At 38.1% G+C, this 54,326-nt stretch overlaps 1 protein-coding gene, 1 long non-coding RNA gene, 2 other non-coding genes and 2 pseudogenes across 21 annotated transcripts; 3 read left to right on the top strand and 3 right to left on the bottom strand.

Moving 5' to 3' along the window:
- Window positions 1-11,587: 11,587 nt before the first annotated feature.
- LOC148789788 (cell division control protein 2 homolog pseudogene) lies at window positions 11,588-12,422 on the bottom strand (annotated as a pseudogene).
- Window positions 12,423-17,807: 5,385 nt separating this feature from the next.
- TRNAD-GUC (transfer RNA aspartic acid (anticodon GUC)) lies at window positions 17,808-17,879 on the top strand. The gene has a single exon. It is a non-coding gene; the product is annotated as a tRNA-Asp (tRNA).
- A 4,982-nt stretch (window positions 17,880-22,861) lies between these two features.
- Window positions 22,862-22,933, top strand: TRNAD-GUC (transfer RNA aspartic acid (anticodon GUC)). Its single transcript has one exon. It is a non-coding gene; the product is annotated as a tRNA-Asp (tRNA).
- Window positions 22,934-27,158: 4,225 nt separating this feature from the next.
- Window positions 27,159-44,691, bottom strand: LOC104605391 (uncharacterized). 17 transcript variants are annotated; one of them, XM_088893493.1, is made up of 9 exons: window positions 43,446-44,403; window positions 43,231-43,327; window positions 42,906-42,992; window positions 42,600-42,800; window positions 42,406-42,478; window positions 41,923-42,017; window positions 34,097-34,226; window positions 29,335-29,472; window positions 27,159-27,344 (listed from the first exon to the last, which is right to left on the bottom strand). In XM_088893493.1, exons 4-7 carry the CDS (start codon window positions 42,681-42,683, stop codon window positions 34,191-34,193), a joined length of 288 nt encoding a protein of 95 aa, XP_088749619.1. In that variant the 5' UTR covers window positions 42,684-42,800; window positions 42,906-42,992; window positions 43,231-43,327; window positions 43,446-44,403; the 3' UTR covers window positions 27,159-27,344; window positions 29,335-29,472; window positions 34,097-34,190. The 17 variants fall into 17 exon arrangements, 12 of the variants coding, with proteins under 12 accessions (XP_088749619.1, XP_088749617.1, XP_088749609.1 ...); XM_088893491.1 differs by lacking the exon at window positions 34,097-34,226 and adding an exon at window positions 34,046-34,096 and having other exon boundaries at window positions 43,446-44,387; XM_088893483.1 differs by lacking the exon at window positions 34,097-34,226 and adding an exon at window positions 28,721-28,832 and having other exon boundaries at window positions 29,335-34,096; window positions 43,446-43,888.
- On the bottom strand, window positions 34,233-41,916 carry LOC109115276 (cell division control protein 2 homolog pseudogene; annotated as a pseudogene). Its single transcript, XR_016079595.1, has one exon. The product of XR_016079595.1 is annotated as a cell division control protein 2 homolog pseudogene (transcript).
- LOC148789787 (uncharacterized) lies at window positions 44,389-48,157 on the top strand. Its single transcript, XR_016079601.1, has 3 exons — window positions 44,389-44,529; window positions 44,828-44,865; window positions 44,972-48,157. It is a non-coding gene; the product is annotated as an uncharacterized LOC148789787 (long non-coding RNA).
- Window positions 48,158-54,326: the final 6,169 nt, after the last annotated feature.

Here is a 54,326-nt window from a genome sequence, read left to right as displayed (position 1 = left end):
AGGCCCTTAATCACATCAATGTCGAGGATAGTTTTCTCATATCCATTATAGATGAGTTATTAGATGAAGTAAAGGCAACTATAGTGTTCTCCAAGGGCGTTATGCCTAAAGCAACTTTTAGAACTCATGAAGGGCATTATGAGCATTATGAGTTCTTTGTCATGCCATGTGGCACGATTAGTGACCTGTCATCCCTTCTAAGCCCTTATGAACAAGGTGTCTAGGCCCTACTTAAGAAAGTTCATATTGATTTTCTTTGATGACATTTTGGTCTATAGTTCCAATTGGGAGACTCACTTACAACACCTCAAGTAGGCCTTGGGTCTCTTACAAGCCCATTAGTAGTGTATGCCAATGCCTCTAAGTGTACTTTTGGAAAAAATTAAGGCCAATACCTTGGCCACATTGTTATGGTTGGAAAAGTTATGGCCAATCTAGAGAAATTTTCTCAAGTTAACAGGGTACAACTAGAGGTTTATCAAAAGGTTATGGGGGTAATGGTTAAACATCTAGGACTACTCAGCTTAGTTAGCCTTTGATCAATTGAAAAGGGCTGTAACTTCACTTGCGCTTGCCTTATCCGATATTAATGACTTCGTGACTAAATGTGATGCTTGGGTGGTTGGATGTATTGGGAAATCCTTACCTTATCTTCATCTATGTATCTTTAGTTAGTTGTAGTTTCTTAGGGTCTTTGCCTAATTGTAATTTACTGCTACAACTGAATCTCCTAAATTGTATATATACGAGTGTATCTTGCATAATAAAACACACGGAATTCTTCACAAAGATTTCTTTCATGGTATCAGAGCCATGAGAGGGCGCCGGCAGAGTCCAAACTTTGCACTCTAATTTCCAGTTTGACATTTCGTGTTCCGCAGTCCTCACTACGGCGCTTCCAGAAACAGAATCTAGGTTGAGAGTTAAGACTTTCATCGAAAATAGAAAGAAGAGAAGATTCTTCGTCTTCCTCAGTCCTCACTACAGTGCTTCCAGAAACCAGAATCCAGACTTGAGACTTCCATCGAAAATAGAAAGAAGAAAAGACCCTTCGGCTTCCTCATTCCTCACTATGGCACTGTAGCTCATCCCCTCCATTCGAACCCAACCCAGAAGAGCGGCGGCGAAGCTACTGTTCCTCTTCTCTCCCTGTTCGAGCGGAACCAGCGGCAAGGAAGCTACTGTTCCTCTTTTCTCCCTGTTCGAACGGAACCAGCGACGCTGAAACTGTTCATTCTCTTCTCTCCCTGTTCAGTGGAACCAGCAGTAGCGAACCAGAGCTGTTCGGTTCTCTTCTCTCCCTGTTCGAGCGGAACCTGCTTCAGCAGACCAGACTCCAGAGAGGCAGAGATCGAGAATCCTACCCAAGGCTGCAACCGGCGGTTCCGAGTTCCGACTTTCGTAGTTCAGGCAAGAACTCTGCACTCAAGCAGAGTTCTTCCAGCGGAACTGTTCATTCTCTTCTCTCCCTGTTCGAACGGAACCAGCGGCGGCGAAACTGTTCATTCTCTTCTCTCCCTGTTCAGCGGAACCAGCAGCGGCGAACCAGAGCTATTCGGTTCTCTTCTCTCCCTGTTCGAGCGGAACCAGCTTCAGCAGACCAGACTCCAGAGAGGCAGAGATCGAGAATCCTACCCAAGGCTGCAACCAGCGGTTCCGAGTTCCGACTTTCGTAGTTCAGGCAAGAACTCTGCACTCAAGCAGAGTTCTTCCAGCGGAACTGTTCATTCTCTTATCTCCCTGTTCAGCGGAACCAGCAGCGGGGAACCAGAGCTGTTCGGTTCTCTTCTCTCCCTGTTCGAGCGGAACCAGCTTCAGCAGACCAGACTCCAGAGAGGCAGAGATCAAGAATCCTACCCAAGGCTGCAACCGGCGGTTCCGAGTTCCGACTTTCGCAGTTCAGGCAAGAACTCTGCACTCAAGCAGAGTTCTTCGGTTCTTCTTCTTCTACAGTCTTCTTCCAACAACGGCGAATTCCAACAGCGGCGAAGTTTTCTTCTACAGTCTTCTTCCAACAACGGCGATACCGAATTCCCTTTCGGAATAGTGCATAACACTATCAGGAGCCGAAGCTCCAAGTTCATTCCTGCCAGTCGACGATTCAGACGACAATCAAAGACTGCTGTGTTTCTTACTATTTCTCACTGATCGGTACCATGGCTGCCAATAACCACCGGAACGGTGAGAGCTCAAGTAAGTCGGAATGGTGGGGAGACAGACCCCGCGGTATGTCGTCCGGGAAGGGAGCAGGTCGTGGGCGAAGTGTTTCGAGCATGAGTGTCGGCGGACGTGGACGAGGGAACAATGTAAGAGCAAACGCTGCCCAGGTTGCGACGAGTGAGACTGGAGGACAGAAGGATGGAACCACGAATGATCATGATCGTAGCGGATACCTTGGGCTGAGTGGAGAACAATGGACAACACTTCTTAATATTTTGAACTCTCACAAATCTGGTGGAATGGAAAGACTTTCTGGTAAGACAAATTCTACTAATTGGATAATTGATTCCGGGGCATCGCACCCTGGAGAAATTGATTTATTGATGAATGTACGGAATATTACACCGTGTCCGGTGGGACTTCCCAATGGGAAGCAAACCACTGTAGTGAAGGAAGGGACTTTACATTTGGGTGGAAATATTTATTTACATCATGTGCTTTTTGTACCAAGAATGAATTGCACCCTAATTTCTGTAGCAAAATTATTGCAAAAGATAAATTGTACTGTCACTTTTACTGACAAGCTGTGTGTGATACAGGACCAAACCTCGAGGATTCTGATTGGAGCGGGTGAGCAATGTGATGGGGTCTATCATTTTGGAGGAGCAGCACCGGTTCGGGCGAATAGAACAAGAGGTATGGATGAATGGGAGTTATGGCATCGCAAATTAGGGCATCCGTCTAAATAGATATTATCTTTTCTTCCTAAAGTAGATAAATTAAATAGTAGAATTGAAGGAGATAAGCCATGTGATGTTTGTTACAGAGCAAAACAAACACAAAAATTTTTCCTGAAAGTAAACATAAAGCTGATAATTGTTTCTCTCTAATTCATTGTGATACATGGGGCGCCTATAAAGTACCTGCCTCTTGTGGTGTAGTTTACTTTCTAACCATTGTTGATGATTATTCTCGTGCTGTGTGGGTTTACTTGTTACTGGAAAAAAAGTGAAATAGCACATATTATTGAGAAATTTTGTGCTATGGCAGAACGTCAATTTAGCAAGCAAGTCAGGACTGTTCGAAGTGATAATGGAACAAAATTTAAAATCTTGAAATCATACTTTGAGACTCATGGTATTCTGCATCAAACTTCGTGTGTTGGGACACCGCAACAAAACGATCGGGTTGAGAAAAAACACAGGCATATCTTGAATGTTGCGAGAGCATTGAGATTTCAAGCAGGCTTGCCCATTGGTTTTTGGGGGGAGTGTGTCTTAACCGCCAAATACTTGATAAATAGGACACCTTCTTCTATACTTGGCGTGAAGACTCCGTATGAGGTACTGTTCGGGATGCCACCTCAATACGAGCAAATGAGAGTATTTGGCTGTCTCTGCTATGCTCATTGGAGTCCTCGAGACAAGGATAAGTTCGGAGAAAGGAGTAGAAAGTGTGTTTTTGTAGGTTATCCCTATGGAAAGAAAGGTTGGCACATATATGATGTTGAAAGAGGTGAATATTTTGTCTCCCGTGATGTAGTCTTCCATGAGAATGTATTTCCATATGCCGCTAATCTAAAAGCAACTCTGGAAGACAATCTTGGCCCAGCCATTGCACTAGTTGATACCGTGGTTGATGATGATGTTTTTCATAGCCACAGAGGAAATAAAGATAGGGGGAGTGATACAGACGATATTTGTGGTAGGGGGAGCTTTGAAAATAATGATGATGGTAGAGAGAAGGAGCAAGGAGATGGAGAGAGTTTGCATGAAGTAGAAATCAATGGTGGTGAAGACACTAGAAGAGCAACTTGGTAGGGGACATCGACATCGCACGCCGTCTATTCTGTTAAAGCCCTACGTAACCTACACTGCTCGGTGTTTGAAAGACTCCATTCACACTCAAGCCCGCTCTGAATCAAAGTCATCAGGTATGACTCCCTATCCCATAGCAAATTATGTGACATGTATTAACTTCTCTGCTAGACATCAAGCTTTCTTAGCTACAGTCACTGCAGGAGCCGAGCTCACCAACTTTTCTGAGGCAATGAAAAGAGAGAAATGGAGAGAAGCTATGAGAAAGAAAATCTAGATCAGTATCGGCGACTAGTAGGGCGGTTGATATACTTAACCATCACATGACCTGAACTGTGTTATTGTGTTCATATCCTAGCTCAGTTCATGCAGAGTCCACGGCAAGAACATTAGGAGGCAGCTCTACGAGTAGTGCGATATATGAAGGGATATCCTAGACAAGGTATATTATTACGTTCCGATAGCAATCTGCGTCTGTATGCTTCTTGCGACTTTGATTGGGAAAGTTGCCCATTGACACAACGTTCGTTGACCGGCTATTTTGTTCTACTAGGGCAGTCACCGGTTTCTTGGAAAATGAAAAAACAACATACTGTGTCACGCTCCTCGGCAGAAGCAGAATATCGTTCAATGGCTGCGACAAGCTGTGAGTTGAAGTGGATGAAGAAACTCTTTTTGTCCTTGGGAGTGGTGCATGATGAACCTGCGCGATTGTATTGCGATAATCAGGCGGCTCTGGATATAGCCGCAAATCCAGTGTTTCACGAGAGAAGAAGGCATATTGAAATTAACTGCCATTTTGTTCGCGATGAGCTACGGCATGGAAATATTGTTACTTGTCATGTTCGAACCACAGAGCAGTTGGTTGACATCTTGACGAAGGCTCTTGGAAAAGAAAAATTCGCATGTTTTTTCCTCGACAAATTGAGCATTCAAAATCTTCATGCACCAATTTAAGGGGGAGTATTGGGAAATCCTTATCTTATCTTCATCCATGTATCCTTAGCTAGTTCTAGTTCCCTAGGGTCTTTGGCTAGTTGTAGTTTCCTGCTACAACTGAATCTCCTAAATTGTATATATACGAGTGTATCTTGCATAATAAAACACACAGAATTCTCCAAGAATATTTCTTTCAGGGTGGGTGGGATATGTATTGATGTAGGAGGGGAAGCCACTATCTTAATTCAATAAGTCCTTATCAAAATAGATTGGGCCCACTTATGAGGTGTTAATAGCTTTAATCTCACCCGTACAAAAATGACGGGGATATCTATTGGGCTATAGGTTCTCTATATGAGCCAACCACATAAATACTAGAACAAGAGGTGCACACCCAAAACCAAAACAAAAATGGATTTGCATTTTATTAGGCTTCAACTATGTAATAGAATACAATCAAGTAATGGATGTTTTATTGATAGTCCGAGAGTTAGCCCACAGAGGAGTGTTTTGGCCCACTTATTCCTTATTGGATTAGATCAAGACCAAAGCCCATGCGAACCAATTCTTTGCCGCATTAGAGAGAAGTTTGAATTGGATCCAACTTCGACCTCGATTATGAAGTGAGAGGATCAACTCTATTTCTGGAATACTTAGACTCTTTAACAACACACCAAAAGGGGGCCTTTCAGATATGATTCAAACTTATTGTTTGACTCTTATCTCACTATTATTGGTTAACAATAAAGAAGGTTGTAGTAGAATATGTCTACCAATGTCTGGAATACTAGAGACAGAAATATGAAGTTTAGTCGTTCATAGATTTTGTTACTAGGGGTCAGTTTGGAAGGAGTACAAATACAAACATGTAGAATGCAAAATTGTACTTTGTATTATTTTGTATGTATTTGCACTGTATATATTTGTATTCATATTCTTTCCAAACTGAGCCAGGCTTCTCATCTTCTCAGATAAATCAATAATAATGTTTGTTGTAGATCATCTAACAAAGTATGGGCATTTCTCAGCCCTTCCTCATCCCTATAGCACAACGTGGTGGCTGAAGTTTTTGTTAAAGTCATTGCAAAGTTTTATGGAACTTCCAAGAGGATCACATCAAATTAAGATCCCATGTTTCTCCACTAGTTATCACTTGCAAACTAACGACCAAAAACAGATCATCAATGGGAATGACACCCTTTAATGCTTTATACAAGCGGGATCCCACGGCCATCCTGCAATATAAGCGAGGTTCAATGGTTGTAGCTTCAATTGATGACTACCTCGCCACTCATGATATGACCTTGAAATCCCTGAAAGACCACCTTCTATGACCCTAGCAACTCATGAAGTATACAAGTTGGGAACCTAGTCTACCTGAAGCTTCAACCATATAGGCAAGCTACCATCGCCCAACGGGTGTGGCACAGTCTCTCTCCTCTTTTTTATGGTCCCTTCCCCATTTCAGAGAAAGTAGGGGTCATGGCTTATTGCCTCCAACTTCCTAAAGCTAGGCTCACAACTTCATCCGGTGTCTCATATGTCACAACTCAAGAATCACCTAAGCCCAATAGTGTTGGCAACCCCCACCTTACTTCCCATCACTGAAGGAGACTTACAACTCAACCCATAGTAGATGTTGGACTACCAATGAATCAAAGATGGTAGAAAAAAATAGTGAAAGAAGCTCCAGTAAAATGGAATGGGCTTCCTTCAAAAGATGCCACATGGGAACTCTGCTCTACCCTTTACACCACTTTCCCCAATTTGACATTGAGGACAAGGTTCAACCTAAATAGAAAGGATGTGAGAGGACAGTTGTCCAACCCAATGAAGGCCTTAAGCCACATGCTCTAGAGTCCACACCTGCACACCAGCTACAAATCAGCCCATCATTCCTGGAATTTATTCTACAAGGCCCCATGGCTACATAACTTGTTAGGATCCATTAGAGAGAATATTCGAACATGTATCTATTGATTTGCACCATTTTTCCCAGGCTTCTATATAATGACCTATCCTAAATAATAGAGGGCATCCATTTCATCAATTAAGTCTGCCCCATTTTTTTTTAAGTTCTAGAGCCAGAAATATGTAGTTCCAATATTCTAAATATCACAAGATTTTGAAAACATACATTTCTGATGTTTTTAACCACCACTTTTTTTTGTTTTTTTTGGCATTAATTTAGTAATTTCTCACATGAAAACCAATAAATTTTGAAATCTAGTATTTTGGAACACACCACACCACAGTAGACTACTAGCAAGGCTGTAGTAACTGGTGAGTTGTAGAACCCATGGCTTTGGACATACCACGGTGGGGCCAATGGTTTGAAACTCACCACACCTATTTGAGACCACAATAGAAAACACTCCCTTTTTGGAAAAGTTCTGTATTATCAAAAGGCAAAATAAGACTTAAGTCACATGATTGTTAATGTTCCTAATATATATATATATATATATATATATATATTAAAGGAAGGTCTTCAGGCCATAGTCCTCCACTATTTAGACACGTGGTAACCTCAACTCTATAGAAAAAGCATCTCAGAAGTTGGTTGTTCACATTTTCAAAATGAAAACCCTATTTTCATATATACAAATTGCTTTTAACTACATTTAAGATTTTGAATTCAGACATATGGCATTCTAAGACATATATCATACATTCAATAATAGTTCTTTAAAAATACATGAGAAGTGGGAAGTTCCTATTCTCATCCATTCCTAAAAAAATGCAGGAAATGTAGAAATAGTTATCCACAACCACTTCTGCCTAGAACCACTTCAAATATAAATATAAAATAATTATTAGACAAATAGTGAAACTCAAACAAAATCTCTTAAAAAAAGTTCAAATAAAATAATATTACTATAAAAACAAAAAAAAAAGAGTAAAAACCAAAATAATACATGTGACTGCCCCATAATAGGGTCACATACTAGATAAAATACAGTAAAATCTCTTAAATCAAATAAAAATCTATCAAAACAACAAATGAAAAACCTAACGTAAATTTTTATATAAATGATTTAAAAAAAATGAAAATTTAAAATATTTGCCCCGTACTAAGTACACGAGTCATGACTAATAGAGGGCATGTTTATGCCCAATTGGGTCATCCAAGTTTATTTGAAAAACTCAGGGTATGTTAAGTCTTTTACCCAACTATGGATATATATTTTCTAATGAGTGTGATTGCTCTGCTTCAACACCAACAATTCAATACTATTTGTGCATCAGCCCTATGGGCGTAGATATTGTTGTTCGGAAAACCTATTGGATGAGCTTTTATTGCTTTTGCATGGGTGATACTTCTCCAACTCTTTTCTACTCGATGGGCTATGTATTAGAACTTGTTATAGCCTCCACTTTAGTATTTCCATTATTCCATATTTTCCCTTGCCACTTGACCTTTTTTATCTGTCTCCCTCCTAGGCAATACAATATATTCTCCAATTAAACAAAACCTCAAGTCTTGAATGCTATTGTCTGTTGGACAAACTCCAATACAGAGTTGGGTAAAGGGCCAACACGGTCTGTGGCATTAAACACATTGCCATTCTAGTGGATTCATTAGTTCATGGATGACCGCAATTGACCATAGTTGGTAAGATCATGCGATGAAGCTCCTTATTTGACCCAATTAGGAGACTCTTTTCACACACGTATTGACATCAGATGAATTGTTTTACCTTTTCTGTGGACACCATTGGGCTTTCTTTTCAAAGTTTTATAAGATGATGTATTTCCTCTTTCGTTTTGTTTTTGGCTCTTGGAAAGCCGAACATACCAAATTTCACCTTCTTACTCTTTTGACTTAGTTTTTAATTGTGCATTTACACGTCCTGGCCCCATCCGCGTGTTTGGCTTGTGTCCGTGACAGAGGAGATTTGGATAGGTCACGTTGGTGGAAGGGGTTGAGAAGCAGTAAATAATAGGTCCAAGAAGAAGAGGAAACAAAAAACAGGAAGCCAAACAAGACGTAATGGAAGCATGCAAGCCAACAAAGTAAACATCGATATCCTGAACAGACTCCTATATAGTAGTATCTTGCCCACCTTCTCCTTGATAAAGTTGTTCCTCCAAGCAAACAATTTTGGTGTATCTAGGCCTCCAACCAATCTCTATTCCAAGAGCATAAAAACTAATACTGTTTAACTAGCACCTAACAAAAAAAAAAAAAAAAATACACATCTTGGTCATTCTTGACCAACACCATGGATGTATAATTTAATTAATATTACTTTTTGCATTGTTCCCCCATTTTCATCATTTATAATATGGAAATCAAATCAATGTTCTCTTGAGATTAGATATGTTCTATACCGTATTACTTGATGCAAGCCCTGTTGATGTTCACTTGGTAACTTTTGGCTCGAGATGGAATTCCAGTGTACACAGTAGAAGCCAAAATTGAAACTAACAACTAAAAAGATGATAATGAACTAATTATTATAAAGCTAAAATGGGGTTCCATTACACAGAGGCTACAAAATGTTGAAGTTATTTGCAGATGCTTCCAGTGGTAATAAAGCCCATATTGAAGCCAGTAAGGATGATGGCAATGGGAAAATTGATGCTATCCATGCTGTTAATAAGCATGGATTGTGATGAAGCAACTGCCAAAGCTGTTGAATCCTTAGTAGCCATAGAGAAAACAGCCTACACAACTTCAAACAAACCTTCTACTGTATATAGCACTCATATAATCTGTAAGAAACACTTTAGAGGTTCTGCAAGTCAAGATTCTTGCTGTCGTGCACAGGAGGAAGTTTATATGCCAGACCAGAATACACCCTCAGATACCCACCAGTGGCTAGAGAAGACCCCAAGAGATCAGAATCAATAGAAAAAATTTCAGTCGATGGAGTATATGAACAAATTTGAAGATTTGAAATTTCAGTGTATTCAAATCTGGACCAAGGGCTAAAATAATGAACCAAATGGTTGTTCATTGTTTTTATGATGTGGATGAAGCCTTCAAAATAGCCTTGAAAATAGAAAAGAGCATGCAACGGCCTCCTATTGAGAAATTTCCTTTGTCTAAAACCATGAGGCCAAAACGTCCATATGACGCTACTAATCAGATAAATGGCTTTAGACTTGATGATCCATATGATCCTAAAGGCAAGGCACCTATTATAGATGGTCAACCCAAGGGAGATAAGAGGCCATTTTGTTTTTGATGCCAAGGACATGGTTATATGGCTTGTTAGTGTCCAACAAGAAAGGCTTTGAATGTGGGTATTAAGAAATATGAAGAAAGGCCTGAACCACAAGCCCATGATCCACAAGATTATGGATATGACTCACCTAAGGAAGATGATTTTGGAAACCTTTTCTTAGATTGTTATCAGTTAAAATTTTTCATTAATATAAGCAATAGTGTACAAAAATATAATGAAAGGCGTAAGATTATCCCAAAAAAATACAGATTCATAAATGAGCCCAGTACAAATGTTCCCTATCAATCCCTTATCTATCTAGAGAATCTATTAGCCCAATTGCTTCCCTTGGAACCCATTGATACATCACTGTTATTCCCCTCAGAAACCTTGAAATTTTTCATAATCCCTTTCTCGTACACCCATGTTGCTTTCTTTACATCCTTTAGCCAACTAATCGGCTAGCCTTTCCATGTTTAGCTTTCTTGCTATTTGAGCCTCACACAGGACAGCAAGCAGTTCAGCTCTAATAAAATCCCCTAAACCAATAGGACCTGAATAAATGGCTGATATATTCCCTTCTCTCTAAAAACTCTCCCAATGCCAGAAGCACGTGGGTTACAGTTGCTAATGAACAAAGAAAGCTTCTCTATAGAATTTGGCGTATTGCCCAGTTGGGTGTGTGATTTCCTAGGGTTTTCATCTTATTCCAATCCCTTCCCTTCTCTTCTTTCTTTATTAGCTCTTTGTTTTTGTGTTACACATCTGGACCTAAGTTCAGTTGCAAGAATAGTGCTGAATCACAAAGATCTTGCATCAAGATGCTTTTAGGCTGCAATTGGTATAACCTATACCTCCAGTACCAATCAGCCAGCTACAAAAGAATAGAGGCTAGATCAGCTAGATCAGCTATACCTTCAGGTCAGATTGAGGGCATTTCTTGAAATCAAAAACCAAAAAAGGAAAGATTATGTCCATTAAACATGAAGGAACAATTAAGAGGCTAGATCAGCTACATGCCTGCTCTAACACCATCTAAACCTGCATAGGATTTGAAGAGAAGTGAGGAGGGAAAAGAGAAAAGTTCGGAGCCGAAAAATCTATGGCTGGGAGTGCCTATATTATTATTTAGGGTAAAAGCCACGCCTCCCCTATCAAATGCTTTAACTATTTTGTCTATAGAGGAGTTAAAATGACAAATATACCCTGGACAAAAAGTGAACCCAATGTGAACACAACACAACCTGGTTTGAGTTTTCTAAACTCTTTTCTTTTTTTTAAGCATGAAAATCCATATGTAAACATATCATATGTGAAATACCATTTACATAGTATTTCTTTGAGAAATAAAATTCCCAACAGAGACCACAATTCCTATTGATCCCCCAAAAAAAAAAAAAACAGAGACCACAATACCATGATTGCAAACTTGAGCTATGGTTCAATGTGTCTTGAACCAAAAACAAGAAAAGAAAACATTGAAAAAAGCACTAATTTTTACACAATCAAACCCCATGAATTGCTAATTATATCAACATACTCATTAAGATCCTTGAAATATTCATGCTCAAGTGGATTCTGTGCAATAATTCTTTTTCTTAGATCCAAGTAGAGCGTTTTAGAAGAAGACCAACTCCGTCTGGTTCAAGGTTTGGAACCACAGTTGCAAGATCCTTGGGAGGCCACTTGTTAATGGCAAACTTGAAATCAGGTAATGAGATCACCCCAGGCCATGCTTCTTCATTTGGAGTGCCCAAGTATTTGAAAATATTGAATAATACATAAATCTCAGAGTACCCAGGGAATAAAGGTCTCTAGTTCACCATCTCAGCAAATATGCAACCTACAAATCACAATCATCATGAGTAGGGCAATGACAGGAACCGAGTAGGACCTCTGGCGCCCTAATACCACAGTCTACAAGCTTCAAAGCAAGGGTACAATGATCTGTAAGCAGATTCTAAGGTTTCAAATGTCGGTGAAGAACTCCATGGGAATGGCAATAAGAAACTCCCCAGAATTTAATACAGAAACAGTTAAATTAAATGTGGGTCCTTTGCAAGCTCTGCGCAAGAATCCATGTTCTTCTTTAAGTTGAGGTCCAGATACTCAACAACTAGATACAAGCACTTTTCATTGTGCATTACATCCTGCAACCTGCTATGTTTACTTGCTTCATTTCTTTCGAAAGGAATATTTCTCTTATTGCAGTGCTTGGAACTCCTTCTGTTCCAGTTGGATTGTTTTAGAGGTACAGTTTCATTTGTCAAACTGTCATGAACCTACCATAAGTCCCTTCTCCAATCTTCTCAGCTTTCTCATACTCATCCATACTAACTCATAGACCTAGGATAAGAAATCCTCAGAGCAAGAAAGAATCTTAACTACATATGAAGCATCTAATGCTCCACACCAAAATGTTTGAGTTTTGAAGACCCACTCACACACAATTGAACTTGCAGTAAATGGATGCACATTAACCTTTCAAAGGGCATTTCCTGAAACATCTAGCTCTTCAAACTAACACTCTGGATTTGGGGCAGACATGCCCTAACCTTCCAAAGACCAGTAAAAGGACCAAGCCCGTATTCAAAACCATCTTCTTCAAAGATTTCTTAAAGGTAGGAAAATTTTTTTGGTTTGACTCTACTTCTCATCAATGGAGGTTCATCTTAGCGTTCACATTTGCTGTCAGTGGCACCATCATTGGAGAACTGTGGGGGTTTGTAGCAGAAAGTTCTGGTAACAAGGCCCATGCATATTGTTTCAACACAAGTCTGACATAAAGGGGTAAATTAAATTTTTTTTTGAAAATTTTCAACCATACATGATGTCACATTCTTACGGATCTTGACGGATTATTAACAGAAAGGAGGCCTTTGTCTAATGATGCCACACAAGGGAGGTCCTAGTCCTTTTTGGAAAAGGGAGGGGAGGTTTTAGTATTTATAGGAAATGTCAAGAGAGGTCTAAGTGTTTTACCCTATTATTTATACTAAGGTAAACAAACAGTTTCATAAAAAGTAAAAATGGCAAAAGTACCCCTGTGTCTATAAGTACACATTACAACAAAGGACAAGTTATAGCTTGAAGAGTAATCAATGCTGAATTCATCTCTGTCAATACTTATGTATATTGTCCATTTAAAATCACCATACCCTCTTGACTGCCACTATAAGCACTGAATTATTAAAATAGTAATCAGAACCATTACTGTTCTATACTATAATACTGAAAGAAGCCACAACAGGGCATAATAGGACAACATTCTGCCAGGATTTACTATAAGAAATAAAATAGATTGCCTTCAACTTCCTCCAAAGGTATTAAACAATAAAACTAGATGCTAAAAGTTAGATGAACAAAAGTGATATGCTACAAGGCCGACGACCACTGTAAACATATATGACATTATTAAGATTCTTAAAGCATGGCTGTTTTCTTTCATTCTACACGGACAAAATTCTTCCAATTCAGATTGATAGAAGCAAATGGATTGGCAGCAAAAGTACAGATTAGGAGTCTAGCAAACCTGAAAATATGACAACCTATTCACTCAAAATCCATTATGAGAATTTTAAGACATCAAAGATAGCACCAAAGGGCAGCCAGTTTTGTCAAATGTCAATTATCAATCATGTAGGAACCAACTGAGGATTCTATATTCTCCAAGCAAGGAAAAGGAAAAGAAAGTGTAAAGCAGCATGTTGCTATGCCTGTTCATAACTACAATTCATCCAAGTTTTCTGATAACCCATCCAATGTAGATGGAAATGAATAGAAACCTGGGGTCTTTATTACCTAAATTATAAGCTTCATATTAGTTATGACAATCCAATTAAGAACTAGGGACAAATAAGCAGAAACAAGCACCAACTACATGAGGTGATCTAAATTCCATACTACCAAGGGCATATCCTCTGTTATACTGTCAATTCTCAGATGTTTTCTCAATAGCTAAAGCCATGCAGGGATTTACTTTTTAGCCTTCCCTTAGGCTTCCTAGAACATTCAACTTGTATCAAATCATCCCTTACTCGTACACTGGATGTCCTATGCAGATTCCCAAGCCTTCTTTGTTTATTTTCCCTCAATTTTTCATCTATTAGGTATACTGCTAAATTTTGAAAAATGCACATGTTTCTAATTCTATCTTTTCTGGTCTTGTCATGCATCCTTCTGAACATGCTCACCTCTCTTACACTCTGGTCTCATGGACAGATACCTCTTTGATTGCCCAAGACTGCTGCAACAGAAAATTTCTGTCTATACAGTCATCTTGTAAGTTAAAGAAAAAGAGAAATTACCAACAAAGTGCATCGTTTCACATTTATATCAAAATATTATTTGAATCTCAAAAAATTTATAAAAATATAATATTAATAAGAGAATAATTATTTTTAATACATAAAATTTATAAATTTTCCCATGATATATATTAATTTACAGTACATAAAATCATATTTATTATTTAGAAAATAAAGAAATTGTTTACAAAATATTCAAGAATATAATCTTAAATTAAATCTATCAAATCCACTAATCTACATTTATACCAAAAAAATATTTTTAAATAGAAAATTATAGGAATAAAAATATAATAATGGAATAATCATTTTAAAAGTAAAAGAAAAAATATGAATTTACATGAAGCATTGGGGGAACTTCAAAGTCTTGTTTCTCCCAACACCCCAATGTTTATGGAAATGAAATGCTTGGTGTTTTTACTATAAATGCCAACACCTAATCCAATGTCTATATTTTTTTCAATGGAAGTGGTTATGTGATGTAATGTGACAAGACAATTTCTCAAAAATTTGTATTGACCAACACAAAACTATGGTTTTGAAAATTGGATCGGACTAGACAGTCAGACTAGTTGATTTGGGAACCGGTTTCGTTTCACCCTAAAACTTCTTTTTGGCCAAAAACCGTTGATCTAATCAGTGACCCACTGATTCGGGCGGTCGAACCGTCGACTTGTTGACTCAAACAATAATTTTTGACCTTTTTTGTTTTATTTAATTTTTTATTTTTTATTTTTAAGTCAGAATAGCCCATCTATTTGCACCAAACAATCGAACTGTTTGACCTAAGAATCGGTGACTAGTAAGGGTGCAAACAGATCAAATTTGAATCAGATCAAGCAATCTGAATTCAAATCCAATTAGAAAATTTGATAGTTCAATTCGATATCTGATAGATATTAAAAATTAATATTCAAATTCGAATCCGATTAAATATTTGAATATTTAATTCAATTCGAATTCAATTAATTAATTATTTCAGATAATTAATAAATATAAAATAAATATTTCATTTATATAAAGTATATAAATATATATATTATTTAATTATTATATATATAAATTATATAAGACATTTAAATATTTTATATATAAGAATTAAATAATGAGTCGAATTCGGATATTAATCAAATCGAATCAGATCATATCTGAATTTTCGAATTCGAAATCGGATTTTCGAATGTCATTGACACACTTACTGACCAGAATGATTCCGTATCGCACAGTAAAAGCGGCTAGGTTTCTTACCCAACGCGATAACCCATCCCCTAAACTCATAAATCTCTCCTACCAGGAAACCTTACAAAAGCGAGACCGCATCTCCGCCCCACAACACATTTCCGCGTGTATTTGAAACATCTCCTGATGATGATGATGGTATTAGGACATGAGCGGAGATGTGACTCTACAAAATAAGCCAGTTGATGTGACACGTGCAGAACTGGACTCAATCGCTGCTGGAAGATGGAAATATTTCTGAGAAGATACTTTGATGATGTCGCGTATAATGCCATTATACCTGTTCCTCCGTTCCGCCTATCTCATTTGGTCTGGATTGTTGGATGCAGTATCTCCGTAAAAGTGAAAAGTTCTCGGTGAAGTCTTCAGTTGTTGATCAAAGATTTTGCAAGAAGTCCTCAAGGTTAAGACTGTACCCGTGCATCAAGTTCTTTGTTTGGAGGCCCGGCCCCTACAGAACAGAACAGCGCATAAGAACTCGTAATTGGCTCTTTACTATGGAACCTGACAGCAATTATCCGGTCAGGTGTGGTGTTGTTTGAAACATATAACCATGGATCATCAAAATTTTGCCATTTATCGGCCATACATATCGCACTGGTGATTCACCGATACATCTCCTCTGGCAATTCAATGTTGCCAGTGCTGTTTGGTATGGGTCTTGTCTTTCATGGAGACCAGATCACAGTTCTCACCAACTAGTTGTTGATTGGATCAATGGAGGTGGGTTTGATTGATGATGCTGCAAGCTCGGATCTCCTCTTTAGTTAGCAATGCCTTAGAATTTCTTTTCTTGGAGTTGTAAATATTTTTCTTATATTTTGAATAGTTTTATAATAAACAAAGTTCATTTTTTGCCACTTGTGATCAACTAAAAACAAGATACAACAGTATAACACTCTTTACTGGGCCTTGTTTAGTCTAATCTCAGCCCAGCTTTAGATTGGGTCCCGTCTAAGCTCGATATGGGCTTCATTCTCAGCTCATGGGTCTGGAGTAGGTCTAATTTCTATTAAACATGCTGGCTCAGAATTCAGTCTAGACATTTCCATTTTAGTAAAAATATTGCATCTTTTTCTCTTTTTAGCTTTTGGGGAGGGCAAAGGAGGGCGAGGAGTTGTTTAGTCTTTAAAGGAGGAACCTGCAAGCAATAGTGATCGTATAATTGGTCCAAGAACCAAATCTGTGATCTCTATGCCCGGCGTAATCCACTGGACCAAGACATGGGCCAGTAAGCCCAGAATTGGACAAGAAAGATTCTAACATTTATATACTAACTCGGCCCCTCTCTCTCTTTCTCTCTGTCTGGGCACCCTGATTGCATGACTTGAGTATCAGAGACTTTATGACATTTTAGTCAGAAAAAAATTTACATGCACACATAAATGTTACTTTTTACTTCTTTCAATTCTCTCTCATTAGATTATCATTAGATTATGTGTATTTAAAACACTAATTTTCTATTATCTCTTATTGAATCCTATATTTAAATTTATTTCATTAATAAATTCTATCAATTATATCTATATTCAAAACTTTTAATAATATAAAATCCATGTTGCTTTTTAACTAAACAAAAGATTAATCCATTCTTCCTTCATGGTGGCAAATAAACAACTCAACCTTCTAGGTCAAATTGGTCAAATCATGATCCCACAGTTAAATAATAAACTTTTTTAAAATAAAAATAAATACAAAAATATCTAAAAATTACGGAAAGAAAATGTAGAAGAAAGTAATTAAGGTGCGCACAGATTGATAATTAGTCCCCACCTTGTAGTCTGATACATGCCTCTATCGAATCAACTTGGGCACTCAAGTTAGCGACCTTAATATTATGGAACCCTTAACTCCATGCATGCATGAGAACTCCTCTCCCTCTATAAATAGAGGTTCTTCTAATGGAAAAGGAGACATTTTGTCATCCCATCATCCCTTATTCGCTCCTTGATCACCCATCATTGTTTCCCAGATTTCCCTAAACAAATCCTAATCTCCCATTCTCATATCTTCCTCAACTTCAAAGCCAAGACTACCATCAACACTGCCTTACGCATGTTAAAGAAAAATAAGTATGATAAAAGAGGAATTGTTTTTATTCAAACGTTTTAACCTAAAATGGAAAATTGTATCGATACACCATAAGTCAATATTAAACAAATTGCCATTGGGTCGTTGTAGTATAGTGGTGAGTATTCCCGCCTGTCACGCGGGTGACCCGGGTTCGATCCCCGGCAACGGCGTTGCTGGAGGTTTTTTCATTAACGGAGAAAACACCACGTAAACTCCCCACCCACCCCCACTCTGCGCAGGTGATGTGGTATTTCGAATTAGAATTAGCCCACCTAGGGCTCCTTGTTTAGCTGGTTTTATCAAATAATGAGAGGTAAATCATTAGACTATAAGAGTGAACTTCTTCCTCTTTTGTGCTGTCTGGCGGTTCGAACATTTTGTTTAATTTTTAAATAAATATTAGATTCTCTTAGTTTAGTCTTAACTCTTAATGACTTCTTTTTTACCTTCTTCCAATTCACAGTCTTAATAGGATGTTCATGCTCTGTTATGTTGTATTACAATCATTTGTAATACGAGTTCTAAGTGGCTATAGGTATACAAAGACTGGGGTTATTCATCTTTAATTCCCTATTATTAGTAGGGGTGGCCACGAGTCAAGCTTCTCACAAGCTATTTGAACTCGGTTTAAATTGAGATTCGAGTCGAGCTCAAACCTAATACATAAGCTTGTTTTGTAATCGAGTCGAGATCAAGCCCAATGAAGCTCGCGAGCCTAGTATAATAAATAAATAATTTTTTATTATGCATACAATAATACATATATACATACATATACATATAAATATATAAATATATAAAATAAATAATTTTTGTTATATATATAATAATATTTTTAATTTTTTATAATAGTAAATAATTTATATAATTCTTATATTTTTGTATTAAAATAAAAATAATTTTTATATGTATATTTTTTATTTATATATATAATAATGAATAATTTTATAATTCTTGTTTTGTTGTATGTTAAAATAAAAAATACTTTTATATGTATACTTTTTATTTTTTAGAAAATACTTAACTTGTAGTCGAGCTTGATCCGAACCGAGCTCGAACTTGTGAATTTTGAACCGAGCCGAGCTCGAACTTGCAAACTTTGAACCGATCCGAATTCGAATAATCAAGTATTCGGCTTGGCTTGACTTGAATCCACCCGTAATCACCAGTTTTCTTGGTAAAGGGAAATTCATCTTTCTCTGCAAGGATAGGCCATTAAGAGTACTTGCTATCTTGTCTTGCTCCATGGATTGAGAAACGATACCCATGTCGACCCACTCAATTAAGGCATTGCCCAAGTTTGATAATGCAGATGGAGTTTTGTTGATGTTTAATGGTTTATTCCCCCTTTAAAGTCTGATTCTGTTTTATTTTTTATTTTTTGGATCCTTAAAGCTACTCCAGGTGGAGGAGCGGCCACCTTAAATTTTATTAATTAACCATTATCAAAAGGTAGAAATATAGACAAAGGGGAGGACGTAGCTCGCCTTGTTCCAAAACCGAAATACAAAGCACACAATCTCACCATCTCAACTGAACCCAAAAAGCAATAAAAAGAAAAGCAATACATCATAAATAAACTAAAGCAAAAGACCATTACTTTAATAAGAAGAACATGAAGTCTTTGATAGTCTTCTTTAAGTAGCTTCACAAGATCATGTGGAATGTTTTGCATTGAGATGAATTCAAGAAAGTTTTTTCTGATCAATTCCACTATTGGCCAAGAAGTCTGCACATCGATTTCCTTCTCTAAGAACATGAGAGAATTTTGTTTGCATAGTAGAATTTACTCTCTTAATTTCATGAGAATATAAGTAATTTTACAAGAAACTATGAACTTACCAAGACAAATATCAGCTAAGCACTTGTTATGACTTTCAATTTCAACCTCGAATATTCCATGATTGAAACATGGTTGAACTCACCTGGGTTTCCCCAGCTTGCCCCATCTACATTCAATTTGAGAGGAAGCTCTATAGGGAGCTGCTAGTAAACCTAGAAAATAGTTGTTCTCTAGATTTGATTGATGAGAATATTTAAAACATCAAGGATGAAAGAATTCTCATATGAAGATGGTGTAGCATAATTTAGACTTAATTAATTCCATCAACCACCTATTAATTCTTCTTATGAGAATTGAAAATGACACACCCTTTCCTTCAAATCGATGTTTACATCTCTCTTTCCATATCATCTAAAGTAAGATAGAATGAAGGATTTTGCAGAGATGATGAACTTGAGAATCTCTAATAGCCAAGTTCCACTACATATAGATTCTATCAATCACATGTTATATTTGGAAAATAGGAACATTGAATAGGTTGCTATAATAGTTCCATAGCTTGTTTGTCATAGCTCCATTTGGAAAGACATGATTCATATTTTCAACACTATGGATACCACAACAATTACATTTGGAAGCAAGTTTAATACCACATTTTTTATGGAATCATCAAGAGGTATTGCACCATGAAGAAACTTCCAAACAATAATAGATATTTTGACAGAGAGACCTGAATTTCAAACATAATGGAACCAAATAACATTAGTATCATTAGTTCTAATGAGATTCCAAACTGAAGAGAGAGAGTTCACCATTAGAATTCAGATTCCAAATAAGCTTATCATGGTGATTGCAATTTCTTTAAAGCTAGTGACATAATTAATCATATTAACTTTAGCAATATTCATACTTGGATGCACTATAAAGCAAGAATTCTCTTTACTTATCCTTTGGCTAGAAGCTTTCTCATAAAGCTTGATTCATCAAAGAAAAAAAGACCAACTTGTTAAGAAAATAGAACCTCGTGCCTGAGGGTCTCTAAGTCACTGAAGTGTGTATCTTTGTTGTTATTATCCATACATATCAGGGAGCTTGATAGATCTCAAAATCAGTTAAATTGGCTCCTTGATGCCTTAATATGGTGGTAGTAGATTTGTAGAATGACTGTACAAGTGACTTTGCTCATTGTTTCATATAGGGATGCTATGCCTTCAAAAAGAATGGCTGCTACAGAAATTCGAATTCAAATCTAATCCAGTTAAAGGTTATTTGGACTTGAACACCCGTGTTCTATCTGACAATATTAAAATATGTATACTTATAGTTACATAAAATTTACACTTTATCTATAGTAAAATTGGTTTGAATAAGTTTCTTAAAGAAGTTATTTTAGGTATAAATTAAAGCTAAAGAGAATGGAGGCTTCTAGCTTCTATGTCTCACATGACAGTTGGGTATTGTAGCAATCCATCCAATAAAAAAAGTTAACAAAGCTACAACCACCCAGTACAAAGTTAACAAAACTACAGCCCCACTTTACCAAGATTTTTTGAAACATTGTTTATTAAGCTAATTTTGTTCTTGAGGCTGCTTTTGTTTACATAATTAATTTTTGTTATCTTAAGAGAAACTAGCAATGTGTAGGATAGTTGAGAGTTTGAAGTCAAGCCCGATTTTGGGCTTAAGGCCTGAATCTGAAGTCGAGCACGACTTTGTCAACTCGGGCCTGGCCCGCATTGTAATTTGATGCAGTCGGGTTGGATTCGGGCCCGAATTGGGCTCGGGTTGATCAATGAACCCATTCTAAAATTATACATACATGCATACATATATACATACATACGTTTTATTTATTTATACAAATATGTATACATATATTTATGTATATATGTAAATATATAAACAAAATTTACATATATACATATGTATGCATAAATGTATATAATTGGGATAGGCTTAGGATGGGCCCATGCTACCTAAGGGGCAGCCTATAAAAAAAAAAACCCACTTTTGAGCCTGAGAACCAAAAATTCAAATCTAACCCGTGTAAAATTTTGGATTAGACCGGTTTGGACTCAAATTGGGCCTGCCAAAATTATACCTCTAATGAAAACCACTTTTAGAGAAAACACTATTTAAACATTTCCTACTTAAGGAAATATTGGATAATTGTGCCTGATAATGCTTATACGTAATAAACAACAACAAACAATCTTAACATTATATATGTATAAACCGTATTTTTTTTCTGGTTTCCAATGCTTAAATCAAATATAAAGACAATGGAGTCTTTTCATTTTAGAATATGGATCGGAGCACATCCATGAAAAGACAAAGAAAATCCCGCTTGTAAAAAAATAATAATAATAATAAGTGGAATCAATTGCGGTTTTGCGTTTTAGAACCGAACTGTGTGCCACACAGTGCCCCTATATGATAAAAATTGGATTTACCCAGAATCCCAGATCACTGTCCCAAACCAAAAATTTGGATCGCCTCATCTTTGTTAGTTTCCATTGAGTTGGTGTAATCAGGCCACGTGGTAAGTAAAATAATAGTTAGTTCCACAGAGAAGCCAAACTATCGAGTAGGCTTTAGGTAATGGTGATCAAGGCCAGGATGGGCCATCCTTAATTCCTAATTACTTATGTTAAGGGCTCTTAGCCCAGGTGTGGGCCCGACCCAAATTCTGTGCATCAAATATTAAGCCTAAACTCAGGCTTATACAGCCCCCCTGCATAGGTTTTTCTTATCAGTAAACTTGGATAGATTGTATCTATCAAAAAATACTTGGATAAATTGTGCCTTTTATTTTATTTTATTTTGTAGTATACCAGATTTTCACCCTCGCACCCAAGGCCCAAAGGTAATTGGTATCCTCTAAATTTATAATAAAAATTAATCTTTTTGTGTGGTGGTTTAACAATTCAATCTTCTTGTTTTAAATATATTAATACTTGATGTCATGATTAAATAATAAAAATTAAAAAAAATATAAAAACTACAAAAAAATGTGAAAAATATTTTAATATATCTCCAATATTATATATTCATCATATAAATAAAAATTATTGTTAATTTAATAAATAAAAATATAAAAGTTTTAGAAAATTTGAGAAGATATTATTACCATTTTTTATCATCATCTAAAATTTCTATGCGCAAAGCGAATGTAAACATTTCATTTATAGTAGCACGACAATACCAAATATAATACCACTCCAAATACTTAACCAACCAAACAAATTTTTCGTGATATCTGCATTTGCTTTTTTACATGAAATTCCATTTAAACGTGTTAACCTAAAATTAAAATTAATACAAAGTACGAAACTATGTTATTAGAAGTTTCACTTAAATATTCATTAAGTCATTGTAGTATAGTGGTGAGTATTCCCGCCTGTCACGCGGGTGACCCGGGTTCGATCCCCGGCAACGGCGTTCTATGAGGGTGGCCTGTTCGGTCTGTGTCAGTCCGGCCCATGGATCTAAAACTCCAGGTCTAATACAATATGTTGGACTCCAGGTCAGATGAAAAAGAGGATTGAAAACTTGGAATGGGGGGGTTTGAGAGTCTTTCAGGTAATGATCAAACTTATTGTTTGCTCTAATCTCATTTTTACTGGTCAACAATGAAGAAGGCGGTAGTAGAATATGTCTACCAATGCCTGGAATACTAGAGACAGAAATATGAAGTTTAGTCATCGATTGGCCTATTGCAACCACTCCCAATGTCGAAGCATGTTTGGGAAGAGGTGTCCACGGATTTTGTTCCTAGGCTTCTCATCTCCTCAGGTAAATCAATAATAATGTTTGTTGTAGATCATCTAACAAAATATGGACATTTCTCAGCCCTTCCTCATCCCTATAGCACAACAATAGTGGTCGAAGTTTTTGTTAAAGACATTGCAGAGTGTTATGGAATCCCCAAGGGGATCACATCAAATTGAGATCCCATGTTTTCTCCACTAGTTATCACTTGTAGACTAACGACCAAAAAAAAGTCGTGAATGGGTGTTTGGAAGCTTATTTGAGGAGTTTTCTAGGAGATTAACCAAAGTAGTGGGTGAAATGGCTCACAGAGTGACACCCTTTAAAGCTTTATACAATAAGGATCCCATGGCCATCCTGCAATATAAGTGAGGTTCAACAGTTGTAGCTTCAGTTGATGATTACCTCACCACTCATGATATGCTCTTGAAATCCTTGAAAGACCACCTTGTATGACCCTAGAAATTCATGAATAACCACTATGATATACACCATCGATTAATAGAATATCAAGTTGGGAACCTAGTCTACCTGAAACTTCAACCATATAGGCAAGCTACCATCGCCCGACGGGTGTGGCACAATCATTCCCCTCTGTTTTATGGTCCCTTCCCCATTGCAGAGAAAGTAGGGGTCATGGCTTATCGCCTCCAGCTTCCTAATGGCTCACAACTTCATCCGATGTTATATGTCACAACTTAAGAAACACCTAAGCCCAATAGTGTTGGCAACCCACACCTTACTTCCCATCACCATAAAAAAGAACTTACAACTCACCCCATAGCAGATGTTGGACTATCAATGAATTAAAGATGGTAGAAAAATAGTGAAAGAGTGAAAGAAGCTCTAGTAAAATGGAATGGATTTCCTTCAAAAGATGCCACATGGGGGGGGGGGGGGGGGGGGGGGGGGGGGGGGGGGGGGGGGGGGGGGTAAGCCACATGCTCTAGAGTCCACACCTGGCACAAACATTGCTTGAATTTATTCTAGAAGGCCACAACAGCATAACTTGTTAGGATCCAATAGAGATTAACCCTACCCCAGTCTTCTATATAATGACCTCTCCTAAATCAATTAACCCTTTCCCAAGTTCTGGAACCAAAAATATGTGGTTCCAAAATTCTAAATATCACAAGATTTTGAAAACACTCATTTCCGATGTTCCTAACCACACCACTTTTCTGGTTTTGTTTGGCATTAATTTAGTAATTTCTCACATGAAAGCCAACAAATTTCAAATCCAGTATTTTGGAACACACTGCACCACAGTAGAATACTGCTGGTAAGTTCTAGAACCCATGGCTTTGGACAAACCACAGTGGGGCCAGTGGTTTGAAATACACCACACATATTTGAGACCACAGTAGAAAACACTCCCTTTTTGGAAAAGTTCTTTATTATCAGCTGTTAACAGGGAATAAAGAGGCAAAACAGGGCTTTTAAAAGAAATTTAAATAGGTCATATGATTGTTAACAGTTCCTAATGTTTTACTAAGAGGGTATATTTATGTCGAACTGGATCATCTCACAAGATATATTTAAGTCTATATCAAAAACTCAAGGTATGTTTAGTCTTTTACCCTTAAAAGAATCCACTAGGGATTTATACTTTCTAATGATTGTGATTGTTCTACTTCAACACTAACAATTCAATTCTATTTGTGAATCAGTCCTATTGGCATAGATATTCAGTGTGTTTGTTTCCGTTTCCGTTTATTGAATAAACGTTTTGTACTTGTGTGATTGAAAATTCGAGAAAAGCAATTAATGAGGGTGTTTATGACACATAGGCGCCATTAGGCACCACATCAGAAAAATGCCAATAAATGCCTATCTGTTTTCGGAAGCTCCAAAACGAAGTTTCCTGAAATGAAAGAGACGCACAAAAACTGAAGTTTTGCAAACTTCGATACACACAAATGCAATTAATGAGGTATTTGCTAATAGGGCGCCTATGTGGCACTGTCAATAAACGTAAATGAAACCAAATATATACATTGTTGTTCAAAAAACCTATTGGAGGAACTTTTATTGCTTTTGCATGGGTGATACTTCTCCAACTCCTTTCTACTCAATGGGCTGTGTATTAGAGCTTGTTATAGCCTCCACTTTAGTGTTTCCATTATTCCATATATTCTCATCTCTTCTTGTTTTTTCCATTTGACCTTTTCTATTTGTCTCCCTCCTGGGCAATACAATATATTCAGGTGATGAAGCTCTGCACTTACCAATTTGGTTTTTTAGTTAGGCTGTTTAGTAAGGTTCCAAAAGGGATCTTCCATAGGGCAAGTGAGTTAGAGCTAGAAAGGAGTCTCCTTATTCCTCTCCCCGAAAAGCTTTTGGCTCAAAAGATATTACTTCTTATTCAAATGACATCTTTAATGAAAAGCACTTTCTATCAACTAAATAAAAACTGAAGTCTAGAATGCTATTATCTGTTGGACAAACTCCAATAAAGAGCTGGGTAAAGGGCCAACACGGACTGTGGTGTTAAACACATTGCCAGTCTAGTGGATTACTTAGTTCATGGATGACCTCAATTGACCATAGTTGGTAGGGTCATGAAAGGTTGAATTATATTTCTTCTAACTCTGCTGGTTAGTTTCTTACTCTGATCACATGCTGATTTTTTATTCAATTCCTAAGCCCATTTAAGCTTGCCACGGAGTTCTCAGCATGTGTCTCTAGTGTTCCTAGACTTCTGACAGTGAGTACACCAAAGCTTGTCTTTGTCATCCACTTCCTTCCGTGAATCACCCTTTTTAAAAGAGCCTCCGACATTTGAATTTGTACCTCCTAAGACTGCTAGTGTTGACTCCCCCTTTGTACAATTCATCACACTTTTTCTACTCTCTTCAGACTGAACTAAGGCATAAACTTTTAAAACTGAAGATAAGTTCTTACTTCCTAAGATTTGCACCCTCATGGAATCATATGTAGTATTTAGCCCCAAAAGAAAAGCAAATACTTGTTGTTAGGAGACAAGTGGTTTGTAGGCCCCTTTGCATCTTCATCACACTTCCAATTCATATTTTGATAATGATCCAATTCTTTCCAGATTGATGATAGATCTGAGTAGTACACCTAGAAACTCCTCTCCCCCTACTTGCAAGTGAAGGATTCAGCTTGTAATTGGTATATCTTCACATAGTGCCTCTACTCTAAATAGGTAGATTTCACTTGTTCTCATATTTCACAAGTTGTTTCAGCCCATATAAATGTCTTCCTTGTGGCAGCATGGAAACCAAGAGTCATGACATCACCATACTATTTTCTTGCTTTCACTTGTCATATTTAACACTTCCGGTCTTTGGTTCCTTCACTTTACCATTAATATACCCTATTTGCCCCCTAGCAGTAATGTAATGTTTAATTCCCACTACAACAAAATCGGTCTATAGCGACAGACGAATCTGCCACTATACATTAAAAAAACTACCACTATAGGTATTTAGCGGCGGAAAGCACCGTCGCTATAAGTTCTAGCGGTGCTTATAACAACTGCCGCTATAAGTCATCAATAGCGGCAGAAAATTTGCTATTGCAACATATATATCTGCTGCTAAAAGAGTATTTAAGTGTCATCAATTCATATATCCGCCGCTGTAAATGCATATTTTTTGTCATATAGTGGCGGATATATCCGCCGCTAAAAACAAACATTTTAGCAGCAGATACATGTGCCGCTGAATGCATAACTAGTGGCGGATATATGCATCAAAGAATGATATCCGCCACTAAAAGCACCTGTTAGAAAAAACAAACATTTTAGCGGCGGATATTTGTGCCGCTAAAAAAAATGATATCCGCCGCTAAAAGTTCCCGTTCAGTTTTACCCAACCTGATTAATCAAGATACATTTACAATTTATCCAACCTGATTAACACCTATAACGTCAAACCAAAATTTCAAATAAAATTTTATAAAACTAAACTATTAATTAAAAACAAATGTATATCTTAATTAATGTGAGTTCCATACGATAATGATGTGGAAAATGTACAAAATTCTTGTTACATATAATAATAAATAAAAAAAAAAATGTATACAAAGCCTTCTATCATTCTTGTATTGGTTCCACCTGAAAAACAAGGAAAACAAATATAAAAATTAGAGTGTTAACGAGGTAAAAATTGGGGAGAGTAAGGTACATAGGAAATGAATTGATTCAATCCCAACTTGATATGAGGAAGAGAATTAAGGTAGGAGAAAGTGATGCAAATTTTGCATCAGGTAAAAAATGCAAATCAAAGCCACAAAACAAAGGGATGCAAAGTTGAAACAGGGTGCATATACATTGTGCAATTGTACAGCCAATGTATATGCAATTGTGGTCTGATCATGATTCTGGGGATGAAGAATCTGAGACTGCTTGGTATTTGTTCCAATTTGGATATCTTGGGCTGTCTTTAGTTGTTATGATGTTTGGTGTTTCTATTGAAGAAGTGGGTTGTATGTTCTGTACTTTCATTTCTGCTTTTGTTTGTACATATTTGATGTATTTTCATTCGTTTGATTTTGAAGGAGTTGGGATTAAAGATTGGTGTGGAGCGGGTTGTTTGGATTATGTAATTTGGCTGTGATTGAGTAGTATTTGAATTTTTTAGGTTGTTTTGGGTTGGCTGTTGGTGCTGGGGCATAAAGCTTGTATACCTTTTTTTTTCTTTATATATTTTTATTTTTTCTATAAGAATGGTCCTTGATACCTATATTTACACTGAGCATACTGTTTGTTTAGCCAGACACTGTAGTAACTGTCTCATTTACATTTAATCAATACATACTATAATTTGTTGGTTCCCTAAGGTAGGTGCTTTTTACTAGGATGCAGTTCATTGGGAAATTATTATTTTTGAGATGCTTCATAGGAAAAATGATTCATCTCTCTCTCTCTCTCTCTCCATGGCTATTTGATTCCTCAGGAAAAGTAACATTGGTGTTGTCTCTGCCTCATCTATCCACTTTTATTTACACAGTTTTGTATCTCAGGTTTGGAAATTATTTCTCCAGTATTTTCCAATATCCAGTTTTATGTTTCATCAGCATGAGCATGACTTCCTAAAGGGATGACATGCTAGTTGTGAATTCTCTGAACCTAGGAGAAGGCTTTTCGGAGATACATATCTCATGCATTTTGTAGGTATTCCATGGAAAGGAATGTAATAAAAAAGAGTATCAGGTAGTGGCTGAACTGATGGCCATGAGTTATCCATTAGGTGCAAGCAAGCACTAGCAAGAAAGCAATACTTGGAAAGCTATTAAGGCAATCTTCACTGGATTCCATTAATTTGTTAGATTTGATCCTGTAGTTATAGAGTGAGATTTTGGGAAGATATCTGGTAGGTGCGATAGATCAATCTGCCAACAGTTTCCTAGACTTTAGTCATCTTTAGTCAATATTACCATAGCACATATATTCAAATGGTGTCTTTAGGCATCCAAAAGTGGTATGTAAACCTGGGTGAACATTCAGATTCTTTGATCAGAGGCAGATTCTTCAGTGGAAAACAGTGGTGCACATGGATCCATTAACCATTAGGAAATGTGGCATGAGGTGATACCCTAGAGCCTGAAACAAGTCAAATGGGAGACAACATTTTTGAGAAAGCATGTTCATAATAAGACATGTATCATAATTGTTCCATTGATTGGGGAGATGTCAAAAAATAAATAATAATAATAATAATAATAATAATAATAATAATAATAATAATAATAATAAATGGAGGGATGATTGAATGGACATTTCAGTTTGAAATTTGAGGTTTGAATGGACCTACAACCCAACTTGATCCGACTGTAAAGAACTAATTTGACTTATCTCCTTTCATTTCCAAGTGTTTCTTTAGGCGATTGTTTGGCCATATGGAGCTTAACATGGAAGATCCAGGCAAAATAAGTTCCTGTCAATAATCATGTGCTAAAACTACTCATGGCTCATTTTTGCTTCTTTCTCTATTTCACATGTTGCAGTTTTTGAATATTAGGAACCCTAACAAACATAGTAGAAGATTTATTCACAAGAAAATAATAGTTATGCAAAGAAAATTTTAATGCTTGGCTTTGCTTACCCTGTTCAGATGATGAAACCTAGATTCCCTGCTCAAACTGTGATGACAACCCCTGTTCGAACTGTGATGCCCTGTTGGCTCATTGGTTGAATGTCAAAAACTTGGATTTCTTATTCAAACTATGAAAACCTAGATGCCCTGTTCGAACAATAAAGAGAAGTTAGTATAGAAGAAAACATGCTCAAATCTGAAATCTGTCAAACCATTTGAGCATACTACAAAACATGCTCAAATCTGAAATCTGAAATCTGAGCATCCACATGGCAGCAATGTTTCCAAACAAAAAAAAAAAGATACCATTTTCTCAGAAAACGATGCTTCCAACCCAAAGATCAGCAGCACCATTTTCTAAGAAAATGGTGTTGTATTGGCAGCATCAATGCCAAACATATACATAACCTATCTCCATCATCAATGGTCTATGTTGGCCCAATGACAATTCACCAGTACACAAAACACATTAGGGGTCAACATTTAGATTAGAAGGAAGGGTATCTACTTTAAGACTGGGTTGGACTCATGATGAAGGGTCCTGGACCAGACCTAGCTACTTTGTTCCCAACTGGGCTCATACACATCCAGTAATCTAGACATCCTATTATCATTAGATATGGTTTATCAGTTAGTTCAACCTAGGTTGTTCCCTAGGAGGACCACCTCATTAGTCTTCCCTTGAGAAAATTTGAGACTTTGTGTCTGCTCATTGATCAAAAGGTTTCAAACTTGAAAGTTATGTACTCTAGGGATGTCACTATCAATAGGTCAGGTTAAACGGTAATCTAACCTATCAGATTAGGATTCGAGCAGCCTTATCCAGGTGTAGGGATGGGTTTAGACTGCATTGTATTTGAACTGGGACTAGGTTTTTCTTGTCCAAACCTGTCAGATTGTTGTGTCCCTACACATAGGGGTCATGTAGCTGGTTATGCCATTGACCCTTTATTTTATGTAGCTAGTTATCTCTTGATGGTTTTTACAAGGACAGTGTTTGACATAGTAACATTGAAGAATCTGCAAATATAGCCTTTACTAAGAGAAGGTGTTTTGTTTATGGGGTGTAGAGGAGGTAGTATAAGTTGGTACCCTATGGTTTACAGCACATTCAGTAATTATATTTCATTAAGTTGGGTCATGAGATTGGTAGTGGGTGCCTTAGGATTGGGAATAAGATAAGGTGAGAATGTATTGAATCTGTCCCATTGAAATCATGCTTTCAACATCATCACCAATCAGCAACATTGATGTGATAATGTTCTGGAATTTATATCTACTCAAATCAATCGTGATTGAACCAAGAACAACTCAAAAGGGATGATAAAGATAGGAAGCAAAACAGAGGGGAGTAAAAGTTTCCAAATTTTCAAATATGACAAAAAAAATATAGCAACACTTCAATAGTGTTTAGAAACATGTTACAGATCAAACGATGCTTACAAACCATAATTCAAGAAATATAGGAACACTTCCATAGTCTAGAATGATGCTTACAAACCATAATTCAAGAAATATAGGAACACTTCCATAGTCTATAATGATGCTTACAAACCATAACTCATTAAAAATAAATGTCTGTTTCATTTGAGATAAAAAGATGGATTCAAGAATTGAGGGTTCCCTTTACTCTATTATGAAACTTATTTGGCACCACTCATGTTCAAATAATTCAAGTCCATGTTTAAAAAGGGCATCAAGAGTATCATGGAAATTAAAGATTCTCCTAATTTGCTTAAAAGATCAGTCCAGCAATAATTTAGACACAACAACACAAGGAACATCTTATGAATTAAATTCCTCAAACCCACTTAGAAACCACTAATGCAAACCATAAAAAATCGATTCCCATAAATGGTTTCTAAAAAATAGGACATCACTCTAAGACACCCATTAAAAAAATGCCAAGAAACTGATTATCAAGTAAACCTAAAAGAATTGAAAAAAAAATCTTAAGATATTTTAGGTCTTGGCAAAACATCAGAATGACACTCCGCTATATATTTTTTCTCATTATTTTAAGAGATGCTGGAAGGTTAGATTCAGCAGTGAAGCCTATTTTGAGTCTCCATCTTCTAGCCCTATTTGTTATTCTAATGGGAGTTCAGGGCCACATTAGTAAGAGAGAGAGAGAGAGAGAGAGAGAGAGAGGGAGAGAGAGACTTGAGTTTACTGAAATTGGTGACATTGTGCATTCACGTTACTGAAAATTTGGCATTAAAAATAAGGAAAACAATCTGCTAAAAAGTACTGAAGTTAAAAATAACTTTTATAAACCAAAATAGAGAAGGGTTAGGTTTTATCCATTGGAGTTCGTCTCCAACAGGTTCTTCAAATCGGAACCCAATGGGCCGGTGTTACTCCATTTTCACGCCACCAATAGGAACAAACAAAAAAAATACAGATGTATAAAAACTTACCTCGCCGGAGATGAGTTCAGTTCGGTTCCCAGTTGCCAAAGGAGTGACAAGAGATAAGGGAGAGATGGTTGGAAACCCAGAATCGGCAAAGAGAAGGTTTGATGGTCTGTTGTAGAAAAATGGATGAATGAAAGAAAAAAGTGAGAGAGAGAGAAAGAGAGAGAGAGGTAATGAGAGGAAGAAGATGAAAGGGGGTAAAAGAAATCGTGACTTAGCTCTTAATTCGTTTGATGCTTCTCAGCTTCCGAAGAAAATAGAGAAATGCAAATATTATGCTCAGAGAAGTGAAAGGGTTTTTTGAAGTTATGGGATTCATTCGCACGGGAGAGAAGATTCAGCGGACCGGACTAGCTCTTTTTTATTTTTCGGTGTATATCTGGCGGCAAATATGCATCCGCCACTATAAGTTATAGTATCTATAGCAGCGGCTTTCTCTATTCGCTGCTAAAAGATGAATACATAGTGGCGTTTTTCTTAGTGCCGCTAAGAATTCCGCCGCTATATACGGATTTTGTTGTTGTGTCCCCTAGATCATTCAAGGTAGTTTAGTCCATCAAAGAGAATTACAATCATGGGAAAACTCATATCTATCCCCCCACTCATTCCATTTTGATCTCCCGAAATCTCAGAAGTTGCAGAATTCTCAGAGGACATGATTCAAACACTTTTCAGTTTCAACACACACATTAAGATCTCTCCCAACACCCAAAAAAGTCCTAAAAACACACTAGAGATGCAGTCCACATGCACACACTCCAGTTTGGGCACAATCTGAACACAGACCAGCTCCAATTCTCTAAAAAAATAATTTTTTAGGTTGATTTCAGCACTGCACCGGTTTAACAGTCACAAGTATCCTATTCTCAGGTACATGATCACACGATCCACAGAAAAGAGGCTTGAACCTCACAATTCCTCTGACATCATTTAATAGTTTTGTTTCATAGGGTTTTTCTTGGTACATGACCAAGAGAAAAAGAAAAAAAAAGGTAAAACAAACTTGTACCAATTGTAGGTCAACTTCTCTGATCTCAGTTGAAGAAGACAGCAAGATGATAAAGAAAGAACTTGTTCAATCTGCTCTCAAACCCAGTAGAACCGCTCTGATACCATATTAGCAGAAGAAAAGAGGAGAAATAAGGAGAAGAGAAGAGAGAGAGAGAGAGAGAGAGAAGAGAAAGGTTTGGAGAGTTCAAATCTGTCTGGCGGTGCCAGCTTATATTATTATATATAGGGTGACCATAATTAATAGGGAAAAGACCCTTATGCCCCTACTGTAGTCAAAGTACATAAATAATGATAAAAAAAGCTATTTTAACCAGAACAAACAGACCTAACTAAGTAGAATAAAAACATAAAAAGTAGGTAAACATTCCAACATCATGTATGTCATCTAGCAAAGGAAACAAAATACTAGTTTATACACTCCACTCCCTGTTCCACATTCTTCTCCTTGGCATGGAGTTTGTGCTAGGCCTCCTTAAGACTCTACAGGGGCATGGTTCCATCTATGTTGTGGTTGATCACTTCTAGAAAATGGTTCATTTCATTCCTTGTAGCAAGACATCTAATTTTGTATGCATAACTATTCTTCAAATTGTGTGCTTGCATGGCCTACCTAATACTAACGTTTCAGAAAGAGATGTCAAATTTATGAGTTACTTTTGAAGAACTTTTTGGCGTATGTTGAATAGTAAGTTGAATTTCTCTTCAACTTTTTATCCTCAAACTCAAACAAAAGGGAAAACTAAAGTTGTGAATAGAATCTTGGGAAATTTACTACATTGTTTGGTGAGTGATATAGAAGTATAGGTCGCAACCCCTTTGAAATAGTGATGGGAATTCAGCCTAAGAAGCTTATAGACCTAGTTCCTTTACCATCATAGGCAACACCATGTGCTGATGCAGAAAGTTTTGCTAACCACGTCAAGGAGATCTGCTATGAGGTTAGGAGGAAGATTGCAAGTAGCAATGAAACCTCTAAGTCCCATGTTGACCTATGATACAGGTTTATTTATTTATCTATTTTTGGAAGATAAACAGAAAATATGTTAAGCTAAAGAGATATTTACAAACTGCTCCACTTTTGGGATCCCTTCAGGATAGGCATTATATTCAAAGTAAGACAGAGGATGGTTTTTTGCCTGTTGGGATACCTTGCGAGCAGGGATATTAAAAGTACAGTTTATATGTTTAAACATAACATTAAAGTGAAGACTGGAAATTAAAATTTTGGTTCTTTGCAAAAGCCATCGGCAAAACCAAGGTAACAGGGAGTCCTTCTGAAGAGCCTGGATTACTAGAAGATTGTTCGAGCAAATACAGATGTTCCTTTGAAGTTCCAAAAAAACCTGCAACACCGCAAAGAGTTCAGAATGATCAATGCAGTAGGTTGATATGTTCTTCCTCCAATAATTTTTAAGCACTGCAGATTTGTGTCCAAGATCACAATTCCAAATGTGAAAGAGTTAGAAATTTTACCTACATCAGTGAAAATGATTAGATCAGTAGTATAATTGAGAGAAAGATTTAAAACATTATTATGCAAGATTAAGGACAAAGAATTCTTGCAGTCCAGATATAATAACAGGCAATTGCAAACCAATTTAAAATGTGGAGGAAAAGTTGATTATCTTGAATTTGGCTACAGAGATGAGTAAAATAAGTTGCCCAAGAATTATGAGGAATGAAGCTTAGATCAATATTCCAAGGATTACCCAAGAAGATAGCACGAGCAAAGGAACAATGAATAAAGAGATGAACTGTGGTCTCTTCAAACTGGTTGCAAAGTATACAAACTTTATCAGCAGGATCAGAGAAAAGAACACTTCAGACTGGGATAAAGTTGTTAAAAAGTCTCCACAAGAAAAGTTGATATCTTGGAGGAACCAAAAGCTTCCAGATTTTGGAAAGACAGGATTTAACATCATCTGGGAGTGTAGGAATAGAGAGTGTCTGTTTAGATTTATACTCCTCTTTAACAGTAAAGACCCCAGACTTATGCTGTAACCAAATCCATTGAATATCATTAGATGAGGGGAAGATGGGAGTTTGACAAATTTTTATAGCTTCTTCCCTGTCAAAATACTGCTGAACTGTGAGATGATTCCAATGACCTTCTAAAAGAAGGGCAGAAATATGAAGATTCCTCACCTGAGGAGAGATGGGAATGGGAATTCCACTGGATTCTTATGAAGGGGGCATGGTAATGGTATGAATCTGGACTGCACATTTTCCTAAAAGTGTTGTAGAGAGAATGGGCCGAATGGCCCATAGGATGTTTTTATTTGTTTATGTTCCGGTTTCTTTTGTTAATGGGCCTTTTAACTAATGGACCTTTTATGTTTCTTTATGTTATGCTTAATTGAGTTAATCGCCCAATTAAGGGTCTCCTTGTAAATACCAAAACTTTGCAAATTATATTTAATGAAAAGAATTAAGGAAGGGAGTAATATTCGATTGACTATTCTCCCAAAACCTTATTCCTCTCAACTAATTTCCTGTATGTTTCAGCATCATTAGTGCTTTCCCAGACAAGTTTCCATTAGGACTATCTCTTGCCACAGGGATTTCAGCATTGAGAAGTAAACGGCTAAAGGTCTCTCCCCCTGCCTTAAATTATTCACATCACTCCTTAACTTACATGCCCTGGCAACGTTCATTTTTTGTGAGTAAGTTTCAGCCACATAATCCCATATTTCCTTGGCTAAATTCATCCATAAATAATGTTGACTGATTTGTGGTTGCATTGAGTTCACTAACCATCCAATGGCAATATAATTCCATATTTCTTTGGCTAAATTCATCCATAAATAATGTTGACTGATTTGTGGTTGCATTGAGTTCACTAACCATCCAATGGCAATATAATTCTCTTGCATCCATTTTTCATAAGACGGGTCATCTTCCGGAGGTGCTTTCTTGCTCCCGGAGATATACCCCCACTTGCTTCTACTACAAACATGAATTTGTACTGATTGTGACCATGCTAGATAGTTGGTTCCATCGAGCTTGACTATGGTCACAACCAACAATGAGTCCACGGGTGCTCCCGGAACCTATCTAGATTCTGCCCCACACTTATTTTCAACTCCCAAGATATCCATCTTCCTCAAACAACTCCAAAAGAACTTCAAACAGCTTCAAATGATAAGCAAGGAAAATAGAAAAAATCAAACACCAAGTACCAACCTTTATGAAGTCGTATCTGCCAGCCGTGTCTCACCCGGAACCCAGGAGAAATCAGAAAATAGCAACCACTCCCTATAGGCTTCACAGAACACCACAACACTTGGTTCAATCTTCAAGATAAGAGAAAGAATCCCTCAGTCACTGAGCGCCAAGGTGAAGCTCCCTATGGGGCCCGCGATCAAAATTCTCTAGTTGATTAGGATTTGGGGAAAAAAACTCCAAGGACTGTCAGAATGGTGACCAAGACAGCATCCTTTTCTCCAAAAATCCACTAACAACTAGGCTGAAAAGTTTCTTCAATCACTCGTTCGATTCAGCTCTCCATACACACTAATGAACGAGGTATTCCAGCCCCATTTGCACAAATTTGTTTTAGTTTTCTTTGATGATATCCTCGTTTACAGCAAATCATGGGTAGAGCATGTCCACCATCTGAGGACTGTTTTCGTACTCCTACGCCAACACAACTTATTCCTGAAACGGTCCAAGTGCTCCTTCGGGGAATGACAGGTTCTTTACCTCGGCCACATCATCCATGGGCAGGGTGTAACAGTTGATAGTTCCAAGATTCAGGCTATAACAGAATGGCCCAAACCTCAATCCGCCAAGGCCTTACGCGGGTTCCTCAGTTTAACGGGTTACTACCGCAAATTTGTACAGAACTATGAAGTGTTGGCAACCCCGTTAACCAACCTGTTGAAGAGAAACTCCTTCCGGTGGGACGACGCAGCTGATGAAGCTTTTCTGTCACTACGAAATGCACTGTCTTCAACCCCTGTACTGCAATTACCTAATTTCGCCCTCGAATTTACAGTCGAGTGCGATGCTTCCGGAGTAGGTATCGGGGCCGTACTACAGCAGCAAGGGCACCCGATCGCTTTCTTCAGCCGCAGATTGGCCGACCGGCATCTGAAGCTTCCAGCCTATGAGCGCGAACTAATCGGCCTTGCCCGAGCCATCCAGCACTGGAGGCCGTATTTGTGGGGGCGGTCGTTCATCGTCAAAACTGATCATTACAGCCTCAAATACCTGTTAGAGCAGCGTCTCACCACTTCCCCTCAGCAGCATTGGGTTAGCAAACTGCTCGGGTTTGACTTCCGGGTGGAATATAAGGCGGGATCGTCTAATCGCATAGCTGATGCCTTGTCTAGGCGAGAAGAAGACGTGATGGTTCTATGTAGCATTTCCCAACCTCGGATCTCTCTGTTTGACGACATTAAGAAGGCAGCACCACAGTCCCCGGAATGGTCGCTCTTACTGCAGAAGATCCAGGCCGGCACGGCCGACCCCGATTGGTCACTTCACGATGGGTTGGTACTGTATAAGGGACGAGTCCATCTTCCAACAGACTGCCCGTTGATTCCCACCATCATCACCAGCATCCATAACTCCACCCATGAGGGCATTCAAAAAACACTACACCGCGTCCGGACTGATTTCCATTGGCGAGGTATGAAGACTTCTATTCGAGATTTTGTCCAGAGTTGCTCCACATGCCAACAGCACAAATGGGAAAACCTACACCCGGCAGGCCTCCTTCAGCCCCTTTCCATCCCATCGCAGATCTGGGCCGACATCTCCATGGACTTCATTGAGGGACTTCCCAAGGTAGGGGGCAAATCAGTTCTCTTTGTGGTAGTCGACCGCTTCTCTAAATATGCGCACTTCATTCCTCTATCACACCCGTACAGTGCCACTTTGGTTGCCCTCGCCTTCTTTACACATATCTTTCGCTTACATGGGTTGTCGGAATCCATCGTCAACGATAGAGACCCGGTCTTCACTAGTGCCTTCTGGAAAGAGTTATTTCGACTACACGGCACCACCCTGGCCTACTCATCAGCTTACCGGTGACAAACCGACGGTCAGACGGAAGTGGTTAACCGCACTATCGAGATGTATCTCCGCTGTTTCGTAGGCGATCAACCTCGACGGTGGTTGGAATGGCTTCCTTGGGCCGAGTACTACTACAACATAGCCTACCATTCCTCCCTCGGCATGACTCCCTTTCGCGTCGTTTACGGCAGAGATCCACCCCGCTTGCTGTCCTACGAGCCCGGATCTACTCGCTTGGACGCAATCGATCACTCCTTACAGGACCGCGACGCCCTCCTCGCCGACGTCCGCATTCGCTTACAGCAGGCACAGCTCCGCATGAAGCTCCACTATGATAAGCACCACCGGGAACTGTCGTTCAATCCAGGACAATTTGTTTGGTTGAAGCTCCAGCCCTACCGGCAGCACTCCTTGCGCCACAAGGCTGCCCCGAAGTTGGCCCCTAAGTTCTATGGGCCCTACAAGGTTCTGCGGCGGATTGGCAGTGTGGCCTACCAGCTGGAATTGCCAGAGACTAGCCGAATTCATGATGTCTTCCACATCTCCTTGTTGAAACCATTTACGGGTGTTCCCCCGGACCAAGTTCCCTCCCTGCCACCCTTGAAAGATGGCAAACTGGTCCCCCAGCCTAAAACTGTCACCCGCTCTCGTTTCAATCGTGGAATCCTTGAAGTCTTGGTGGAATGGTGTGATCTACCACCAACAGAAGCCACATGGATCCCACTGGCAGAGTTCCAAGCCACATATCCAGCTTTCGAGCTTGAGGACAAGCTCGTAGTCCAGGAGGGGAGTAATGTTATGGACGCCTTCCTCGGGAAGACGTACCATCGCCTCCGGCAACAACAGGCCCCGGGCCCACCGCCAGCAGCAGCAGGTATTCAGTGATGCTCATCCTACCCAGTTCGGCAACAGCAGCCTTATCTAGATTAGATTAGCTCATTTTGCTTGTTCTTATCTCTTATCTTATCTTGTTAATAGCTTATCAGATTAGGATTAGCTTAGCTTATCTTATCTTGTTAGTAGCTTATCAGATTAGGATTAGCTTATCTTATCCTTAGCAAGATAGAACTGGAAGTCTCCCTATTTAGCAAGGAGACTCCCTTTGATTAGGACTCTTGTAATCTCCTATTTAAGGAGACCCCATTATTAAATGAGATATCAAATTATTCAGTCAAGAGTGAGTTAGGAGAGTTGGTGATCTCTTGGACAAATCACCGAAGGCGCCAAGATAGGTTCATCACGAGCAGGAAGGAACAAGGGAAAATAGGAGGTTTTCCCCGTGGACCGACCCGTGACGAGATCCTATTCCCGGGCCCTCAACATCCTGCACCAAGATGCTTTTAGGCTGCAATTGGCATACACTTTTGCAGTCCAACAAGTCCCACCCACGATCCACTAGGAGCAAATAAGAGGGCTTACAACCCCTTATACCTCCAGTCCAATCAGCCAGCTACCAAAGAATAGATGTCACTTAGTTTTACAACCAAGGAAGAAAGAAAAATGAGGAGAAAAATAGCTTCAGGTCAGCTTGAGGGCACTTCTTGAAACCACCAACCAAAACAGGAAAGACTGGGTCCATGAGACGTGAAGGAACAAATAAGAGGTTTGATCAGATACTGTCCCCACTCTGATACCATCTAAACCTGCATAGGATTTGAAGAGAAAAAAGTGAGGAGGGAAGAGAGAAGAGAAGTTGGGAGTCAAAAAATCTATGGCTGGAGTCAAAAAATCTAAGCCCTCCCCTATCAAATGCTTTAACCATTACGTCTATGGAGTAAAATGACAAATATACCCGGGAAAAAAAGTGAACACAGTGTAAACACAACATAACCTGGTTTGAGTTTTGTAGACTCTTGTCTTTTTTTTTTTAAGCATGAAAATCCACTTGTAAACATATCATAAGTGAAATACCATTTACACAGTATTTCTTTGAGAAATGAAATTCCCAACAGAGACCATAACTCCATGATTGCAGACTCGAGCTATGATTCAATGTGTCTTGAATCAAAATAAAGAAAAGAAAAGAAAAGAAAAGAATACATTGAAAGAAAGCACTAATTTTCACACAATCAAACCCCATGAATCGCTACTTATGTCAACATACCCAATAAGATCCTTAAATTATTCATGCTCAAGTGCATTCTGTGTAATAATTCTTCTGCTCAAATCCAGGCAGAGCATTTTAGAAGATCAACTCCATCTGGTTTGAGGTTTGAGACCACAGTTGCAAGATCTTTAGGAGGGCACTTGGGAATGTAAACTTGAAATAAGGTAATGAGGTCACTCCAGGCCATGTTTCTTCATTTGGAGCACTGAAATATTTAGAAATCTTGAATAATACATCAATCTCAGAGTACCCAGGGAATAAAGGTCTCTAGTTCATCATCTCAGCAAATATACAACCCACAAAACACCCATCATCAAGTGTAGATAAATGACAGGAACCAAGTGGGACCTTTGGTGCCCTATACCAGTGTTATAACCTCACAATTAAATGTCCTCATAGGAATACAAAATGCCCTGGATAATCCAAAGTCTACAAACTTCAAAGTAATGGTACAATGATCTATAAGCAAATTCTAAGGTTTCAAATGTCAGTGTAGAACTCTATGGGAATGGCAATACAAAATTCCACAGAATTTAATACAGAAACAGTTGAATTAAATGTGGATCATTTGCAAGCTCTGCACTAGAATCCATGTGTTTCTTTAAGTCTAGTTTCAGATATTCAAAAGCTAGATGGAACCGATTTTGACTGTGCATTACATCCTGCAACCTGACTATGTTTACTTGCTTCATTTCTTTCAGAAGGGATATTTCTCTTATTGCAGTGCTTGGAACTCCTTCCTGTTCCAGTTGGATTTTTTTTGAGGTATAGTTTCATTTGTCAAACAGTCATAAGCCTACCGTAGGTCCCCTCTCCAATATTCTCATCTTTCTCACACTCATCCATACTGATCCATGGACCTAGGATAAGAAATCCTCAGAGCAAAGAAGAATCTTAACTACATATGAAGCATCTAATGCCCCACATCAAAATGTTTCAGTTTTGAAGACACACACGAATGAACTTGCAGTAAATGGATGCGCATTAACCTTCCAAAGGTTGTTTCCTGAAACAGCTGGCTCTTCAAACTTACACTCTGGATTTAGAGCAGACATGCTCTAACCTTCCAAAGGCCAGTAAAAGGACTAAGCTCATGTTCAAAAGCATCATCTACATAGATTTCTTAGAGGTAGGAAGAATCTTTTGGTTTGACATGCATCTTGTTTCAACAAAAGTCTGAAATTAAGGGGTAGATTGACTTTTTTGGAAAAATTTCAACCATACATGATGTCACATTCCAACGGATCTTGATGGATTAACAGAGAGGAGGTCTTTGTGTCCTTTTTGAGAAGGGAGGGAAGGTTTTAGTATTTATGGGAAATGTCAAGAGAGGTCTAAGTTTTTTAGTAACCAATCAGTTCATAAAATGTAACAAATGGAAAAAATACCACTGTGGCTATAAGTACACATTACAACAAAGGAAAGTTATTAGCTTGAAGAGTAATCATTACTGAATTCATCTTTCTTATGTATATTGTCCATTTAAAATCACCATACCCTCGAGTACATCTTCAAGCATTGAAGTATTAATAATATTAATCAGAACCGTTACTGTTCTATAATTTAATACTGACATAAGCCACAATGGGGCATAAGAGGACAATGTATTGCCAGGATTTACTATAAGAAATAAAATACATTGCTTTCAGCTTCCGATGAACAAAAGTGATATGCTACAAGGCCAATCACTGCAAATATACATGACATTATTAAGATTCTTAACTTTCAAGCATTGCAGTTTTCTTTCGTTCTACATGGATAAAAGTTCAAAAGCATCTACACTGTCTTTCCATTTCAGATTGATACATAACTGAAGCAAAGCACATGGGGTGGCAGCAAAAGTACAGATTAGGAGTCTAGTCAACCAGAAAATATGACAACCTAATAACTCAAAATCCATTATGAGAATTTTAAGACATCAAAAACAGCACCGAAGGGCAAATAGTTTTGTCAAATGTCAATCATGTAGAAACCAATTGAGGATTTTATATTCTCTGAGCAAGGAAAAAGGAAAAGAAAGTGTAAAGCAACATGTTGTTATACCTGTTCATAACTACAAAAAAGCACAATTCCTCCAAGTTTGCTGATAATCCATCCAAGGTAGAAGGAAATGAATAGAAACCTGGGGTCTTTATTACCTAAATTATAAGCCTCATATTAATTATAACAACCCAATTAAGAATTAAGGACAAATAAGCAGAAACAAGCATCAACAATCTGAGGTGAGCTAAATTTCATTCTATCAAGGGCATATCCTCGGTTATACTGTGAATTCTCAGATGTTTTTTCAATAGCCAAATCCATGCAGGGATTTACTTTTCAGCCTTCCCTTGGGCTTTCTAGAACACTCAACTTGTATCAAATCATCCCTTGAATAGTGGGTCTACCATGCAGATTCCCTAACCTTCTTTGTTTATTTTCCCTCAAATTTTCATCTTTTGGATATACTGCTAAATTTTGAAACATGCACATGTTTCTAATTCTATCTTTTCTGGTCTTGTCATGCATCCATCTGAGCATGCTCACCTCTACTACGCTCTGGTCTCATGGACAGATACCTCTTTGATTGCCCAAGACTGCTGCAACAGAGTGTTTCTGTCTATACAGTCATCTTATACAAGTCAAAGAAAAGTAGAAATCACCAACAAAGTGCATCATATGTGTGTATGTGTGTGTGTGGAGGGAGGAATTAGAACCTTGGAGAATTACTCCAACCAAACCTGAAATATTAATGGCAACAAGATGCTCTGGTATGGTGAAGATTGAAAAGGAACAATCAGGGACATAATTATAATCGAGATCATCTTATCATCCAAACAGAGTTCAAATTCACAACAATATCTTTGTAACTAGGAAATTAAGGAACCCTTCTGTGATCTTCTGCATCTCTACTGAGGTTATACCGCAATTGAAGTTACTTACTGCAGCACATAAAACATTCATTAATATTGCAACAGTATATATCAAATATAAACCAATTTAAGAAAAAAAAAAGGGAAAAAAAACTTAATCAAGTTCATACCCACCGCTCTAAGTATCATGGAGGCTGGGTTAAGGCCTTCTGTAATCGTCCAAAACAAAGGAACCTAATGCATCCTTGTCAGATGCCTCAGCTGCGACAATTGAACAAGGACCATTCAATTTTGGTAAAACAGATTATCTTTAACTTGGATTGCCTTACGCAGTTAAACCATCATGGTCTTGCAAATATCCAAAGTGAGCAGAAGATTTGAAGAAAGAGGAAAACACCAAAGTTATTAAATTCATGTCCCATCCCTTCACCCTTTCAGGTAGAAGAAACATAACAAAAAAGACGGTAAATTCCAGAGAAGAAGGAGAAAATTGAATTACCTGATAGCATGATTTGGTGGCATATATGTCAATAATCTTACAGACGCATCGACAGTCTTACCAAGCCCAGAGAGCAGCCAACATCATAAACTACTTCCTGAGGAACCAAATCCATGAAACCATCATGATTCCTTTTCAAAATTAAGCAACCAAAACGAAAACAAACATGAGAGAGACACGATATTCTGGCAATAAAAGCAATTTGATGAACATACACAGAGTACAGATTAGAGAACATAAACATTACAAAGCCAAGTAAGATGATTCCCCTCCAAACTAACGGGGAAAACAATGCATCGGGCGACTGGGGAGCAGTTAAAACATAAAACCCAAAGATTTCACTAACTTGATTATACAAGAAAAAAAGGGAAAAGAAACGAAAAACTACGAGAGAGAGATTTATCTGATGGATATCGTATATTCCAGAGTGTTTTTACACGGGAAGATCATTTTCCTCTACTCTATAAATGCGCCCATATACGGTGGTGGTAAGTGCATGATTTGGTCCCATTCTGTGAATGCTCTCAAAAACGGTAATCACACGCCTTGGCCCCCATCCGCGTGTTTGATTTGTGCCCGTGACACGAGGAGATCCGGTTAAGGAGTTGGGCAGTAGTAGTAGGCCTAGACAGGAGAGGAAACAGAGAGCCGGAAGCCAAACAAGTCGTAACGGCAAAATGCAACCCAACAAAGTAAATACATCGGCCATGGTTAAGATGGCCCCCAGTTTCCCCACGGCATTGGCTAACAATAACTTGCCTTTGTCTAGTAGGAGAAGCCCGAGGATGTTACATGATAAGGCCAACGACAGAATGCAAATCATAAAAAAAATGAGCCGATTTAGGAATTCCAGGTGATACTGGAAATAGGAAATAGATGGCTCCAATCCCAAGTGCCAGGGCTACATTTGCTCCAAGCATTGTCTTCAGAACACTTGCCATTTGTACTTCTGTAGTTCTAGTCCGACTTCAACCTCAGATTCTAATCTAGCCCAAGCATTCGCCATTTATAGTAGTGCTATTACAGAACTACGGGATCTACGTTTCCGTTAGTGTTTTCTCGATTAGACTGGTGCCGTCGGTCGTGGGATTAGCTTCGTTGCATCTTCCTCGAAATTTACTTCATCCAGTTTATCATTATAAGAAAGCCCTCGTTACCAAAGAAAATAACAGTTATATGTCCGTGAGATATGAAATGAAGAACAGAAAAGCCTCGTTTGTAATCGGTTGCTGGCGACCTTTGGTAATCGGTCGGTTGCTGGCGGGCGGCCCCCTAATGATTCAGATAATCGCCATTCAGGTAACCTCCTAATGATTCAGACAATCGCCATTCACCTAACCTCGTGTCACAATTGTTAGTAGAATAAAGAAGCTCGCATGCAACCCCGAAATGAAATCAAGTCCTTTGGCCCATGTTCCCTTGCTTGCTGTTTCTGCCACTATCCCAAATATTGAAGACCTTGTTAAATTTTTATATTTGGTAATATTTAAGTGTTTGTAACAAAAATAGCATGAGGTGTATATTGTATTACTTCATCTGAAATGATCACAACTTGATAAATTTTTAAGTGTTTCTTGCCCCATATTGATCACTGCAGCTGAATGGCTTATGGTTCCAGACTTATGGGATCAAAAGGTACTCTTTGATCTTGATGTTGTCATTGCTGACTAATCACAATTCTTGGTTCTTCACTTTAGAATCCATTTAATTTTTATTTTATCCTTGTAACACCTCTTTGCAGATTTGGAGAAGAAATGAGGCCTGTTAAATTGACTACCAAAGTATTTGGTATGCATAATGAACCTTTACTTTTCCTTCCTAAAGAATTTGCTTCTGCTTAGTGGTGTTACTCCATTATACTAATAATTTGCATCAAGCTACGATGACAAGAAAAGATTACAGTTAGTTCTCGGATCAAGGAAAAGGACTCCAGTTGCAGCCTCATCTGAAATCCCTCGTGTTAACTCCTCAAGGCCTGGAATGTATTTGACGAGCAGGCATGATGAACTATTGAACTATTACTCATCTTATATCCAGGTTATGTACTTTATAGATTAACTGGACAAAATGATTTTTGTCTCATGGCTGAAGCTGAAAAAATAAAACCACTACTCATTTGTATTAATTTGTTCATTTGTTATTTTCAACACAACTAGGGCTAAGTAGACTCCGTACTCCATAGTGTCACAAGTGCCCCTTTTGCCGCGCCATCAAGTGCCTTCCTTGCACCCATGTCTTGACAGTGTTATCTAGTGTGCCTTGGGTGGGGCATCATATGTATTTTGTATGGGGGGATTGCCGATGGCATTATTGTAATCAAGCAGTGTGATTTTTCAATATTCCTATATAATGTTTTGTCATAACACCAAAAGCTTAATCTACTCTTTGAAGTGAGGTAGGTAGTTGAGTGGTGCCAAGACCATGTAAAGGTTAGGCACGAGGTCCCCTCGACACATACTTGTGTGCTTGTGCTTGCCATCTATTACAATATAAAGTGCATTTTTACTAATTTGGTTGCCTTTTGTGTGTGATTGCTTGCTTTCTTAGGCTTACTCAACCCAAACGAGTGTCGCACAAGGCCTTGTCGACTAGCCCCGTGATAGTTGGTATCAAAGTAGGAGCTCATTCCTAACTATTTGACCCGCGACACAAGCCACACCATGAAGCATAATAGGGACATCATGGAGGAGATCGAGCATGGACTCTCCTCATCCCATGAGACTGACAACCCACCCGCTGATGACACAGTCAAGGACAAAGCACCGAAGACCTGCACATCAAAGGCAAGCAAGTGCGAGAAATCAACGGACAAGCATTCTGCCATCGACCTGTGAGTGCTATGCTGTGAAGCCACTGTGGGTGAAATGTGTACCGAGTAGACAAGCTCCACCAAAATGTTGAAGCCATCGAGAGTGCGATGGTAGAGGTGGAAGGCCGCATGAGTGGCATTGTTGATGAGGTCTGTGACATACTCAATGGAACCCTCAAGGAGATTTGCAGCACCGCGCGCCAACAAGAAGGAAGCTCATCCCACTCCAACATTCAAGACAAGTTGGACAATTTCCAAGCCCAACTCGATGAAACGAGAAATGAGTGGGCAACATGGAGAAGAGCCATATCCTCCCCAATGGTCGTTCAAGCCTAGTTGAATGAAATGAAAGTAGAGTGGGCAGCCATGAAAGCAGCCACTTGTTCCTCTAGCTCCCAAGCTCAATTAGACGAACTCAAGGCCGAGTGTGCAATCCTGAAGAGGGCCATTGCCAATCCAGCCAGTACCTCCTTTGTGCACTCTCCTTCCCACATAAAGATTAGGGAGCCAACTCCCTATTCAGATGCACACAATGCACGGGAGCTCGACAACTTCCTGTGGCAAATGAAGCAGTGTACCTTGCCACAGTCAATGTCACTGATGAACCAACATAGGTACATATTGCTACTATGTATTTGGTTGATGTCGCTATGTTGTGGTGGCGCAGAAGATGTGTTGACATAGAACGTGGTACGTGCACTATCCATACTCGGGCTGACTTCAAGCGGGAGTTGAAGAGGCAGTTCTATCCAAAGAACATGGAGTATCTTGCTCATCGCAAGATGAAGACACTCAAGCAGGGTGACTCGCTCCATGAATATGTCAAAAATTTTTCATCTCTCACCTTGGAGGTCACCGACATGTCGAACAAAGACTTATTGTTTAACTTCATGGATGGCCTAAAGCCTTAGGCTGAGCTCGAGCTCTAACAACGCGATGTTCAGGACTTTGCCTCTGCCATGGCCGTGGCCGAAAAACTTAGTGAACTTAGACTATCGGATGATGAGGGAAGCAAGCCATCTAGCCCATGTGCCACCAACTTGAGTAGGGGAGATAGACAGCCAAGTACCCTGAAGGAGAAGCCACCATTCCACCACAAGCCAATCGAGTACCACAAAGGGAAGCAGTCACAAGGAAGCCAAAACTCCTATAACAGCAGATATCAAGGGAAACCAGCACATCCTCCCACTTGCTACATTTATGGGGAGGAACACTTGACCAAGTATTGCCCAAAACGGGAGAAATTGAATGCCCTCATTGCCAAGTTGAGTGATGATGAACAGAGCAATGGGGAGCAGAGTACTCGGACGCCAAGAGTGGGCACCCTTCAACTTTTCAATGCCATGGTGAAAAAAGGGGCTACCTCCAAACGGCCTGCCTCAGTCAAGAGAAGACTGAGGTATGTGGACATATGCCTTGGTGGGAAGCCAACCTGGGCACTAGTTGACACAGGGGCCACTCATAATTTTATATCCATTGTAGAGGCCAAGAGACTTAATTTGGCCATTTCAAGGTGCGAAACCCAATGAAGGCATGGCTCATCGAGTAAGACTCCGAGTTGGCACCTAGAATCAGGAGATTGACCTCTCCGTAGCGCACATGGATGATTTCAACATCGTCCTTGGCATGGACTTCTTGACACAGGCGAACGCTACACCAGCACCTCACCTCGACACCTTGTTGATCATGGATGAACAATCACCTTGCATGGATGACATGATTACCTCAGCTGATTTGAAGAAGAAGCAAGTCTCGACCTTGCAACTCCAACTTCCAACACCACATCAAGGGACACCAAAGAGCTTGGCAGCAGCAACCACAATCACTACCACCGGAAGTGATTGTGACATCTCCAACAAGAAGATAGCACCTTTGCCGCCACCGCGTTAGTAAAAGCCTCACTCACGGCAGGAGACGCCATTGTCTTGTCATCAGAGTGTCATCTAGTGTGTCTTAGGAGGGGCATCATATGTAATTTGTATGGGGGGATTGCTGATGGCATTATTGTAATTAGGCAGTATGATTTTTCAATATTCCTATGTAATGTTTTGTCAGAGCACCAAAAGTTTAAGCTACTCTTTAAGGGGGAGGTAGATAGTTGAGTGGTGCCAAAATTGTGTAAAGGTTAAGCACGAGGTCCCCTCGACACATACTTGTGTGCTTGTGTTTGCCATTTATTGCAATATAAAGTGCCATTTTACTAATTCGTATGCCATCTTTATTGCCTTTTGTGTGTGATTGCTTACTTTCTTAGGCTTACTCGACCGAAATAAGTGCCACATGGGGCTTTGCTGACTAATCCCGTGACAATAGGGCAGTCTATCTCACGGGTTTTCTATTCTAGGCATTGAGAATTTCAAAACCATCAGGTTCTTACAGTTCTTTCCCCATGATTTCTTTGTGACAATTTGTTGAAACCCAAAGTGAATTTATTACAACATTATTTAATTTCAAAGTTTGATGCAACAAAAAAGCAAATTTTGTAGTTGCATTACTTTCTTCCTCCTAATTTAGTGGGCAGATTTTTTATGTGACATGACAACCAACTAAGTATGAGATCTTTTTTCCTTGTTTAAATGAATGATTGTCCTGAACGGCTGAACCTTGCTGCCTTTTGAAAACTATTTACCACTGCTCTAATTTAAATTTAAATTTAAATGAACAATCATGAGGATAAAATTAAAACGGAATTACCTTTTCTTTCTTTTTTTAATTTCTTCCCTCTTGAAATTCTTATTGACAGTACTATACAAATGGAATTACCTTTTCTCTTATATTATTTGATATTCCTATTTCATCAAGATCGTTGTCTTGCTGTCAAGAAAACCTTTGAATTATAGTAGGTAGGTTCTCATATGAAAGCAGAAAGAAGCAAATATTGGCTTTTAAATATAACCCAAGCATATGGAGAACCTCATTTTGGAGATAGCAAGATAAATAAGACTGTTATCAGTTGGAAATCTGACTAGTAGTTAACCCATCCTTTAACCTCTTGACTAACAAGACTATAAGTGAATGATTTGACTGATCTTGGTATCAATCTAAACATGATTTTCTATGCACATCTCTACACACTTAATGCACACTGATAGTGGCATTCTATATATATGATAGAATATATGGTTTATTTTCGTCTTGTTAGTATAACGAATACTCTTCTCAAGGAGGTCATGTGGTGTAAGTTGTTTGGTGATGATATTTGGTCTTGCACTCTTGTTTCATAAAACCAGATAGGGGATAGTTTAAGATATAAAGATGTGCAGTGATTTTAAGATGAGCAGGAATAAATAACATATACTGTGTAAATTAGCAATAATAGTTGAGAAGTGAAAGAACAAAAGAAAGAAAAGACTGAAGTGACAAATGAAAATTAAAATCTGAATACCTTCTTCGCTTATGCCTTGAGCAAGCTCTGTTTATCAAGGGCATGGAAACTCTCCATTGTATTCATGTTGTACAGTATGCCAGGAATAGGACACCTGTTCCTGTTACCACGAGTTACTATTTGATTCTGATGATTGTTCACTTGGTTCATGGGGCAAAGATTCAAATAGACACTGATTCAATTTGATTCGAATGTATAATGTATATGTATGATATATATATCAATTATTTATTTTATTAGTTTAATTTATTGATTTTCAATTTGATAGGTCAGCTGAACCTATCCTATCATGCACTCATCCACTCCTTTTCTCTCCTTACTAGATGTTACCAAAGCTACCTTCCTCTCCTTCTTTTTCATTTCTATATTTTTACTACATAATCTGTTCTGGTCTTGAAACAATGTGGATTATATTTGCTAATTAAATTAATACTAAAAAATTGTAGAAAAGAATCCAATGCCATATTGATTATAATATATTGTTTAAGATTTTTATTACAAATAAACTTCCAATTTATCAATTTTTTTTTCATATTGAATACTTTTCAGACCATAGACATCTTCTCTTTCTTTCTCAGCCCAAACATCAACCATCCGTACTCTACACACTCTCTACCTCTTCTCTTTGGTACACTTTCTCTCCCCCTCTCAATTAAAATTCATTAATTAATTAAGTAATTATTTTATACAACTCAGTTAAAGAAATAGTTAATTAAACCACTTAATCAATTAAATTTAGATTAATTAATTGATTTAACTAATTAATTTATTAGTATTAATGTAATTATTTAAACTAAATTAGTTACTTTAACATATTTCTAAGACATACAAAAAATGGGGGGAGAAAAAAAAGGAAAGAGACGGCTTTCTATAGACTCGAAATCATTAAAGAGGGAGGGGGCTCTCTTTCTTTCTCCTAGCTATTTCTCTTAAGATTTAGGGTATAGGGTTCAGTACACCACCTCTCATTTTGTTAAAAGATTAATACATATTTCACCAAATATTGCAAACGTTATCTTATTTATATATAATTTTATGTTATAAATATATAGTTATATTTATATGATTTATTTGTGTTTACTTATTAATTATTAAACATAATTAATTGACTTATTATAATTACATCAAATGAAATTACTCATTTTTTTCTCTCGCCTTTTTAAGCACATAGTTTTTGTTTTATCATTTTATTGAACTTACTTTCACAATTCCACTAGCCCTACTACATATACTAAACGGATTGGGGGTGTACGGTAACCCCCCTTACTTTCGACACGTATTAGAGGCTTCCTTCCCGCTCCACTTCAGATCCAGTGCGTTTTTGACACGTCAATCAGTATTCAACCGATTGAAACTTTTTAATTGGCGAGGTTGTGGCGACGGAGGGTGAGAGAGAGTAGCGTGACTCGTTCAGGTCCAAGGGGGATTGCTTGATGCTCCTGTTTTGAGAACTTTTCAGTTTTCTTCCATAAAGTGAACTTCTATACCTAAGTGAGCTTTTATTATTATTGTGAACTTCATTACCTGCATCATCTTTTCTATACAGGTAAGTGCTTGGTTCAAAGAATGTGTTCTCCTTCAACGTTTTTGAACAGAATCCGAGTTCATCGACTCTGTTCTCCTTGAACGTGGGGATTAGTTGTGCGTGATTCAAAGGACGATACACACTCCTTATGGTTGTTTTGAAGGTTTTAGAGAGAGAGAGAGAGAGAGGAGATGCACTCCACTACTCAACTCCTCTTACCGTCTGTGATCAGCGACCCATGTATATATATCATGGGGGAAAACCCATGATATTATTTTTTAAGTCAGTTAATATTATTTTATTTTTTTCTTCATTTGTGTATCGATTGCACTAAAAATAGCATCAAATGGGGGAAAACCAGCCTATTTTAGCCACCCAACGAGCTCTGCTATGCCACTGTTGTCGCTCTGTTGAGCGAATGACTTGTTCTTTTTTCGGGTCAAGAAGGTGACCTTAAACGGGTCATATATGGCCCATTTAAAGCTTATGACGATTGATGAGGGTCAACCTGTACCCAATAACTTCCATTTGTTTGTTAGGCCCAATAATTTAATGACGAGGATCAACCCAGTAACTCAAATTTGTTTGTTGGGCCTAAAATTTAATGATTTTAATTTAATGACCAGGGTTAGCCCAAAAACCCACAACCCAATAATGTAAATTAATTAAATTAGAGATTTTCTTAACTTAGATATTGTATTAATTTATAATAAATTTAAGAAAAAATTCCGAATAGGTATCTGTACTCTAAGTCGAGTGCTAATTTATTACTCATGCTTTAAATCACGACAATCTAATATCCGAATTTTCAATTAGCGACAATTTAATATCAGACGTTAAATTTCCATCAATTAGAAAATAAAAAATCTTAAATACTCCCAAGTGCAACCTGCAACTCGTCACAGCAGTTGCCGGAGTCGTCTTCTCTGGCGGTGTTTCATCACTGCTGGAACCTACAACTCGTCACAGCCGTGGATGGAGGTGATCGACGGCAGTTGTGTAAAACCGAGAAAAGAGGGAGAGACTAACACTGAGACTGGCTGCGCTCCACCAATTGGGTTCGTGCTCACACCGTGATCTTCACTCACTCGCACAACGCCATGGCGCGCTCATGCTACTTCATCTGGGAAACTCACCAGCCCTCGTGGTGTCGTCGGTTGACAGAGCTCAAGAAATCATGCAAACACATGACCTCATCTTCTCCAGCAGACCCCAAACGAGCAACGCTAGGCACCTTCTGTACAATTACAAGGATGTGGTAACTGCACCTTACGGCGAGTTCTGGCGTCAGGTTCGTAGAATCTGCGTTCTCCAGCTTCTTAGCGTGAGAAGGTGCAACCATTTCGACCGGTGAGAGAGGAAGAGACCGCTTTTAATGGAAAACATCCAACACTCCTGTTCTTCCTTAAATTCTTCGTCTTCTCTGGTCAACCTGAGCGACGCGTTGGTTTCTGTCACGAACGATGTAATCTGTAGGGTTGCTTTGGGGAGAAAATACAGTGGCACGGAACGGGAGAAGTTTAAGAAGATGTTGAGAGAACTCCAGGATCTACTGGGAGATGTCAGCGTGGGGGACTTCATCCCGTTGCTTGCTTGGGTGGATTATGTTAGACGAATGAAGAGTAGAGTGGAGAAGAACTTCAGTATCAGTCTCTCTCTCTTTTCTCGGTTTTACACAATTTCCGTCGATCACCGCTATGCCACTCTGTGACGAGTTGCAGGTTGCAGCGGTGATGAAATGCCGCCGTCGCGTCTATTCGTTGGTAGGAAAGACACGGCGAATCAGGGAGGTTTTCCAAGAAGAAGAAGAAAGAGAAGGAGAGGGAGCGCGGGCGGGCGGAGAAACCGCCGCTGCCCGAAGTTGCAGCAGCGATTACTGTTAAAAGCGAAACAGAGGGAGCTGGAGGAGGAAGACTAACTTTTTACCCAGTTGGCCCTGGTTGTCTCTTCGGCGCCGGCAACAAGTCGTTTATCTGGCGTCGTGTATGATCGTTGAAATCAACTTTTCTGGCTGCACATTCGGTTGACACCACCGGCGTGAGGGAGCTGGTTTTTGGGTATGAACAGTGCTTCCTACTTTTTGTCATCTGACCGACGTCGCAAATTGAAAGTTCGGCTAATAGATTGTCGCCATTTAAAGTATGAGTACTAAATTTGCACTTGATCTAAAATACAGGGTATCTATCCGAAATTTTTCCTAAATTTAATAAAGTTAAATTAATAAGTAAATCCCATAAGTTAATTAATTAATTATCTTAGATTGTCAATTATTTAAATTAGATTTGAACAAACTAAAATTACCTTATAATTATTTTTAAATTTTATTAATAAAACAACAATTATTGATTTTAGAATTACTATTTTAAGTCCATTTAAAAATAAAAAGAATAATTAATAACTTTATAAAATTTAATTTATAATTAAATATTATAAATTATTAATAGTTAATTTATAATCATTTGTAACTATCAAATTTAATTATTAATGTTTATTAAATTTTTTAAATCCATTTACAATTGCTAATTTATAATTAAATATCAATAATTTAAAACCCATTTAAATTTGATCAAATTTAACTTTTTAAATTTCTAAAATTATTTTTTAAATTTTATTAATACAACAGAAATTGTTTATTTTATAATTAAATGTAAAGTCATTTAAAATTAACAAAAAATACAAAATAATAAAAAAATGTTTATTGGAATGACTTGATCTGAGATGGGGAGTGAAGTCCCCACCCCAACCCGACCTTGGAATATCAAAATTTGAAAACAGTTCTATATAAGACAACATGCCATTATAAATATTGGATAAATATCAAATTCATTATGTCATATTGGTTATTTTTATGTTATTTAAATGCTAAATCAATTTATATTAATGATTTTTTTTCTTGTAAGTAAATCTTTTATCCTAAAGCAAGCTTTTAATTAAAAAAAAAATAGAGGATTTGAATCCCTTGATGAAAAGCCCTTCTCCATCCATTGAAGATTGTTGATGGAAGTTCATTTTTCTCCTCCATAAAGGTCGGGGACAAGGATGGGGAGAATATGGTCTCCACCAGAAACCTGTCTATTGCTATTCCTAATTAGTTGTAATTAACTAATAATTTTTCTAAACAAAACTTTGATATAAATGAAGACAATCTACTTAATGTAAATTATATAAGCCACCCCTGTAGCCTGACCAACCGCCCCTCTAATTTGACCTATTTAAGTAACTTAAGTTGATCATTTATATGCTTATTTAGTTAATTACTAATAAGTTGCTAATATATTTATTTTGGATTTTTGTCAACAGTTGTTGGTTTAAATTAACTAGGATTTTTTCAATTATTTCTTCTTTCCTTCCATCATAATATTTGATAGTAGAGTTTC

The sequence above is a fragment of the Nelumbo nucifera genome, chromosome 8, assembly GCF_055504915.1.
Source record: "Nelumbo nucifera cultivar China Antique chromosome 8, China Antique-T2T, whole genome shotgun sequence".
Classification (NCBI taxonomy): domain Eukaryota; kingdom Viridiplantae; phylum Streptophyta; class Magnoliopsida; order Proteales; family Nelumbonaceae; genus Nelumbo; species Nelumbo nucifera.
This window is presented reverse-complemented; position numbering and strand designations above follow the sequence as displayed.

Bases quoted from the DNA above. Each gene is read 5' to 3' on its own strand.
- LOC104605391 (XM_088893487.1), bottom strand. From the start codon at position 42,683: ATGATCTCGATTATAATTATGTCCCTGATTGTTCCTTTTCAATCTTCA. The intron at 42,479-42,599 runs GTTTGGTTGGAG...ATGACTGTATAG, and splicing joins TGTTGCCATTAATATTTCAG to ACAGAAACACTCTGTTGCAG. The intron at 42,018-42,405 runs GTGAGCATGCTC...CTTATAATTTAG, and splicing joins GAGACCAGAGCGTAGTAGAG to GTAATAAAGACCCCAGGTTT.